Source organism: Nelumbo nucifera, chromosome 7 (assembly GCF_055504915.1).
Source record: "Nelumbo nucifera cultivar China Antique chromosome 7, China Antique-T2T, whole genome shotgun sequence".
Lineage (NCBI taxonomy): Eukaryota > Viridiplantae > Streptophyta > Magnoliopsida > Proteales > Nelumbonaceae > Nelumbo > Nelumbo nucifera.
Window position 1 is genome coordinate 59,162,801 of NC_142655.1, and position 72,089 is coordinate 59,234,889.

Here is a 72,089-nt window from a genome sequence, read left to right on the forward strand (position 1 = left end):
GGATGGGAAAAATTGCCATCCCTACAAATTATCACTGCACGGTATTGGCCACACCACGTACAGACAGATTTTACAATTAAGCACACACAAATAAATGACTCTTTATGGTTCAATATGCAAATTAAAACCCATTCAACTCATATGCATATAAGTTAGGATTCCAAACCATGCCTTTAGAATTACCAAGTTCTACGTATTGCCCGAGGAGTCCCTTCTTGTGGTGAACCTTCCTCATTTCATTTTAACTCTTCTAGCAGAAAGGTTGGAATTCCTTTTGGATGATTTAATCTGCTAAAAATTGTTAAACTCATAAAAGGAATTCCACTTTATAGATTCTAGCAATTGATTTCTCTTCTACATGATCTTCCATATCATTATCCTTCAAGAGAAAAATCTATTAAAGTCTTTGTCTCAAAGGAAGGCTTGAGAGAGAGAGAGGGAAGATTTTCTCCTCAAATGCTTGGTTGTCGGTTTCACCAAAGAGTGCCTTGATATTAGAGAGGTTGAAACTTGGGCAGCTCAGTCTTCGTGGAATGTAACTAAACCAAGCATTTGATGAGAGAAAACTATATTAAAGTTTGTCTTAGAGGAAGGCTTGAGAGAGAATGAAGATTTTCTCCTTAAATGCTTGGTTGTCGGTTTTACCAAAGAGTTCCTTGATATTAGAGAGATTGAAACTTGGGCAGCTCAGTCTTGGTAGAATGTAACTAAATCGAAAGTAAGAATTTTGGGAGGGAATAAAACTCTTCTTGTGTTTTATTCTAAGGTTGAAGTTATTGGAGCTCTTCACTCCAAGATAACCTGGTTCAACAATTAATACGTGTGCCTTTCTTGGCAGAGTCCAATGGGATGTCCTAATAGATAGAGTTTTGGTTTTGCCTAATGGTGGATGCGAGCTTTTGGGATTCCTCTCCATGTGTGGTGCCCATCTACTTTTAAAAAAGTTGAGGATGCATTGGGAGGCTTTGTTGCAAATAGACTTATTCATGGGCTAGGCTCAGGCTTGGATTTTGTCAAAATTTGAATGGGGCCTACCCAAAGCCTGAGCCCAACATAGTGTAATGTCAAGCTCGAAGCTCAGCTTGTGAACATGTCTAGTTGCAGCTGACCCAACCAATTGGTCGTGGAGTTCTATTGATTCCTTGCAATTGCTTATTTGGAGTAGACCAGTGAAAGACATCCCCAAATTTCTCGAGTTTGAGGTCAAGGGAGTGAGATACATCTTGTGAATTGTTGTAGAAGATGCTATCCTTCAAAAAACCCTTCTACTTTGTAGCTTGACATCGAGGATGGAAAAGATCGAAAGAGTGGAGGTTGACAGTATTGGCAAGATAAATTTTAATGAACCATTAAACAGGGGCACAACCAATGGGATATGTTGCAGATGTTGTCCTCAAAGAAGGAGGAGAAGAACCTATGCCCCCAATGTCGTGTCATGGTGACATACCAATGGAGATTATTGCTAATGGTTCGAATCCACTAGCACATGGGAAGTTGAACAATTTTGAAATCGTCCCTTTTTCCTCCCCACTAAGAGACAATTTTTAGCGCGTGGATCAATTTTTGAACAAGCGCCTTTTTAGATCTCCACTCAAGTGACGCAGACGGTGCATCCCATGGGTTTGGTTTTTTTTTCCAACTCCAACCTGCCACCCATTTATATAACTGGTTTCTAGTTTGTCCCCCTCTCCACTTTCCCACCTTGTTGATGTATCAAGTGTCTCAAAATAAATCTTTAAACCGTTGGATTCCCTACATTCTCAATGCTTAGTTCCTGTGAGTAATATTTGGAACAGAATTAAGATTGACATTCTACCCAAGCGTAGCGGATGGTCCACCTTTTGGGCAAACTCAGGTTTTAAGAAAGGAAGCTACTTCAACATTAGACATAGAATGAGAGGAGTTTTCTAATTTGGGTGCTAAGGATTCATCTCCTCTATGCCCTTAGGTTGTTCCTTCTACTAACATTGAAATTTCGAACGACGGTAGTAGCTTGGAGAAACATGTGGAATAGGCTATGGTTTTGGAAAATTTTTTGGAGTGACATTTGTAGATAATTAGGAAGCTCATGCCCAAGACTAGATCAAAGATGAGGAACTTGCAGTCAGGAAGCCTCATTCTCAAACTCTAGTTTGTAGCTCAAACTCAGGTTCTAATTCAAAGTCGGATAGTTTTTTGTCGAATTGCTCCTCTAATCTTTTGGATTATCTCCCTAGTTGTATAAAATCCAAATCATTAGCTAATTTTCACAAGGACATGGTGGTGAATCCTTGTAATTGAGGAGGTCATAGTACAAGGAGGAAGGGGGAGGAGAAGAAGAGGAAAAGGGTAACTCTCATTCTATTGGGTTTCTAGTCTTGGATGTCCTTTTGACAAATCTTATGTGCTTTTTGGTTGAGCCTATTGCTTGAGGCAAGTCTATAATTAGGCTTGTAGGTTTAATCTTGGTTTTGTTTTATGTAGCTTGGGTCTCTATTTTGTTTTCTTGGGCCTAATCCAAATGGGTTAGGATCTGGTTGTTCAAAGCCCTTGGCCTTGGGTGTTCTATTAGAGGTCCATTAATTCTTTTTCTCTTTTTTTGCTCTTGTATACACCTTTTATACCTTCTATTCTTTATAATACATTACCTTTTTTAGAAAAAGAGAGAGAGAGAGAGAGAGAGAAATCAATTCCCTTGGAGTTGTTTACCTCAACCTTCTTCTACCCATCCTAAATTTGCTTGATCATCTTTTCTTAACTTACTCATTTTTTTATATACAAAGTATCATCCTTCTTAGGAATCAAGGTTTTGGTTTTTATATTAAGACCTTAAGAGAATTTTTGTCAAATTTTCACTTATTTTACAGCTAGTTTTCTTGTAAAAGTTTACAAAGGGATTCCTTTTTCAACCATTGTAAGTGGAAAAGCAAACAATGTTATGGTAGTGTATTTAATGTTGACTAACTCCACTCAAGGGTCATCCTGTTGAGGTTGAGCTCTTTATCCCCATCATAATTCAAACGTGAAACGACTCCTTTTTCCATAGGTTGACTATTGATAGTCATGAGTTGACTCCTATGCTCATAAGTTTACTCATAAAGTTTACAAGTTGACTCATAAGGCTCTATTTGAAAAGAGTACAAATACATACAAAATACAAGGTTTTGCACTCTACATATTTGTATGTATACTCCTTTCAAAATGAGCCTAAAATTTGTAAGTTCTCTCAAATCCTAGAGGTATTTCTTTTCTTAAGCCTTTGACCAAGGAAGACTTAAAAAGTATCCAATAAGGTTAAGGATCGGAGTCCAAGGCCTAAAGGTTGTGTTTAATCTCCTAAGTCTTGGTATCCTTCTTTTGTCCATATGAATCATTTCACACAAACTAACCCTAAAAGGTTAAATATGGCATTAAAGCCAAATTGCATCAGTTATTAGCTTCAATGAGTTGATACTTAAGCAATGACATTCCTTCTTTATCATGAACTACTTAGCCAAAGTAAATCACACCTTTGAAATACAAGTAGTAGGTTTTCTTCTTTTCCTTTTAACACATGATCAACAAGTAATCTTCTTTTCCTTTTTAACTGTCTTGCTTATTTGACTTGATTATAGCATAAGCAACATAGCTTCCTTTTGAAACATTTAGTGACATTAACTTTTATGCCACTTCAAGATTTAAGTAGATTGTTGATTTCTTAAAATTAAATAACTAATTAAAGATTAGATTGTACAACCATCTTCTCCACTTGTAGGCCTCTTTGGAAATATTACACTTGAAAAACAAACTTTTAAACATTCAACTATATAAAGCACATTTGATAGTACAAGATTCAAGAATTAGTATCAAACTTGATGCATTTGCTATCATCAAAAACACATTTGGCTTCTAGACAACAATTGAAACATGGTTTTTTGGTGCATGTATTGCATTTTAACTAAAGACCTAGCTTAACATCATCTGGCTTGTAATTTATATCAATGTTTCTAGTTTCGCATTTGAGTTAGACAACTAGGTTGATATTAACCTATCACCCTAACAAATTTTTTAGTATGTTTCAATTGAAATTGCTTTATTGAAAACTTGTAATAGGTTATAGATAAGACATTAGTTTTCTTTTTTCCTTTTTTTTTGTATTTTATCCATTTCCATCATTTATAAAAATAATTCTCATCTCTTACACATTTTAATATGAAAAATATATAATATTAAAAAAATGCTCAAATTTTATAATATTTTTAAATTGTTATTTTTATTGTTTAATTTATGATATCACAAGTTGACTTGTTTGACTAAGAGGAGAATGTTGTTTCAATCATTTGTTAAAATGTTGGATTTTTATCAATGTTTTTATACAATAGTCAAATCAATTGATTAGATTAATTGGCCTAACCTGTAAGTAGACCAAGATTTTGGGTCCACCTACCACCAGGTTACTGGTTGCTTAATTGTAAGAAACAATGACTTAGTTAACAACATGGTAGAGTACTCCCATGTTAAACTAGGTAACTGTGGCATCATAAGGTAACACATTTGACCTAGTATATGTTTGGCATCAAAGCTGCAGATATAGAAAACGGTGTTGCTGATGTGTGGGTTGGAAGCACCGTTTTCTAAGAAAACGATGTCTTTTTTTTGTTTGGAAATGTTGATGCCAGGTAGGACGTTTCCTGGAGCAACAATAACGTTTCTGTTTGGTACCAATGCTCCAAGAAACGTTTTCAGCACTAGTATCTATTATCCGGTGCTTCTACTATGCATATATTATCTTAGATCCAACAGTGGAAAAAAAAAACACATATTTCATCCTATGGTTCCAATTGTTTAATAGACTATAAAAATAAGAAATTTGGAAAATTGTGAGGAAAATGGCAAAAAATATGAAAAATTACATGCAAAAAAACAAGAAAAAAATCATACATTAATATAGAAAAATTCTAGACAAATGGAAAAAAATAGAGAAAAGTATGAAAATTAGAAAATTGAATGAAATTACACAGAAAAAACAGAATATATATATATATAAATATATTTATATTTATATATATAAATATATATATAAACATAAATATAAATATAAATGTATATTTATATATTCTGTTTTTCATATATACATATATATGTATATATTTATATATTCTAATTTTCATATATAAATATATATATATATATATATATATATTTTCATACAATTTCATTTAATTTTCTGATTTTTATACTTTGCTTATATTTATATATACATAAATATAAATATAAATACAATTGAAAACACAACTATAACACAATTATTGTTCCATCGATGTGAGTATCAGATGTGGCAAAAAAGAAGATCAAACTGTAATTAGGTTCGATTGTTTCAAATCGACTTGAAACAATTCCAAACTAAAGTCTCATTTGTTCTCAAAATTGATGTCAATTCAAAGATATTCTTAATTATTTTACTTATGGTGAAAAAATTAAGAAGAGCAAACTAAAAAAGTCTCCTTTATTCAAAAATTATGAATTTATATATACTAAAATTAGATAAACAGAAAAAAACAATGATGAAAGAGCAAACTGAATTCTCCTCTATTCAAAAACATGGCGTTTATAATGATAGAATGGTGAAGGAAACACGGATCTGTTTTTCCAAGTGATGAAAGAGGAAAGGCACTTGAAGAACACAAACTTTCGGTGAAAGAAAAAAGTCTGGTGACCAAACAGACGGTAGAACTTATCTCAAGCGTTCTGTTTGATTCTTTGGTGTACAGGTACACCTCCATTGGCTGGTTGCGTAGGTGACCTCTAGTGACTGGCTGCACTTGATCTCCAATGGTTGAAAAAAATGAAAAAGAGGGTTAGGGATCGTTAAAAGGAGAGGATAAGCATTTACGATATGCACCATATAAATTCAAATAATGACCACGTTGGGTGTCACGTCACTACCATCTCATCCCCCATTGGTAGCGACGAGCTGCAGCTCTAGGAAACGCCAAATTTGGCATTGCTCTAAACTACACCTACTCGAAAGAAGCATTGCTCTTATTTTCATACTTATTCTTGTTTAATATAATAATATGTAATAATTGAGATATGCTCAAAATAGTCTATAAATTTTCTTTGTTTTTGTTTATTATCTACGTTAAATTTTAGTATTTAATTATGGCATCTTATGTTAACCTATTTGGCCCAAAAGAATGCATTGCTTATCCGCCACTTCAAAAACTAGTTTCAATTTATAAGTTGATTTAAAAATATAGGTTTTTTATACTTTTAGATTATTTTTCATATATTTAATTAGTGGAATTTAATGTTAAGAAACATACAATTTAATGAGAGAAAATGGGACCCTTATTTTTTGTTAAAAACTAATATTTTAAGATTCATTTTTATATTATCTTATTCATTCGTCTCAAGTAAAACAAGTATGATTTGTGATGAGAGATAAATGTGGATTATGTTTTGTCAATAAAACATTGTTTCGATATTTTACAAAAAAAAAATATCACTTTTGTCAAAAATATCATATTTCATGTTTTATATGATCTTGAACATAGTAAAATCAATGAAGAGATTAAGATGGTTTTTTGTTTCATTGTCAATTATTTAAAGATAGTACCATCTCATTGCCACATAGGCATTTATTCTAAAATGTTGCATGATAAATCATTTATTAAATAAATATTTGCCTTATTTTGTGTAAAAAATCAACCATTGGGAGAAACTTTATTTTAATGTTTCCCCTAACACTGATGTATTTTTTTTTACTATTTAGCTTATAAGGCACCTAATTAATAACGTCTAATGGCATCTAATGACAACTAACTGTCTAACAACATCAAAAAAAGTTTATCAACTACTTTTTATTATTCAAGATAAATCTTGTACAAAATGTTTATTAAATAAATAGTCATAATACTAATAGCATCTAAATAAAATATGATGGTCTTCCAAATGTAAAGAAGCACAAAGGTAACAACTTACCTTATAAAAACAGTAATACAGAGGTACATTTTATCAAAAACTATTATTTTTATCAAAATATTATAAACTGTGTTATAAATCGTTTTAAACACGATAAAAATTATGATTGACTTAAATAAAATGGGATAACCTTACAAATGTAAAAAACACAAAAATAATAATCAACTTAAAAAGATGAATGTGTAAAATGTAGTGAAAAAGGTCACACATAGGAAAAACCTATGCTTTTCAAATAAAAACTCCAACTATATGTAACTTTAAAACTTCAATTATCTTTAACCTAAAAAATCGAGTTTAAAATCACGCATAGTCTTTAAACAACTAAACATAACTAAATAAAACATAAACTTTTATGCTTGACTATTATAGTTCTTTAAATTCAACCCTATCAACTATCTTCAATAAATATCAAAATTTAAATTATCTATAACCTAAAAAATAACTATAATAAAAGACCATATCTTTAAAAACTAAACACAAAAATAAGGTTATATTTGATACCATTGCAACTTGTACTTGCAATGTTTTATTTTGGTCAATACAAATTTATGGAAAAACATATTATCACATTACATTCCACTAAAAAAATATAGGCATTAGATTAGGTGGTAGCATTTATAATAAAAACACCAAATTTGTATTGATCAACTTAAAACATTACAAGTAGAAAGGGCAATTGTATCAAATGCAACATAAATAAGTCAAAACTCTCTTGCATTTCTTCTTCTAAAATTTTGGATGGTAGATGTGTAATGGTTCCTCCTAAAAATTTAAGATTCCTCATACAAGTAATACGATATTATCCTCTACATAAATACTCAGGATTTTTTAAAAAATATAGTGTGAAAATAGTTCTAATGAATTGGATAATGATATTTAAAATACAAATTAATATTAAAAAATAAGAGTTATAATGACAAATAGATGGAAAAAGAAAATAGCTCTTGCATGATTGGTGTTTTACAAAATGACATTGAATTATAAAAGTAGAAAATTCACAAAATGAGAAAATTATGACGAAGATTTTGAAATGTGATAACTATTTATAAATTATTTATATATTATTTATAAAAATATGCTTTATATATATGATATATGTGCATAATATAAAATGTATTATAAATGTAACATACACGTATGCATGTTTTAAACATTGCCAATGGATTTAGTTGATTTGATAAATGATTATCCATGGAAATACAAAAAGTAGTATTGAAATTATTTTGAATTAGTTGATTTATTTGAAAGTGTATTTTAGTATTGCCATTTTTATTACTTTATAAATATATTAAAATTATTTTGCTATCATTTTTTCATTAATATATACACAAGTGAGTTTATCTAGGCAACTGTTTTTTGGGTAAAAATTTCTTCAATAATAAACTTGGTTACAACATTCTTATGCAATATAACTTACGTAGGTAAAAATAAAAATGGAATAGAAAAATCATTATCAGCGTGTTGTTAAGCAACTTACCCACCTTAATGAAATTATTGGTTATCTGAGTAACTGATACTCTTTAAAACCTTTGTTTATCAAATGGCTCAATAAAATGATATATATAAACATAAATATAGTGATTAATTACCTAGTTAACCAATTTACCTTCCATGAAATACTAACAAATAAACAAGACTTTAATAAATAACTATTTCGTTATTAATTGTATTAACAATTAAATATTTCCTTCTGAATGGTAGTCTTAAATGTGAAATAATCTTATTGCCCCAAAAATTAGTTTTGGAATGTAGAGAATTGTTAAAAATAAGACTTCAATAGATACTAATATTTAAAATGTAGGTATTTCTCTTTGTTTAAAATATATTCTACAAAGTTTAAATATTAGAATCGTTGAATTATCTCTTTATTGATAATATTTTTTTCAAAATATATAGGTCTAATATGTCTTTGTCGCATTCTTATTGTCGTTCTTATTATTAAAGAAATTTGTTTTCAATGTATCGGACATTAGCAAATCCTTTTTGAAATTCGAAAAAAAATAATAGGACTGGATTATTAGTTCTTTTTTAATTAGTTTTATTTAAAAAATTTGGAGGAGGAGTTTAAACAAATGATGAAAGGAAAGTTTTATACTATAAGTTATTATAATGGTGTTCAATTAGTTGATTAATACTAATTAAGGCATCCAACTAAGAATTAAATATTCTTTAATTGAAAAAAATAGATTACTATCTTTGGAAATAAATTTTTTAGTCGTGAAAAGAAAAAAAAATTGTAGTTAATTTATCCTGTGCAAGATAATGAAAAATGGGTATTTGTGTAAATAGTGTGTAAAATAATAGCAAAAAATTGTAGTTAATTTATCTTGTGCAACATAATAGTTAATTTATTATGATGGGGGAAGGTTGTACCGTGTGCCTCTCTAATTCTTAATTTATATATTTTTTTAACTAAATAATTTGTAATTGCATATGTGTATTTTGTTTATTATATTAATTTTTCAACAATCTTTTATTAATTTTATTTCATTAACAGGTGGTTTATATATGCATTATGGGAAAAAAATATTTATGACCTAAATATTCCTCCATTTTATATGCTTAAGATAGTCATATATTTAAAGAAAAATTGCAAGCAAAAGAAATAAAAAATAATTAATTCAATAATTAAAAAAAGCATATAAACCTATAATCATATAATATATATATTCATTTATTCTTTTTTTATAAAAAGGGAAATGTCAAAATGTATTGATCATAAAAAGCTTTAATTATGTAGGTTATTGAAAATGAAAATATGAAGAATCTCATTAAACAAAGTGGTTTAACCAGCATTTAGTTAATGCACTTATTGGTAGATGAAGAAAATAAAACTAATATTTTTCATATACATGATATGGGGTATATCACTAACCTTTAAGGCCTCATTCATTTACTGCTATGTTAGGGTGGGTAAATTGATCAATAGGAAATTTGACCAACTTTCCTATGTTCTTTTGTAAATTCATGTGGGGCCAATGGATAGATTCCTTTGAATAAGTTAAAGGCCATTTACTTGGGAAAATCTTACCCACCTCAAAGATGGGTAAGTTACTTTCCCATCATGGGGTGAATTTGTTCAGTCAAAAATACTTCTATTAACAAGCTTAAGGCAAACCCCAAACCTCCTGTTCAATAAGAACATCCACCACTAGAAAGAGCCCCATACATTTGTGATTCGTAGAGAGGCTTCTATTGAGTCGATCGGTAAGTTTTCTTAGTCCCCATTTTTTTTCTTTACAAAGAATTGTAAGTTACGATATAATTCTCCAATCACCACTTATACCCGTGTTTATAAAACAAAACCTCCAAAAAATTTCATTTAGGCCAAAAGGATATTATTAGCAATATTGTGATATATGAGCCTCTTATTCAGGAAAGTTGGTGAGACAAAAGAACTTGGGTAAGTTGGAGTGCCTCATTTACCTGCCTAAATTTCAACAAAAAGAACATAGATAAATAAACTTACCTGGGTAAATTTTACTTGAGAAACACTTACCTAGGTAAGTGAATTTACCCAGATAAATAAGGTAACGGTAAACAAACGAGGCCTGAGTTTCTAGTATTGTGGTATCAAGTTTTTAACATAAAGGTAAATAAATTATATTTAAAATACTTAAGAATGAATCACATTAGAACTAATTTGCTAAAAAAATCTCAATTAAAATGATTATCGTATATCATACTAGAGTTTATTTGTTATATTTGTTAGAATGTATCATTTTCTCTAACAATACCAAGTTTTTTGTCAATCCTATTTATCTTTAGTTCTTTGAAAATATTACAGAAACAATGAAATATTCATTGGGTCTTAAAACTCTTGCATACCTTTAAAGGTTATTGTCAAATGCTATATCTCTTAGTTGTAGAAATTTTTATGGATACCTGATACTATTCTAAATATGTTTTTTATGTTATTTTATAATTTTTAATTTATAGACTATTATATTAAACTAATATTACCTACTATTATTTGGCACATGAACGTCTATTATTTGGTTGTCCCGAACCATTCATCTTTGGTTCTTGTAAAAATGTACCACTTACAAAGTGTTAGGTGCATAATTTTAGAATAAATCATCATAATAGCATTTTGTTTTATCATTAAGAATTCAACTTGTTTTATATAGAGCATGTAAATAGTTAATACTAGTAATGATTTTCTCTTATTTTTTAGATACATGTATTTATAATCATTTTGGTAGGGGCGGAAGTGGCCTTCAATTAGGAATAATCACGTAATGGCTTTACAAATATCCACAACCCTACTTACAAGCTGCATTTCAGACAAAGAAATCCACCTTCATGCCTGAACCCCTTGGCTAACATCGGTTTTAAGGGAGTTGTCTGGAGTGGAAAAATCACTTCGAGTCACCATGAAAGCATAAGGGAAAAGTCAATAGGTGTCAATCTATACGTATAAAAAAACATATGCCCCGCTAGGACGAACTACATTAAAAAAACATACTCGAGTTCCACCACATGTACAATAGAAGGCTATCTAGCAACCCTGCTTGGCAGGGCCATCATCATTATTCGTTACATCTGTATGCCCATCTTGTTAATCAGTAGGCCCCAAGTCCCTCAATCCGAAAGTAATATGGCACCAAAGAGATTGTGCGTATCTTATCTGAGTTCTAAGTGTTTTGCCCCAAATTGCATGTGTCTTATCCAAAGCTCTAGGTGTCCTACATCACTCTAACATGTTTCATTTGACACAAGCGACCTTTATATGAAGGCTAGTTAAGCATTCATTACACACTTTTGGCCTCATTAATTGTTAGTTTTAGCACCTCGAACAACTTTGCAAAATACTAATTTACTCATTGGAGTACTTAGCCCAAGACCTCAAATCGGGCCCTCTGACCTCGTCCTTCTTACAAATACCCCACTAACCTCCAAGTTGCCTCCAAATTCTTGTAAACACTTATAATCTTTATCAATTTATATATATATATATATATATATATATATATATATATATATATATATATATATTATAAGTTAAATGCAAACCATATGAATTTGAATGAGGAAAAAGTCCCACAAAATGTAGAGAATTATGACTATGAATTAACATAGCTAATGTGTTTTAATATCGTAGAATGACACTTTCCAATAGATGTATAATGTAATTTGGGGTAAAACAATCCATACCTATTAATGTGCCTAAATGGAAAATGTTTAACTTATACAAAACAAAATATTAGATTGCAAAGATGAAAGATCAAGTAGACATATGAAACAACTTGGCAAAAGGCATTAATCATTGTTTATTGCAACATACTATAAAATTAATAATAGACAATTTAATTAGCCCTATCAATCCAATTATCCACATAATGGTAAGCCCATATGTATTAGTCTTTTTATAAAATATCTTAAAATGTTCTTTCAATTTAATTATTTGTTTATTTAAAACCTCATCATGATCTCATAAGATGTAAATTTCATTATATATTTTTTATTTTTTCTATTTGTGTTATTTCATTTATCATTATCTGATGATATAGGGAGGTTGAGAATATGATCATATAAAAAACATTGCAAATGCTTTTTTTACACTATATCCATAGCCCTTGTCATAATATTCAAGTTTGTTTTGTAAAACATACATTACTATTTCTTTGCAGATATCTATCAATCTCTTATATGTTAGAAATGTCTCTACTTGAAGATTTTTGGAGGATCTTAATTTTTTTTAAAATATTTCTTTAATGTTCTGTGTACATAACAAATTATTCTTACGTTTAAACATTAATACTTGTGATGAAACATTACTCTTAATACTTTCTTTAAATTGTTGCATTTGTTTTTCTTCTTATTGTATTACTTGTGATGCATGTCTTCGCATATGATATACTATTTGTTCTACATCATCATCATCATTATCATCTATGTTAAAATGCTCAGGTCTAATTTTTATGTCATCGTTCTTTTTCTTCTCCTTATTATCATCCTTAGGCCTTAATATTTTTTTATTATTTTTTATAATTTTATTGTTGTTTTTTAACATCTTTTTTTTTAAATACTATTGTATTGCTTTAAAAATCTCAATTTAGCACTTGGGGCAATTAATAATATTTGAATATCTTTTGCTAAATGATGTTTCAAACGGGTAACATTGTTACTCGTGATAACTTGCTCATGAAAGTTAAATTTTGTATGAAGTTGATTTCTATCAATCCTTGTGCCATATCTCCAACCAATATCTTATTCTTGTTGTCTTTTAGGTGTCATGTCAATAACTTAAATGACTAAATTCAAGATTCAAAGTCTTAAGCTATTATAATTCATATGCATGAAAATTAATTAGAAATTTAAAATTACAAGATAATAACTAACAAAATGATTCATAAATTATAAATCATAAATCTAAAAAGTAATTAAGAAAACACTTAAAAATTATAAAATATCATATTAACATTTACTTTGTAAATCCAAGTGTCTATCATGTTAATATGAATCATATTCACATTCAATTATTAAATAAACTACTTAATTTCATCTTTCAAATGTTACTAAACAATTAAATTAGATTTTATATCTATAATTTATGCAATTTTCAAGTGATATTAAAAATCCTTTTTTTAATTGTTGTAAATATTTCTGGTTAATCACACAATATAGTAGATCATTCATAGATCTACAGCATAGTAAATATTTCTGGTTAATCACACAAAAATTGGAAAATAATAAATATTTTACAAGAAATTTTAATAAATCAATGGATATGGTAAATAATTCATCCATCTATATCACAATCATTCTTCATACGCATATTACTCCGAAAATATATCTTTTTTGATATTTGATATTTTTTGAATTTTCTTCAAAAAATTATATAAACCTACTTAAAGCATCAATAGGTGTAGGATTTTTAACACAAGAAGAGTAATATAAAAGCATTTCAAATGGTAGGTTAAATGAGACATGTTAGCCTCCCACTTTGTTGATTTCCTAGGAGATTCTCAAGGAAAAAGCCTAATAAATACAGGAAAAAACAAAGAGGAAAAGGTAGGGGCGGGAGACAAACCCTAGACGAATTGATCAATAAAGAATGGAAAGGAAACCCGTATAGCGCCGGAAGAAAATCTCTTTTTTCTTGATCAATTTACCAATTACTAATTTCCTCATTTTATTTGAAAAGTAAGTTTCATTATTAATAAGAAAAGCCCAAGGGAAATTCACCCCTAGCTAAATTTTGTAGTTTAACCTTAACCATCTTGAGTTAAAACAATGTGACATGAAATGATTTAAAGCCTAGTGCCACAGACCTAGTCTCCTTTAGCGTCTCGTGCGGCACTTGGGCAGTAGTCCGTTGCTCCACAAGTCAACATTCCCTACTTAGAGCACTCTCCTAGCTCTTAGGACTAAGTAGCTCACTAACTCGTCCCTCACACTAAGGCACACACTTAGGCAACAAATGCATAAAGCACACAAGGAAAGAGAGGTTGAAAACTCAAAAGAACTCCTTGTATTGTTCAAGAGAGATATACAACACTTGAATTCTCAATGAATGCAAATAAGGGAGGAGGTCCCCTTTTATAGGCACTTCCACCTCTTTACAGGATTTTTCTAGAATATGAAAATTCTAAGCATGCTTCTATGCTTCTCCTTCTTCTAGATTTATCTTAATTCCCTTATATATATACAAGAAAACTCTAAAATAGTGTACAAGTATCTACAATGTCCAATGATCCTCATGAGTCTTCTACAATGCTTCTAAAATATCCTTAAAATCTCTTAAAACGTCTTGGGGTTTCAGAAAGCTTCTAGGATGTTCTTGAAGCCTCTTCCATCAGCCCTCTTCATTGAGTCAGGTCACATAGCTTCAATATTGGTACCTCGTGGCGTCCTCCCCCACCACCTAATCTGGTGACGTCCTTGTTGCTTTCTCATAGTGTTGAATCAAGTGTTCAAACTTCCAAAGGTCTCCCACACGTTCCCAACTTTCTTTACTATCTAGCAAGTCCTTCCACTTGATGAAGTACTCCTTGTAAGGTGGCACACCACATCTTCTCAGTCTGACCTGTTAGGATACATTCAACCTCTTTGTCAAAGGATGTAACCACGGTCGTGGGCGCTCTCTTAGAGACACTTCGGGTAGGGTCCTCCATGTATTTATGATATGGCTTGAGGTAGCTCATTTGGTATGGCACCTTGCCCACCTTCTTGACAATGGGAAATGGTCCTTCATATCTTCTAACTAATCCCTTGTGCACCTCCTTAGGGACTTGAATTATTGAGAGATTAGTTTGACAAGCATCAAGTCCCCAATGTTGAATTCCACATACCATCTCTTTTGGTCAGCCCACTTTTTCATCTTATTTGCGGCCTCGGCCAAGTAGGCTCGAGCGAAATTCGCCTGTTTCTCCCAACTGTGAGCAGCACGATAAGCTATTGGACTACTTTCTATGTAACCAACCGCAAGCGTCTGTGGTATCATTGGTTGTTGTCCTATAGTAAAATCAAAGGGGCTTTGGTTGGTCGACCCAATCCTCTATAAGTTGTAAGAGAACTATGCAATGTCCAACTTTTTAGCCCAATCCTTTTGATTAGCACTTACATAGTGCCTCAAGTATAGATCTAGTAAGGCATTAACCTGCTCGGTCTGACCATCTGTTTGGAGGTAAAAGCTAGTGGAAAAGCGCAACTTTGAACTTAAGAGTTTGAACAACTCCGTCCAAAATTTGTATGTGAATCGAGGGTCTTTGTCACTAATGGCACTCTTAGGTACACCCCAATACTTCACTATGTTCCTCACGAATAGGCAGGCATTCTCCTCCGTTGTACAATCAGTCAAGGCAGCTATAAAGGTAGCATACTTAGAAAATCTGTCCACCATGTCCATGACAGACCCACACCCTTCTGACTTGGGCAATGCAGAGATAAAGTCCATGGAAACACTCTTCTATGGGCACTCAGGTGTAGGCAATGGCTTCAATCCACCAAGTGCCTGTTGTTCGATCCATATTGTCCTATTGACACACAAGGCATGTCCGAACATAGGCCTCTACATCATATACCATGTGAGGCCAATAGTAAGCTACTTCAACCAAGGCTAAGTTGCGACGTTGACCGGGATGTCCAATCCATGGAGTGTCGCGACACTCTCGTAATATCTCTTTTTGTAGGTTTCCCCATTTTGGCACATAGGGCTTGTTCCCCTTGGTATAGAATAGTCCATCTTGCACCCAACCCTTCTTGGGTTGCCTTGAGTAGCTTTTTGGCTAGCACATCCTGCTCCAACCCTTCTCGTATGCGGTCTAGGAAAGGGTTCTTTGGGTCACTGATGGCCGCTAATCCCTATAATGAGGCCATCCCAGCCTTTCTACTCAATGCATTAGCTACTTGGTTGGTCCACCCAAGCTTATAGGCAAACTCTATGCCAAACTGGACTAGGAAGTCTTGCCAACAGGCTTGCTTGGGACTCGGCTTCATTTGGGTTTAGAAGTAGTTGGTAGCAATGTTGTCCATCTTTACTGCGAAACTACCCCCAAGCAAATAGTGTCACCAAGTTCTAAGACAATGGACAATGGTTGTGATCTCTTTCTCTTGGATAGTATACCACCATTCCGTCTCATTCAACTTCCGGCTCTCATATGCTATAGGATGCCCATCTTCGATAAATACCCGACCTACGACATAGTTTGAGGGATCTATTTGTACCTCAAAGCTCTTGGTAAGGTTGGGCAAGTGCAACACTAGCTTCTCTATCACAGCCTTCTTCAGTTGCTCAAAAGCAAGTTGACACCGCTCAGTCCAATGCAACTTAAAATTCTTCTTCAACAAGTCAGTCAATGGGGTGACTATCCTTGAGTATCCTTGGATAAACCACCTATAAGAATTTTCTAAGCCAAAGAAATACCGTAGCTCTATGACTTTGGTTGGTGGCTCCTAATCCAAGATGGCCTTGACCTTGGCTTGGTTCGTGCTCAACTACCCTTAGCTAATCTTGTAGCCAAGAAATGCTACCTTTGTCTAGGCAAATAAACATTTCTCCCTCTTTAGATAGAGTCGATTTTTCCCCCGCAACTAGAAAACCTTTCTTAGGTGGCCCACATGCTCCTCCATAGTTTTTCTATAGACCACTATGTCATCTAGATAGACCACCACAAATTGATCCAAGTAGGGGCAGAATATCTTGTTCATCAATGGACAATATGTGGTAAGAGCATTGGTTAAGCCAAATAGCATTACCATGAACTTATAGGAGCCATACCTAGTCAGACATGTAGTCTTTGGCTCGTCCCATTCAGCTATGTGGACTTAGTAGTACCCTGAACAAAGGTCCAACTTGGAGAAGTATTTGACTCCCCCATGTTGGTCGAATAGGTCAGCAATAAGTGGGATGGGATACTTGTTCTTGATTGCCACTTTGTTTGGCCCCCGATAGTTTATGCACAGCCTGAGGGACCCATCATGCTTCTTCTAGAACAACACAGGGGCTCTATATGGGGCTTCTGAGGGTTGGATGTAGCCAGCATCTAGCAATTCCTTCAATTGTTTCCTCAACTCTTTCAACTCGGGTGGTGCCATTCGATATGAGGCCTTAACTGGTGCGATGGCCCCAAGCTCTAGCTCAATCTTGTGGTCCACCTCCCACCTAAGCAGTAGCTTCTTGGGTAACTCGTCTGGCATTACATCTTTGAATCCTGCCAGCACATTCTCAATTTCCTTAGGCAACTCTTCCTTTCTCTTCTTGGGCCTCTTCACCCACCATAGCTGCTAGGTAGGACTCTTCGCCCTTCTTCAAGCCTTTTAATAGTTGTAAGGTTGATAGCATTCTTGGGCTTGTGCCTGAGCCACGGGTAGCAAGGACCATGCATGGGGCGCTTTTCTCCATGATGCACATTGAGTTGGCATGTGGCATGGGCACAACCTTCAGTTTATCAAGGAAGTCCAAGCCAAAGACAACCTTGAAGTTGTCCATAGGTATTATTGACATCTTGCCCTTTCATGATCCAACTTGCAAGTCGACTCCTCGAGCTATTCCAACTATGGCCTTGGCCTATGAGTTTACACCCTTAAGATAACCACTCTCCTTAGTAATCTGCAGGCCAAGTCACTTTGCTTCCTCTACTGAGACAAAGTTGTGGGATGCACTATTGTCCACCATGGTGTGAGTGACTTTGCCATTGATGGTCGCTTCCACATATATGAGTCCAGCCTTGATAGGCTTTGGGGTCGTCTTAACCTTCTTCATGGCATTGAGGAGTTGCATCAAGCCCATTGATGCTTACTCTCCTTGATCATCCTTCTTGGTTGTAAGGGAATTGAAGACCTGCTTCTTTAAATAGTCCCTGATCATGTGTGCTCCATCAAATAGGAAGCACTTGAGTGGCTTCTTCTCTTGACCTTTAACCTTGTCTCTCCAGCCACCACCCTTTCCATCTTTATGGCCTTAAGAGGACTGGGGCTTGGATGATCCTTATTTGGCATGGGCCTTTTCTCCCCCACCTTTACCCTAACCTAGCTTGGTGGGTTGGCCCTTGGCCTCTTTTTTGTATTCAATTAGCTACTTAGTAGCGGCCATGGCACTAGCCAAATCTTGAACGCCACAATCCCTTAACTCTTGCTCCTCCCATGGCTGAAGGCCTTCTATAAAGTGAAACAAGAAGTCCTTGTCTGTCATGTCCAATCAGCATGTGTAGAGAATGTATTCACATAGTTCCTTAGGGTACTTGTATGCTTGAAATGCCTAAGATTCTTCCGAGCAAGGTACTCAACATTCTCTTAATAGAATTGCTTCTTAATTTCCTTCTTAAAGTCCTCATAGGTATTCATGGTGCACGTGTCACGTTCAATGTCCATGCACTACCTATGCCACCATAGCATGGCAATATCTAGTAAGTACATGGTCGCAGTACGTACCTTGGTCCTCTCATCCTCAAGACCAATTGCCTCAAAGTATTGCTCTATTTGGTAGAGGAAGTTGTCTAGCTTGTGTGCATCTCGCGCTCCCTTGAATGGCTTAGGTTCATGGGTCTTCACCTTCACCACTTCACGAGCTAGGGTAAACGAACCCCCATTGGCCAAAGCCCTCTTCCACAAGGCATGATCTGCTTACATCTCCATCTTGACTTGATGCTCAGCAATAATTTGCTACATTGCCTCCATTTGGCCTTAATACTCCTTGCACAAGGCCTCTACAATCTCCTCGAACTTGGATAGCGCCTTTTCAAAGAAGTCAAGACTGCCATTAAGCTTCTTGATTTCCTATTGGGCTTCACCAATAGTCGTTCCCACTTTAGTTAGCCGCTTGACCAAGCTAGCAAACCCTTTCTAAGGATGCTTCTTGATTCTTGTTACCATGCTTACTCTTCTTGCTTCGCTCTACTTTATTCGCATCAATCCTTGTGGCATCCTCCACTTCAGAAGTAATGTTTTTCCTGTCCTTAACCATGTTCTTAGTGTTGATGAGGCTCTAATACCCCTTGTCACAGACCTAGTCTCCTCTAACATCTTGTGCGGCACTTGGGCAGTAGTTCATTGATCCACAAGTCAACCTTCATCGCTTAAATCACTCTCATTCTCTTAGGACTAAGTAGCTCACCAACTCGCCCCTCACACTAGGCACACACTTAGGCAACATGGAAACAAAGCACACAAGGAAAGAGAGGTTGAAAACTCAAAGAAACTCCTTGTATTGCTCAAGAGAGGAATATAATACTTGAATGTTCAATGAATGCAAATGAGGAAATGGTCCCCTTTAATTGGCACTTCCACTTCCTTACAGGATTTCTGTTGAATATGAATGTTTTAAACATGCTTCTAGACTTCTCCTCCTTCTAGACTTATCTTAGTTCCCTTACCTATGCACAAGAAAGCTCTAGAATAGTGCCGGGCCGGGCCATCGGGCTACCTTGCCCATGAACAGGTTTATTGCTGAGTTTTGCGCTCTATGCACAAAGCCCACGCATCACCGCAACACATGAATTTTGCTCAATGGACAAAGCCCATTGGGCCCAGTACGCATAGTTTGCCGGACAGATACCCCCAATTTATTTTTGTGCCCTTTAGAGAGTTGAATAGTTGAGAGATACAAAACGAAGGAAAGAACAGGGTGAGCATCTGCGAAGGGGATGTCAGTACTGTGGGAGAAGAGCGAGACGTGGCGATGGATCGTTCGGATGACGCGGGATTCGAAGCCGTTCTTCCTAGCGTTCGCTACGTTGTGCGGCGTCGTCCCTGGTGTCATCGGCTACGGCGTCATGCAACTCACCAACTCCCGCAACGGACAGCTCGAAGCTGAGCTCCGCAAAAACGCTCGGCCCGAGTCCCTGGTAATAACCAATCGGATTTTCTTTTAATGCTCCTTTTAGGGTTTTGAATTTTTCCGAACGAAATTATTTAACATCGATTCCTGGCTTCTTGTTTCGACAAATTTTGAAGATTGACTGCAAAATTGTTCAAGTAATTTATTCTGTTCGAATCCCTCTACTTAATACTTATGTTATTGAACTTAATCAGGGAATAAGACTTCTATGGATGGATTCATTATTCATGTGTTGAATTACTTTATATATTGAAGAGTCAACTTTGTGGGCTTATTAACTCATGCCGATGAGCTTGGCAAATTAACCTTGAAAGTTTAAACGTTAGTTGTTTTTATTAATTATGAAGTAGTTAGAGAGTTAGTAGGTTGATGGGATACTACATTTGTTAGAGAATTGTAACCAAATATGGCCTTACTTGTTTCACTTTCTTGGATGCTATAAATTCATTCTGTCAGTGAGTTGAGTCATGAATGAAGAAAGATTTTATTTTGGAGGCCAAACATCTTCGAAGTGTTTAAGGAGGTCGGACACCCTCAAACTGGTCTTCTCCCCCATTTTCCCTAAATTTCCCATTTTTTGCTAGTAGTTTAAGAAAGCATATATAGTTAACGTCTAATTGTGAGAGGACCAAGACAATGGTAGCCAGTTGAACCCTGTAAGCCGGATCTACTCTGACTGCATCTGAAACTCAGAATGAAAAGAGACCAACAGTGCTGGATGGAAGTTACACAAAGGAAGGTGCAAATAACTTTTGTTGGAATCTCTTCAATTTTTTAGTATTGAATGTACAAATTACTGATCTAGAAGTTTTTAAGTAAAGAATTTAACAAGAAAAAGAATTTTTATTGCCCCTCGATTAACATGGATTCATGCTCTTTAGTGTAATGATATTGGAGTTACGGTCTTCCATAAAATCTCTGAATGGTACAACATGCCTGCTGTATTGAAATTACTATTGCCTTTTTTTTTTTTTTGTGGGGGGGGGGGGGGTGTATTCTGGATGTAGTTCATGTAAACCATTTATCTGAAAATGGGTTTGATATGATTTGCATCAAGAACTTGGAGCAATAGAAAATGGTTGAAAAAATGAAAGTAGTAAATATCATCTGCATCTCCTCCTCTTCCCTCTTCCCTCCTTTATAAAAAAAACCAAAAAAAAATGAGAAAGCTATAATATAGAGAGGCATTTCATGTGTCATATCTCACTCAACTCAGCCCTAAATCCCAACTATTTTGGGTCAGTTATATGAATCCTCTCCCGCCATTAAGTTCTATCAAGAGCCATGTTTTATGTCAAATTGAAGTCTTTAAATAATTTTTTACCACTTAAGATCACATTTTCTTTGGTCTTTCCATAGTTCTTTTAGAGCCTTATACTTGCAACAATTCATCATGTGTCATACAACTGATGTTTATTAGTCTTCTTTATTCCCCTATAACACATAAAAGATAAGCAGAAGATTTCTCCCGTGGATTATGAAGAATTTCTTCTCCTAGCGTTATTCCTTCACTTTCCGGATTATAACTAGAGTGGATATGACTTTGTTTAAAATGCCGTTGTCAGTGGAAATGCCGGTCATCCAAATTTAAGAAACATGTTGGAAATATCATATGGAAATATTGTATGCAAAATATAGAATGATATTTTATGAAATGATAAAGAAGCATAGGCACACCTTTTTAAATTATTATCTTGTTCCAAATCATTAAACAAAGATAAGAAACTAAGGTTATAGACAAAAGAATGCACTTTGAAGTTGCCCTATAAACCTTAAGATTCATAGCTTCGTGATAGAATGAGTTAAAGCAAAATTTAAACTCATAGAAAATGTAAATGGTTGTAATAGATTAACCAAATAATTTGTTACACAATAAAAACTAATACTTGCCTTCATGTTCGAAATGAATATTGAGCTATCTCAAAGTGGTAATCACGTAAGTTAGGTGGGTAATAACATTATCACCAACTTATGTTATAATATTTTCTCTTGTACTCTACATAATGCTAGTAGTGTTCACTGGGGAATATGTTGATTCCAGTAAAATTTCATGTTGCTACCCATGGAGTGAAAATGGAAACATGTTGTGGAAACTATCTCTTGTACTCCACATAGTGCTGGTAGAGTTCATTGGGGATTATGTCAATTCCGGTAAAATTTCAGGTCGCTACCCATGGAAATGGAAATATGTTGTGGAAATGTTTGGGGAATTAGGGGCATTTTAAACCATGGATTTGACATAAATTCAATTAGTTGTCTATCCAAAGCTTGGTCTATGAAATACAGAAACTAGTTGTTGCATGTTCTCAGACGATGTTATTGCCGTGGACGTTTGAGTGCAAGGCACTTGACTACTATGGTGCTCTTTCCTTGTATTGTCTGATAGTCAATACAAGCTGCTGGTGCTTCCATCCATGGCTATTGGGAAAAAAAAAATCCAATATCCCATACCCCAACCAACAACAACAAACCTACCACAACAAATCCAGGAACACAATTAAACAATTGTAATCACTAATGACACAATTTGTGGCGCAAACAGATAGACATGTAGAAAAAGTACAGATGTAACGGGGATCTCCAACTTTGAACAAACTAAAATTGAACTTTGATGGAAGTTCGTTGGGCAATCCAGGAAGAGCAGGCATAGGGGGTGTATTCAGAAATCCAATTGGCTTTGGAGATTCAGTTCGGGCTGAACCATGGGCTCTGCTACAAGGAATGAGACTTGCAATATAACTTGAAATTAGGGAATTGAAAATCAATTCAGCTCCTTGGAAATACAGATAGTGTGATAGGCTTTTGGGGAACTTGATATCCTAGAAAAAATGTTCAATTCTACTTTCAGCTAGGTAAGGACTACCAATGGGATGGCAGATGTATTAGCAAAACAAGGAGCTGATAGGCCTCTTCTATTTTGGGAAAAGTTGTAATATGATGTAATTTGAGATGGGAAAATGCTTTCATGATGCCAATAAAAAATGCTTTAATGACTGTACTAAATTTTATGAATCATTAATGAAATCCTTTTACTGATGAAAAAATGACACATTTTGTGGCTTTAACCCAAAATAAAACCAAATCAAACAACATTAACCAATAAGGATTCTCTTAGTTTGGTTATTCCTAGATTTACAAATTACAATGCCTAAAAGTGGAAAGATCCAACAACAGGCACCCTGAAGTATGATGGTAGCAAGTATTTCTTGGAATGGTGACAACTGACGGCACAGGAAGCAGTGTAGTTGTTTGTTCCACCAAGAACCTCGAAAATTGTCAAGTGGAGATATCTCCAAATAATCCTAAGAAGAGTTAGTAGTTTAGCAACAACCATGATGTTTATATTATGGATTAGTTGATTATTCTATTCAAGCTTAGTAGTTCACATGTTACGAGAATGTTTCTGACACCTTTGGAAGAATATAGAGAAGAGTGGTTGCATGCCAGCATCTGATACACCAAAGTTGACTTCCGACTTTTTTGCATGAGATAATTATCAGTGGGAGTGTAGCACAAATATAGCACTGTCGAGGTGGAGAGGCATTTTAAACCAAACAAAGCCACCTAGGTGAAGCATCAATTCTAGTTGATTATCATTGCTTAGTTTTATTTTCCTTTGTAAAATATATGATCAATGCAATTTTTGATAAAAGTTAGCCACTTGTTTTTTGGGCATCGTGGCTTCGTGGTTGGAGAGTGGATCATGGCAACTGTGCTAAAACCTACACCATTTCAGAGGGATGGTAAGTTAATTTTAATTATAGAAAAGATTGTAAAAGAATTAGTTGGGATTATGTCAGATTTCCTAAGTCAACCTTCTCACCTTCCAGGGTTGAATTGGAACTTTAGCTTTAATAGGAACCTTAGAGAGTCTGAACTTCTTGTAGTGTCCGAGCTGTTAGGCTTGCTGAATTTAGTGTTCTTGGGAGAAGGTGGGTCAGATTCTACGATTTGGGGTCCTAATTTTGATGGGTCATTTTTTTGTAAATCCTTCCTATACCCGTTAGTTGCCACCTCCTCTCCTTTCACATTCGAAAAATGGTGTCCCTCGTCCAACACAGTAACACCGGACGATGGGAGCTTCAAACTGAAACTACTGGGCTTACCATTTCATCTGTGGAAGAAATATTTCCTTGAAAAAATAGTGAAGGCGATGGGTGGTGTTCTTCTTTCCTTCAAGACCTTAGATTTGAGAGCAGTTAACCTACAGATTGCTGGTGTTAAGCCTGAAGCAGTGCCAAGAACTATCAACATATGCGTAGAAGGGTACTGGTACAAGGTATGGATTGCCTCAGAAGTGGAAGTGTCATTCTGGTTTGGGAGATCGAAGATGGAAGATGATGATGACCTGGCAAGGTGGGTGACACTTGGCAGGGACAAGAAAACCTTAAGTGGAAACGTAAACAGTCTTGCAGAGGAAGCTTCACATAGAAAAAAGAAATTTCCAGCTTCAGAAGTCGAACAGACAAACTCCAAAAGTCAATTGGTTTTTAAGGAAATTTTTTCAAATATTTTTGAAATGAAAAAGAGTGTTGTTAGCGGACAGACTTTTGCAGAAAAAGTTAGAGGGGGGACTCAGTCATAGCAGGGGTGGGGCCCACTTGGAGTTGGGAAAGAAAATCATTTTACCCTCTCTGACCCAACCGGCCTAAAATTGGATCAGTCAGGGTTGAACCAAAAGGCGGTCCATGCTGAATTAAATGAGTCATGTGACTCTTTAAGTGGTCACGTGGGTCGGGTATCAAGGGGGCCTTTGGGGGACCATTTCGATGGTCTATCATCTTCTCCACAGATTCAGAAAACCTGTTAAGGCCAAAAGTTTCCAGTAGTTCAGAACTCCCTGAAACAAGATTTATGATGGATCCCAGTAGCAAAATCAAAAGATGGGATCCAAAGGAGATTGGGAGAAGATCGCCCAAACCCAAGATATGCTAGGAGCAGAAGAGAGGAGGCTGAAGAGGAAGACGATGAATGGATTAACTACGACTCCTCAGAAGACGACTTTGATTCAGGGTCGGAAACAGAAGAGGAGACTCCAGGGGAGGATACAGAGCTAAAGGGGGAGACAGAAGACACTTTCAATGCTGCCTTTCTTTTTTCTGAGGATCAGAAAGAGGTTACTTCTGTGCCAAGACCCTCTTTTGAGAGCGGATTGTTAAATGAGGCTCAATGCTTGGATGATAAGGGGGAAAACCGAACCTTGGAAAGAGGAGCACCAAGCCAGAACTTGAACATTGGGCAGGGGATCGATGTGACGAAAGTGGTCGATCACCAGTCTTCAAACCAGGATACTTTAGGAGGGGAAAAACGACAGAGCTCCAGAAGTATTAGTGAGTGTGAATCAAGCCTAGGTTGCTCCTTGCAAAACCCCACTATGTTGTAGAATTGTGAAACCCAACTATTTGTCGAGTCTCCTTCTTCTTCAGTTCCTGATACACTTGTGCTTTCAGGTTTTGGTACTAACCTTTGCTCTGCCCCTGATGCTTGTCTTCCAGGTCCTAGTCATACATCCTCACTGCTTGCCCATGGTTCTGAAGGTGACAGAGTAGGTAGTACAAGGGAATCACAGGAGGAAGTTGAGAGAGAGGAAAGGGTATGGAAAATAATAATGGAAGAGTGGAATGAATTGACTGGAGTAGAACTAGAGAAGGAAAAGGAGAATCAGAACAAGGAAAGCTGGTTTAAGTAGCTGAAGAAGAGGTGGAGCATGAGATGTTGAGGGAGACGCCCAGAGAGGAGAGAAGAGAGAGAACTGGAGAGGAAAATAGAGAGGAAACAGAAGTAGGAGAAGAAAAAGAAGAATCTCTAGCTGAGTTTGTAGGAAAGCTAGGGTGTAAATTAAAAAATCCGAATGAGCTGAAGGGGTACTTGAAGCCCAAAAAAGAAGAGGGGAAGATGAGAAAAGGAAAGTTAAGTGAAGCTGAGAGGTTGAAATTGGATGTAGAAGGGGATAAAGAGTTTAGTGAAAGGAAGGGTAGGGGAAGAAGAGGAGGAAGATAGGGTAGAAGGTCTTAGGGGTATGGGGGCAACTTAATTTGAAGTAATGAAGATTGTAAGTTGGAATGTGAGAGGCTTGGGGAACGCAAGAAAGAGAGCGTTAATAAAGGAGGTACTAAGGAGAGAAAATCCAGATATTTTCTTAATCCAGGAATCTAAGCTCATGACCTTTGACAGGAGGTGGGCTAGAAATGTGTGGAGAGCAAATGGCCTAAGATGGGCAATGAGCCCCTCTTGGGGCTCCTCCGGAGGGATAGTTACTTTGTAGAAGGATGAAGTTGTGGAGGGGGTTGAAGAGTTAATCGGCAGATTCTCAGTTTCTATCAAATTCAAACAAGTGGAAGATGGGTTTAAATGGGTCCTAACTAATGTTTATGGCCCTAACGGTTACAGACAGAGGACAGAGTTTTGGGAAGAACTGGGAGCCATTAGAGGACTGTGGGAAGGGCCCTGGTGTGTAGGAGGGGATTTTAATGTAATTAGATTCAGTGAGGAATGCAACGAGGTGTGCCAAAGAAATACCATTAGTATGAGGAAGTTTAATGAATTTATCAGTGCTTTTGAGCTCAAGGAACTGAATCTCTTACATAATTGTTTCACCTGGTCTAATCTCCAAGCTGAACCAATATGCTCAAAACTAGACAGATTCCTTTTCACTGCAGATTGGGAAGAGTGTTGGGGAGAAATGGTGTCGAGGGTGTTACCCAAAGTTACTTCTGACCATTGGCCAATTCAGATTTGCAAGTTTGAGCTTGGAAACAAAGGACCTTCCCCATTTAGATTTGAGAATATGTGGCTGCATCATTGGGAAGGCATGAAATTCCATTGGAAGTTAAAAGAATTGAAATTGAAAATTAAGGAATGAAATATTCTTCATTTTGGGAGGTTAGAAGAAAGAAAACAACAATTGATAAACCAGATTGAGGATTTGGATGCAAAGGAAGAACTAGGATCTTTCGGAGAAAGTGATAAAGAACTAAGGTGGGAGTTGAGGAAAAATTTGGAGGACATACTCTTCAAAGAAGAAATTAGTTGGAGGCAAAAGTCTAGACATAAGTGGGTGAAGGAAGGAGGCTTGAATACAAAATTCTTCCATGCCATAGCTAATGGAAGGAGGAGAAAGAACTCCATTTCTAGGTTGGTGGTTGATGGTACAACTTTAACTCAACAGATTGAGATTGAAGGGGCTTTTGTGGAACACTTCAAATCTATTTTTAGAAGACCCTTGAATAACAAGCTACAAATTGAAGGTTTGGATTGGCCTAGGCTCCTTGAAGAGTTGAAGGTGGGGTTGGAAAGAGAGTTTGAGATGGAAGAAATAAGGGCTTCCATCTTCGCTATGGATAGATCTAAAGCTCTGGGTCTCAATGGTTTTACGATGGCCTTTTATCAAGATTGTTGGGAGATACTTAAGGAGGATATCCAAAGAGTTTTCTCCGAATTTTTCGATAGAAGGGTGATTAATCCAGGTTTAAATTCTACTTTTCTTGCATTAATTCCAAAAAAGGAAGGAGCCTGCCACCCAAAAGAGTTTAGACCCATCAGTTTGGTGAATATCTCTATAAAATCATCGCCTAGGTCTTATCTCGAAGAATTAGAGAGGTTCTCCCCGCAATCATTTCTCCTAATCAAGGTGCTTTTGTGAAGAATAGACAAATCGTGGACCAAATCTTAATAGCAAATGAAAGTGTGGAAGATTTAAAAAGAAGCGGGAAGAAAGGGCTGGTGTGTAAATTGGACCTAGAAAAGGCTTATGACTTGGTAGATTGGTCCTGTTTATTGGAAGTCCTTGAGTGCTTTGGTTTTGGACAAAGGTGGTGTAAGTGGGTAAAAGGGTGTATAAGGACTTGCCATTACTCCATTCTGGTGAATGGTAAGGTGATAGACCACTTTCCAGCTACTAGGGGCATTAGGCAAGGGGACCCCCTTTCCCCCCCTTCCTATTTACTTTGATTGCTGAAGTCTTGGGAAGAATTATTGAAAGGGCAGATTCTAGGAGCTTGGTGAGAGGTTGGAGAATTGGAAGGGATAATGTGCCAATCACACACTTACAATTTGCGGATGATACAATTCTTTTTTGTGGTGGGAACGAGATTAGGTGGGTCAGTAATCTCAAGCAGGTGATCAAGGTGTTTGAACAAGTGACTAACCTTAAAGTGTATCTTGATAAAAGTTGTGTGATTGGTATCAATATGAGTTTGAGAGAAGTGGAAGAAAGGGCTCAACTTTTGGGGTGTGAGATAGCACAATGGCCATTAAAGTATTTGGGGCTTCCACTATGGGTAATCCAACCAAAAGGAGCTTTTGGAATCCAATGATTGATAGATTCACAAAAAGGTTAGCATCTTGGAAGAAAAACTACCTATCCTTGGGTGGTAGGATAACTCTAATTAAGTTCACATTGGCTAATCTCCCAGTTTACTTCCTATTTGTGTTTAAAATCCTTATGGGAGTGTGCAAAGTTTTGGAAAAATTAATGAGGGACTTCCTATGGGAACCAGGGGAGGAAAAAAGGGATCATAGAGTTAGGTGGGATATTGTTACCAAGGCCAAAAGTGATGGAGGGCTCGGGTTGGGTAATTTACAAAAAAAGAATGAAGCTTTATTTGGGAAATGGCTATGGAGATTGACAAACAAAAGGGATAATATGTGGGCTCAAGTAATTCTAAGTATCCATGGGCAAAAAGTGGATGGCTGGGATGCAGGAGTCTCATCTAGGGCTACAAGAGCGTCCCCTCGGAAGTCCATCCATGCTATTTTACCTTCATTCCTTCCACTCATCAGGTATGACGTTTGTTTTGGTAATTTTGTGAAATTTTGGGAACACACTTGGGTAGGAACTCACCTCTGAAAGAGCAATTTCCAGCTTTGTTCTCCCTATCGAGTTTTAAAAATGAGCTTGTTTCCACCTTTCTATCCCCTACTTTGTCTGCTCCTGTTTGGAACTTGGGTTTTAGAAAGGCTCTTAGAGATTCCGAGTTGAACACCATTTCTGATTTGCTTAAGATCCTAGATGAGGTGGTTATTGATCCCTCTAGAAGGGATAATAGGATTTGGGTTCCTTCCTCCTCGGGTGTATTTACTTGCTCTTCCTTTTTCAAAGAATTAACCTAGTCTCAACCGGCTTTCGGACACCCTTTCCCAGTCTTGGAAATTTGGGGTAGACCAATTCCTCCCAGAGTGGGTGCTTTCTGTTGGGAAGCATTCTTGGAAAAGTGTAACACTTGCAACATACTTCAAAGGAAAAGGCCAAATTGGTGTTTGTCCCCGCACTGGTGTATCCTATGTAAGGAGAATGGTGAGAGCTGCTATCACTTAATGGTTTCCTATCTTTTTGTATCAGAAATCTGGTGCTGGTTTTTTCTCTCTTCAGTTGCAGGTGGTCCTCTCCTCCAAGTGTGCAAAGCTTGTTTAACATTTCGTTAGTGAGGGTTAAAAAAGAGAGGTAAATTTTTGTGGAGATGTGTAAGAGCAGCAATATGTTGGACAGTGTGGGAGGAAAGAAATCAAAGAATATTCCTTGAGAAAGAAAGAAATAAGGAAGCTATCATTGAAGTAGTTTCCATTAGGGTGGCTCATTGGGTTAAGACCTTGAAGCTCTTTGAAGATTACACAGTAGGAGATATTGTTGGAAAGTAGAAGATTGACTCTCTGATTGATTATCCATAATTTTAGGTCCATCAGTTTAGGAAACTTAATTTCCTAGAATCATGGGATATCCTAGAATCATGGGATATTAATTGGAGAATCCCACTGATATAGAAATTAGTTTTTTAGGAAAAGTTAGTTTCCTATTTTATCACCCTGTAAGTTAGCTCTGTAATTCTATATAAAGCTGTGTATATGCTCCTTCCAAGACAATACAATCAATTCATTTTTTCTCTCAAATTTTCACATGGTATCAGAGCTGGTCACGACTTAATCTACACATAGTATCTCTTTGGTCATCTTTGCTGCTGGTTCAAGAACACTCTAACAGCATTTGGGAGGTTCTTGAGTGTCCTTGATTCTTCTTCGAGATCGGGTACAGATCTGAACTCTACATTTTTGCTTCTTCTGGACTGCTACGCCATCGGATTCATCCTTTTTCTTGGATCTCTTTGTAGAGACATCAGATCAGTCTGAAATCTTAGATCTGGTGTTGCCCATAGCAGATTTACTAAATCCCTTTGGTTTGGTTTGGATCAGTTTTGATTTTGAGTGGTTTCGATCCACTCTTCAGTTTGGTGGAGCATTACAGTTACCTTTTTTTTTTTACATTGGCTGAAAGATTCTTTAGGCCTTCATCACCAACCCTTACTAAGTTTTTCAGACCTTCATTGTCTGTTTTTCTCTTTTTCTTGAAACCCGCCCAATATGTCAGAAGCCACCGTATCAAATACCACTGCACAATTGGAAGAAGTTTCCTCACATCAAGAATCTGGTGACCTGCAAAACATTCAGGCAGCATATAGGTTGAATGGGAAAAATTATTTGAAGTGGTCTCAGTTTGTTCGAACATATTTAAAGGGAAAAGGAAAGCTTAGCCATCTCTTAGGGACGGGACCGAAGGAAGGAGATCCAAGATTTGATGCATGGGACGAAGCTGACTCCATGATCATGTCATGGTTATGGAATTCAATGAACCCTGAAATCAGCGACACGTGTATGTTTTTATCCACGGCTAAAGAGATCTGGGATGTCGTCCAACAAACATATTCAAAAGCACGTGATGCAGCACAAGTGTACGAAATCAAAGTCAAGACTGGAGCAACTAAACAAGGCAGCAAGACAGTTACCGAGTATGAAAATTTACTGCAGAACCTGTGGCAAGAACTCGATCATTATCAGTGCATTGAGACTAAATGTGCAGCGGATGCAACAATCCTAAAGAGTTTTATCGAAAAAGATCGCGTTTATGACTTTCTTGCAGGACTCAACGCACAATTTGATCAAGTTAGGGTCCAGATTCTCGGCAAAGAAGAGGTACCATCTCTAAATGAGACTATTTCTCTGATTCGTGCTGAAGAAAGCCGTAGGGGGGTTATGCTTGAACCCCAAGTACTAGAAAGTTCAGCCATGACTACAAGGATGGAACAACCGAAAATACTGGAAGGAATGAAGACAGATTTGTCCTCTGCACGGGACAACAAGGAGTCTCTTTGGTGTACTTATTGCAAGAAACCAAGGCACACCAAAGAGAAGTGTTGGAAGCTGAATGGTAAACCATCGAATAGGGAATGGGGCTATCGAGGAGGACAACAGAAGAGTCGAAGTCAAGCTAACTTCACCACGAATCAGCCGAGCCAAGAAAAGCCTCCAGACAAGACCGAGTTCAATAAGGAGGAGATCGAAAAGTTAAGGGGGCTTCTGGGATCGTTGGAGAAACCTAGTGGTACAGGCTCTCTTGCAATCTCAGGTAAGTTTTCTATTCCTCACGGACTAAATGTCTCAGATGAACCTATTAGGGATTTATGGGTTAGACTCAGGAGCCACAGATCACATGACTCACTCCTCACTACATTTTAGCACTTATACCCCCTGCCCAAGCAATCAAAAAGTAGTCATTGCAGACGGTTCCCTTACTACCGTAGCTGGCCTTGGGGATATCCATATTAATCCATCACTTACACTAAAAAGTGTCATTCATGTTCCAAAATTGTCCACTAACCTGATATCCATCCAAAAACTCACCCATGACATGAACTGTAATGTGCTTTTCTATCCTTCTTACTGTATATTTCAGGACCAGGATTCGGGGAAGAGGATTGGACTTGCTAAGGAGAAGAATGGACTCTATTATCTTGAAGAATCATGCAAATCAAATATTGTCCAGGATAAGTTATCTCTGTCATTCCTTTCATCATCCAACAAAGACACCATTTGGCTTCATCACTTTAGACTAGGACATCCATCTTTTGGAATTCTGAAAACTATGTTTCCCTCCTTGTTTAAAGGATTGAGTGTTGAATATTTTCATTGTGATGTGTGTGAATTTGCAAAACACAAGCGTGTGCCCTTTCCAATCAGTAACAAGAGAAGTTTAGTCCCATTCTTTTTGATCCATAGTGATATATGGGGACCCTCCACAGTTCCAAATGTGTCTGGCTCACGATGGTTTGTCTCTTTTATTGATGATTGCACTAGGGTCTCTTGGATCTTTCTTCTTAAATCTAAATCAGATGTAAGTAGTGTACTCCCAAATTTCCATAACATGATCCAAAATCAATTTGGGGTCAGAATCAAAAGATTTAGATCGGATAATGCACGAGACTATTTCAACCAAACTTTATCCCCATATTTTCAAAAAGATGGGATTATCCATGAATCCTCCTGCATTAATACTCCACAACAAAACGGAGTAGCAGAAAGGAAGAATGGTCATCTACTAGCTGCAACCCGAGCCTTACTTTTCCACCAGCATGTTCCAAAAACCTATTGGGGGGAAGCTGTGCTTACAGCCGCATACATTATAAATCGATTACCTTCGAGGGTGTTGGGATTTGAAACACCAATGGAAACACTTTCTCAATTTTATCCCGATCTAAGTACAACAAATAATCTCACCCCAAGAGTCTTTGGATGCACTGTTTTTGTCCATGTTCATACCTATAATAGAGGGAACTTAGATCCAAGAGCCGTCAAGTGTATTTTTGTGGGTTATTTGTCCACTCAAAAGGGTTATAAGTGTTACCACCCACCTACTAAAAAATTCTTTGTCTCTATTGATGTCACTTTTGAAGAAAAAACACCATATTTCACTCAACCTTATCTTCAGGGGGAGTCCTTGTCATTCATTGAAGATAAGGACAGAGATTTGTTCCCGCTTGGTCTACCTACAGTTTCTCAACACCCAAACTCAGCATCTATACCAGTTCAATCCGTATTTGCACCTATCGCGAACCACCTCAAACCAAACAAACTTCTTCACCCATTCATACCAGACCCATGACAGAGAATGATGAACTTTGTGACTCTATGAGATTGCAGGTATATTCAAGAAGAAGAAACCAGGATCCTAATCTTGTGTAGGTTCAAGATTCAACTCCTAATCCTGAGAATGAGGTAAATACAGTTCCAGAAATTTCTTCTGAATTAGCATTTGACCAAGATCTTCCTATTGCCCTTAGGAAAGGCACAAGAGAATGCACTAAACATCCCTTATATCCCTTAGCAAATTTTGTGCCCTTTAAAAAATTCTCACCATCACATAGGAGTTTCCTAGTTAGTCTAAACACCATTCATATTCCTAATACTTTATCTGAGGCATTATCTGATGAGAAATGGAAAGATGCTATGAGAGAAGAGATGCAGGCTCTAGATAAGAATCAAACATGGGAAATTGTTGACCTACCACCAGGAAAGAAACCCGTGGGCTGCAAGTGGGTTTTCATAGTAAAGTACAAGTCAGACGACTCTCTAGAAAGATACAAGGCAAGACTCGTGGCAAAGGGATATACACAAACCTATGGTGTTGACTATCAGGAGACATTCGCTCCAGTGGCTAAGATGAATACGGTAAGAATTTTGTTGTCACTAGCAGCTAACTTTGATTGGTACTTGGAGCAATTTGATGTAAAGAATGCTTTTCTTCACGGTAATTTAGAGGAGGAGATATACATGGATATTCCTCCGGGCTTCAAAGGAAATCTAAAAGGAAATAAAGTTTGCAGGTTGAAGAAAGCACTATATGGTCTCAAGCAATCACCTAGGGCGTGGTTTGGAAGATTTACTAAAGTTATGCTTGCCATCGGATACAAACAAAGTTAGGGAGATCATACACTTTTTATAAAGCATTCGGATGCAGGGGGAGTCACGGCCCTTCTAGTATATGTTGATGACATAATTGTGACAGGAAATGATGAAAAGGAGAAGGAAGCCTTGAGAAGATGCCTAGTCAGAGAATTCGAAATAAAAGAACTTGGGAGATTGAAGTATTTTCTAGGGATTGAAGTAGCTCATTCCAGAAAAGGCATCTTTATCTCACAACAGAAATATGTAACAGATCTTTTAAGAGAGACAGGAAAGTTAGCATGCAAACCATCCTCCACACCGATTGAGCCAAATCACAAATTGGGAGAAGCAAATGAAGATCCAGCCGTGAATAGGGAAATGTACCAAAGATTAGTAGAAAAACTTATATATCTTGCCCACACAAGGCCAGACATAGCATGTGCCGTGAGCGTGGCTAGCCAGTTTATGCACAACCCGAAAGAGGTTCACCTACAGGTGGTCTATAGGATACTACATTACCTAAAGGCTAATCTTGGCAAAGGAATCTTGTTTAAAAGAACTACTGGATTAACCCTAGAGGCATACACCGATGCAGATTATGCAGGCTCTCCCATGGATAGGCGGTCCACTACAGGTTATTGTACGTTCCTTGGAGGAAATCTTGTGACATGGAGGAGTAAGAAGTAGAATGTGGTAGCTAGATCAAGTGCGGAGGCAGAATTCAGGGCAATGGCTCAGGGAGTATGTGAATTACTATGGCTTAAGATAATTTTGGAAGACCTAAAGATCAGATGGGAAGGTCCAATGAGATTATTCTGTGACAACAAGTCAGCTATTAACATTGCTCACAATCCCGTCCAACATGACAGGACAAAGCACATTGAGATAAATAGGCATTTCATAAAGGAAAAGCTGGATAGCGGATTAATTTGCACTCCATACGTCTCAACGAATGGTCAACTGGCAGATGTGCTGACAAAAGGGCTTTGCAGTGTGGCATTCCAAGGACTTATCTCCAAGTTGGGAATGAAAGATGCATATTCACCAACTTGAGGGGGAGTGTTGGAAAGTAGAAGATTGACTCTCTGATTGATTCTCCATAATTTTAGGTCCATCAGTTTAGGAAACTTAATTTCCTAGAATCATGGGATATTAATTGGAGAATCCCACTGATATAGAAATTAGTTTTTTAGGAAAAGTTAGTTTCCTATTTTATCACCCTGTAAGTTAGCTCTGTAATTCTATATAAAGCTGTATATATGCTCCTTCCAAGACAATACAATCAATTCATTTTTTCTCTCAAAATTTCACAGATATCATTAAGAACCGGCTGGAAGTGGCTTGGTCAGCCCCCTTGAGAACTGCCCCTTCTCCAGCTTGGATTCCTCCACCCTTGGACTACACTAAGTTGAACTTTGATGGAAGCAGCGGAGGAAACCCAGGTCCTTCAGGTATAGGTGGAGCCTTCAGGGATGAAGAAGGTCAAATTATTGGAATGTATTCGGGGCCTATTGGATGGGGGGATTCTCTGAGGGCTGAAATACTGGCAGTCTTGGAAGGGATTAAAAGAGCACGACAGCTGAATATCAGAAAACTGGTGGTGGAAGGTGATTCGAGCCTGGTTATTAGGTGGTTGCAGAAGGAAGACTTCAGTTTGTGGAAATACCTAAATGAGAAAAAGAGAATTAAACATTTGATTCAAAACATGGAAGTTCAGTTTCAGTGGACTAAAAGGTGTGCCAATTCCTTGGCAGATTCTTTCGCTAAGCAAGGGGTGGGAAGAGTTATTCTTTTCTGGGCAACTTTGTAATCTGAAGTAAACTTTTGGGAGGGTTAAGAGATTTTACCCCTCCCTCCTGTTGTATCCTCCTTTTTAATCTCTTTATTAATAAAAGTTTCTGTTATTTATAAAAAAAAAAAAGAGTTAGCAGTCCTCTTCACCCAGCTGTAATGCAACACAATATCCCTATTCAGCTATTTGAATTTTTTCTTCTCATTGTTATAACTCCACAAACCGCTGTCTTCTTCCTTTAGCCACCTAATCACCACCTCTGAGTCACCTTTAAGGACCAAACATCTGATGTTCAAATCTCTTGCTCTTTGGATACCTTCCAGGGCTGCAAGAATCTCAGCCCTAAGAGAGTCTCCTCCAATTGGGCCTGAGAACATGGCAGTGATAACCCCATCCTCATTCCTGAACACTCCAATCCCGGAAGGCCCTGGATTCCTAAAGCAACTACCATCAAAATTCAGTTTTATAAACCCAGAGGGAGGAGGGGACCAAGAAGGACTATGAGTCCTCTTACATTAAAAAATCAATGCTTTTTGTTGGAAGTATTTCATGGTTGCATTAATACCTTTGGTGTACTTCAAAGAAAAAGACCAAATTAGTGTTTGTCCCCCAATTGGTGTGTCCTATGTAAGTTGAATGGTGAGACTGCTTTCAACCTTCTAATATCTTGTCCTTTTGTCAGTTTTATATGGAATTGGTTTGCTTCCCTTTTTGGGTGCAGGTGGTCTTCTCCTAACAGATTGGAGGGTTTGTTCAGCCCTATTGGTATTACGAAAAGGAAGGGTAGGATCCTATGGAGGTATATCAGAGCAGCACTATTTTGGACTCTTTGGGAGGAAAGAAATGCAAGAATATTTGAAGGAAAAGAAAAATGTAAGGAGGTGGTCAAAACAATACCATTGAGGATGGCACATTGAGCAAAAAGCTTGAAGTTGTTTTCAGTTTTTAAGGTCGAAGACTTTTTTAGGGTTTGGGGACTTATTGCTGCCTCTTCATCTACAAGGCAACAATTTTTTGCGGCATGGTCTCCTCCAACAGATGGCTGGAAGAAGCTGAAACTTTGATGGGAGTTGTGTGGGTAATCCAGGCCCCTCGGGTATTGGGGGGGCATTAGAGATGAAGATGGAAACATCATTGCTCTGTACTCCGGTCCTGTGGAGTAGGGTGATGTGGCAAGGGCAGAGTTTCCAGCTACAGCATATGGGTAGAGAAGGCTAAAGAGTTGGGTATTAATAGACTGATCATCAAGGGAGACTCAAAAACTGTGATAAAATGGTTGCAGAAAGGGGAAGGGGTGACATGGCAGCTTAAGAATGAATTCCGAAGATTTAAATGGTTGTCAAGGGACATGTCAATCCAGGTGTGATGGGTGAGGAGATCTGCCAACAGTTTGGTAGATAGCTAGCAAAGCAAGGGGTTCAAAGAACACATGTTTTGGGCACATTTTTAATTCTGTCTTGGGTCAGCTTACTAAAGCTAGTTTCTTTCACAACTTCTTGTTGTATCCATAATTTTTCTAATTAATGAAATCTTTTCAGAGTTACTAATAAATTAAATGTCCTAATAATGCAATTTTTTTGGGGAAAATGACAATTTTTTAAGAAGACTATGATTATGAAATTGATAATAACACCATGATGAAATATGAAGTTAGAAGGTAGATTGGCAATGAGTTTTTGGCAAGCCTGAGAAAAGAGATCAATCCACCTTTCATTGCTCATTCATGTGAAGATCCTAGAATGAATTAGATGTTTGGAACAAATAAAAGCTAACAAATGTCAGGGTCACTAGATTCTTTTTCGTTATTTTTTTCTTAATCTTCTTTTGGCTAAAGACCATGGGCTCAGACTTGATGCTGCATAAATAGAAAACTAGAAACTGTAAAGCCATGCCATTTTGAAGAAGATTTCTACACCAAGAAGCCACCTTGTTTTGCACGTGTGCAGGGGTGTGGGGAAGGGGATGGCCCATTCACCTCACTGATTAAAGAGAGATCGAAAGGTTTTACTGTGAATTTTCCACTAGCATGTGCATTCTACATTCTCCTATCATCCCTAGTGTTGGATAGGGCTATAGCCTTATAGGATAAAGCCAGAGATCAGACCAACTAAGGACTCAACTACTGCAAAATTTGCAGTCCCCTGGTGTCAACTCGCAACCACTAAATGTTCTCCTGCTGATCAAAAAGTAAACATAACCATTTTTCTGATCCAATATTGAAGAAATCTTCAATGTGAATATTACATAATTTTCTGTTTACATCTGGTCTTAGACTCCTGTCTTACATTTCTTGAGGTCACCAGCAAATATATGCCTTTACTAGATTTTACTTATCTTTTAATTATGTTTAACCTCTATCTAGTATTTGGACTATTAGCTAGTTTCTACTGATAAAAATGTTTAACCTCTCACATACTCAAAAAGAGTTTATTGTTGAAAGAAAAAGAGTACAAATTTTCACCCTTCAGTGTAGGGAGAAAGACCAATAACACTAATGGCTAACCATAATACAAAGAGATACAAGAAAAACCTAGCATTCCCAAACCCCAGTACAGGGCTTCCTATCCTACTCTACTCTATCTCTAGCTAGACTGTCGGCAACAGAAAGGGTCTTGCTTCCAATGATCAAATCTCTCTAATGCTGTGACTTTAGTGTCCAAGGACCATTATAACAGATTCTCGTGCATTGTACTTTATTACCATTTACCACCAATGGAGTCCCCCACCACTGAGAGCCTCTCTAACCGAAATTTCTAAGCCTTGCAAAAGAGCTAGAATTTAGTGCTGCTGTACTTTCAGTCTTTCACCAACTGGACCTTTATGGCAATCCTCTCACCTATTACACCTCTAAAAACGTTTCCTGCCTTCAGTCTGGTTTGCCAATAGAACATCCATCAATGTTTATCTTCATACTTGCTAAATTTTACTTTATCATTTTCTTGAAAAATAAAATATTTACCTTTAACCAGACTTGGGGAGGGTAGGAGGAACCCATTCTTGTCATACCACCACAAAGAAAGCTTTTGTTTCCCTTTTTCTCCTTTGGTTTGTCCTCTAGCTAGGATTAATTCCTTCCCATCCTTGTGGACAGACAGCTAATAGAATGCAGCAATGCACTCCATATGTGAGGACTTGTCTCTCTTCTTTCACCATTACAAATGAAAGCATCCATGGGATGCTTTACTTGTAAACAATGATTTTGGCATAAATAATTGACCCTGATTTATGCATTGAATTTCTATTGGTTTAGGTAGTATAGTAAAGGTGCTGAAGCAAATACACATATTAGAGTTTATTAGCAATTACCTGTCTATGGTATGTTGCTGGTGTGTTTCCACCTGTGTTCATGTGCTACAAGGTAGTTGGAAGATACTTCAAGTTTAAATCCTCATCTGGGTCTAATTAGAAGATGTTAAGAAATGCCGAGATTTCTCAATATATTAGGGGAATGATGCAGTTTGCAGTTTTACAGCATAATTACAGTCTTTAGTCAAAGAAAATGGCTTTGCTATTTTTTATATATTTATAGCTATAACATTTATAAGCTAAAACAAGGAAAGAAGAAAAGGGGGGGGAGGGGGGGGTCCATGCCAAACAAGTGGTGCAACTTATCTGCTATAGATGCATAATCTCTCAACATAGTTTCATGCTTTAGATGAATTTCATTCGAGGAATCCAAATTCCAGACTTTTGTGATTTGTCAATTGCCATCAGGATGTGTTGCATTTGCATGGGAAGACTAGGATACTTCTTATAAATAAAGACCAGACGTACCATTATCCTCATGTTTATTTCTTCCCTTGAGATAATGTAAGTTGAAGCTTACCAGTGAAATTGAACATCTTCTGCCACATAAGCATACAACCATTATCATTGTTCTTAAGCAGACAGTTGATATATTCTTGTTTTACAACGTAAATAAGAGATTGAAGCTGTTTAAAAATGTTCTGGCTGTTTTACTTGCTCGTGTTTGTAAATACATTGCACCTTTAAACTTGAGCTTATGGTTTTGTTTGCATTCACTTGTGGATAGATGATGGGGAAGGCCAATCGAGAGAGGCTGGCAGAATACCTGGGTGAGATTCAGCGGAAAGAAGACACAAATGACCGATATGTAGCTGCACTAAGAGGAGAGACATTGACTAGAAACCCCTATGTGAGGATTCAACCAATCCCGAAGCCAACCAACAATGAAGCTCCCAAGGAATCAAAGCCATGATATGATTGATAGATAGGTGATCAAGGTTTGAATGTCGTCTCCTGGTGTATGATCTTATAATCTTTGTATTACTGACAACAAATCGAAGAACTTGTTGGATTAACGCTCATTGGTGACGTCAATTTTACCTTAAAAGTGTCACAAATTCATGGTTGGATCTTTGGGACGAAGAACTATATATTTTTTCTTCCAGAAGTTAGTTCAACTTTGGTGATATACCGTTTTGGTAGTTGACTGTTTTTGTATTTTTTAAATTTTTTTGGCACAGTGAAAAGGAGAAATTATATTAATAAAAGGAATTAAGAATACGATCTGGAGTATTCTCCTTCAAAATACCCAAATCATGAGAACAAACCAGAGATGTGGTTTCAAACCCCGCCACTGCTCTCATCACGCTTTTGAGAAGAATTGTTAGATTTTTGCTGAAAAAGTGTTATATTATACCAAAAAAAAGAAAATGAAATATGGCCCCCCATACGGGCACAAGGTGATGATTCAATGCATACCATTGCAAAGCATGTATTTTGGTAAGTGTTTGGCATCGGTGCTGCGAATATTGCACTGTTTTCTCGTAAAAATGGTGTTGGACATGTGGAGTTGTAAGTATCATTTTGGCATTTTCTGAGAAAACAGCATTGGTTTTATTTGGTATCAGTGCTGATAGCAATGTTTTCAACATTGATCTATATTATTCAGCGTCTAGAATGATGCCACATCATTGCACTGCTGCAACAACGTGCCTTTTTCTCAGAAAACATTGAATTTGAAGTTTCTCCAGTCACTTTCTCGGATTTCCAAGGCATGGTCTAAAACTCTAAAAAAACTGTACCAAACAAGAAGGCATTATTTGAAACACTGCTTTCTCCAATGTGGTGCCTACAACGGCATCAATGTGAAACACCCACTTGGTCAACCTTATGAGTGACAGTCCATAGCGAAGCATACCCCATCCCTCTGATCCCAATTCTCCTGACCATCCTACAACAAGCCCAAACCAAATCAACCTCAATATAGGTGATCCATCCACAGTCTCTTCAGTCACACCCAAAACTATCATCAAGCCAAAGAGAGGATTTTACCGGTAAACAAATTTGCTAGCAACCTCAACGTAAAAAGCTGTATTCGTGGATATGTATTACCAGCCCAAAATTTCTTCCAGTTCAGCAACGGACCCGACCCTATTTTTCTCCACGGCTCCTCCACTGGAGTTCTATAACCACTCTTCACCGTGTATATTCCCATCCTGTCAACTACCCAAATCAATGCATCCACATTTCCAGGTTGAGAGTATAATCGAATTCTTTCAATTGCTTTAACAATCTCCGTATCAAACAATGACTCTAGCAACTCCCAATTCCAGCCCAGTCCGGATTTACTCCTCAGAGTGCATTTCACACCAATTTCACAATACTTGTGGTCACACTTTGGGAACATCTCTCTACTTGTATTGTCATTCATGGAGAGATATAAGGTATTTGTAATGTATAACTGCAATATGATGTGAGGTTGGCATTAGACGTGTTATGTGAGGAGCAAATCTGAATTTAATTCCACCACCCACAATCATCACCCCTGAGCAGGTCGTGAACAAAATACACCCCTTACATTAAACATCAGCTTACACCCCTTCCAATACACCAACAAATACCCTTCTTTAATGATGGAATACTTTTACAAATGCCCTTCCAAATTCATTTCCAATACCCTGTACCACGTGAATTAGACACAAGGTTCAAAGTATCCAAAACATAAATCTATATCTATACTATTATTAAAAGTGTGAATGATAGTGTGAAACTTTTACTTGACTAAAATACCCCAACTTTTTAATTTGATCCCTCTCTAATTGTAAGGATAAAAATGTAATTTGAACTATAACATTTTTCATCATTTAAATCCCTCTCATTAATTCTTATATTTAGGAAATTAACTCCAATTCTTTCATTGAATCCTATATTAATTAACCATATTAAAGGAAAGATAAATTACGTAAACTGCCTTTGAAGTTTTTGACTATTGCTGAAATCCCGGCCGAAGTTTGGTAATGGCAATCACCTCCCCTGTACTTTCTGACACAATTACTAGTAGACCCCCTTAGAATCCTCTAGTAAGAGGTACAAAAATGCAGTTGCTTTTTACCAGACTGTTTACTTTTCTGATTTTCTCTTCATATCAATCTGCACAAGCCCTTTCAATCTCTTTTCTGAACATGATTTATTTTTCAAACTCTCATCATATCAATTGTTCAATGGTAAAGCCATAGCTTTAAACTCTCTTTTTTAGTTGTTCATACAGTTTGTATTGTTTTTTTTTCTATAAAAATCAATCTTAATAGTAATTGTAGGGCATTTTGGATATTTTTGCACCCTTTGTTAAAAGATTTTAACAGAGGGGGTCTACTTGCAACTGTGTTAGAAAGTTTGGGGGAGGTGATGCAATTACCAAATTTCAAACAATGTTTCAATGGTCAAAACTTCAAGGGTGGTTTTGACAATTTATCCTAAAAAAAGGCCTACTTGGTTTGTGGGAATAGGGGAATGGAATTAGAATCAAAATGGGTCATTCCAATCTTAATTGTTTGGTTGGGTAGAATCACAATCCTGTAATCCCATTCCCATTCTTGGTGAAATGGCATTCCCCCATTGGAGGGAATGAACCAAACACACTATGGGAATAGACCATTCCGATTCTGGTTCTAACAGATTTTGATTTCAATTTCAATTTTGTCTATGAACCAAACAAACTCTAAGTGTAACAAAGAATTATTAATTTCATTGATGATAGAAGTAAAATACAAATTTAAAACCAACACAAAAATGGAGTTGTTTTTGTATTCAAGGGTGAGCCAACAATTCAACCTTTTGGGTCAAATGTATCAACACTAACACTATATATCTTAATTAAATAATAATAAAAATAAAAAAAAGATGAAAACACACAAAAGTGTAAAAAATATAGAATCTTTTTTTTTTGAAACAACCCCTAGGTTAAATACATTGCACCAAATCTTCTTCCAGTACAGGAATAAGAAAATTAGGAGGTAAGGACCAAGTAGTGATCCTACACACATGACAAAGCAAATTTTGCAATTACATGGACAGCCCTATTACCTGTACGAGGGATAAAGGAGATTAAAACATAATGAAATTCTTGCAAAAGATTTCTGCGATCAGCAATAACTGTATGAAGTTGCCAAGGGACATCTTAAGCGGCATCCAACAGGATATCTGTTATCTTTTGTACATCTCCTTCAATGTGAATATGAGAGAGGTGGAGTTCCTTCGCCATTTGGAGTCCAGCTCTGAAAGCTTGCGCCTCAGTAATGTCAAGATTTGTCCTTTCCATACAAATGACTCTACTAAATACAAAACTTCCAGTGTGATCTCTCAAGATAATGCCAAGCCAAGAAAAAGAATCTGAATTTGCACCATCGACATTAGTCTTTAAGAATCTGTATTTGAAGAAAACATTTGAGTTCATCTCTAATATCATATATTCATCATATTAAAGAAAAGTAATTGTGACATATAAGAATAATTTTTATGGGCATAGAAATAATAAAAGTTGTACAATATTTTGAAAATATATTATTTGATATCATTATTATCATGAAAAATTGACACGTGCATGCTTATTAGTAGTATCTGAAATGTAAATTCCAAGGAAATACATGGATATAGTAATGAAACTCAAATAAATTCCAAATGATCAATAATACTAACTTAAGTTTTAGATGACTATAAATGAGTTATACACACCTGATAAATACATATCTCTATAGTTTTTATTAGCTTATGTGAAGTGTAAACTATGGGACAGTTGGTAAATGTTGAAATTTGATAAAAAAATTGAAATATGTATATATGATCTTAGTTTTCAAGCAATCACTATAATTTGTGTTAATATTTAAAAATATACAGATTTTAATAATCAATTTTTATCATTTACTAATGATCATTCATTAAGGAGATAACTAATGAATTCTCATAATTTTCACTACTGAAGTTTTCAAACTGAAATCATCAAGTGATTGGCACATCACTTTAGCCACATACAGGACAATCATTATATAATCAAATTTAATTATCATAACTTTCATCAAAATTAAAACAAGTATCCACTTTATGGGTAGAGTGATTGGCATTACTCAGAAATTGTTATGAGTAATGCTATAATTCGAGACAGATGGGCTCCGCGACACGGAAGATGTTCCCAATGTATGGGGCGGGGGATGAGCTGTGAGGGTTTTTCATAGCTTGAATTCGGATCTGTTTCTCACAAAGCGCGTTTCACACCGATCTCACAACCACTTGGGAGCATTTACCCATACAAATACTGAAGATATTCCTTATATGTGGCTAGAATATGCTGTGAAGAGACTCCCATAGCTTCTGCTGTCCACAGGATTTTCCACGTTAGTTCTTAATGCTGACAGCTGTCTTGGATCACCTTATACATGATGAATCCCACATATATAATAGGTCCTGAGATAATGAGATGTGCAATGTTAGATCAAATTAGTCCTGCTAGCGTGGCTAACAGAAAGCCTATTGGAAGTACAAGCTGTCAGATGTGAACGGTCAAAGTTTTCTCGTTGAGCCATAGGCTTGAGAGACGCTCCGCCTTACACCGATCTGACACGCACATCCTATCATGCACATCCTACACGATTCACACAGACCGGATGTGCCTGTGAGGCGCCCCTGTGTGAGGAGCAGATTCCGTTCCTTACCAGACATATTATTGCAACTTTTTGCCGCGATTCATTCTCCGGCTTCGTTTCGTTTGAACAGCTTATTGCCGCGAAACGCTTAGGGTTGTGTTTTTAATCCGACTGTATTTCTAGCCCTAAAATCTCCCCCTTCCCCTTAGTCTCTCTCTCTCTCTGCGCAACCTGACATTGAAAGCTCGAAGACAAGCTTTTGTCATCGTTCAGAGATGCCTCAAGGTTATCAATTTTATTAGTTTGAAGTTGAAAGAGTAGCTTCTTTACTTTTTTGTATTCATTAAGTGTATTTGATTACTCTGCAGAGCTTCCTGGTTTCTATTATGACCCGGAGAAAAACAGATACTTCCCTATCAAAGGTCCTATACCTGGTTCCAGTCGTTATCCATCCTCATCATCAACAACAATATCGAATTCTCAAATACCATCTTCCAAGTCCAACGAGGTAAGCTCACGACACTGTTCTCATCCTCCTTAACGAGGTAAGCTCGGATGAATCAAGGATGATTGAATTGTCCAAATTCCATTTAATAGGCAATCAGGAGTTAATAAAGGACCCATCTTCATTTTAAAAGAACGTAACATAATACATGTAAGTGGTAAATCAATTAGTTTGGTTGTGTCTTAATGGTTAAGATGAAGAATGAAAAGTTAGGAGGGAGAATTACCCTAATAAGAGCTACCTTGGCTAACTTACCTACCTATTTTTTGTCTGTTTTTAGGATACCAGTTAGGGAATCTAGGAAATTGGAGAAGTTGATGAGAAATTTCTTATGGGAGCCGGGACAAGAAAAAAATGACCACTTGGTTAATTGGGAAATTGTGTGCAGAAGTAAAGAAGGGGGGGTTTGGGACTAGGGAGGGTAACTAGAAAAAATCAAGCCCTGTTAGGGAAATGGTTGTGGCGATGACCATTGGAAAGAGAGAGATTGTGGCATGAGGTGGTGGGAAGCATTCATGCGAGGCCAGAGAATGGATGGGATGCTGGTGTATCAAGGCAAGCTAACCTAGCAGCACCTTGGAAGGCCATTCACAACACCCTTCCTCAATTCCTCAATTTTATCAGGTATGAAGTTTGTTCTGGCAACACTGTTCATTTTTGGGAGGATATTTGGGTAGGAGACACACCTTTAAAGGATCTGTTCCTTTCGCTATTTTCTGTTTCTTTGTACAAAAAAGAGGTCTCAAAATTTGTCTCACCTTTGGGAACACCCTTAGATCCTACTTGGGATTTTGGGTTTCGTAGAGGACTTAGGGATGATGAAATTGAATCTCTTTCTGTTTTGTTTGGTTGTCTTAATCAGGTTTGTTTGGATCCCTCCAAGCCAGATAAGAGAGTATGGACTCCTAGACCCAATGGAACCTTCACTTGTGCTTCTTTCTTCAAGTCCATCTCTCAACTTTCTACTCACCAACCCTTTCCGTCAAAAGAAATTTGGTGCAGGCCAGTTCCCCAAAAAATTATGGCGTTTTGTTGGGAAGTATTCCATGGGAAAGTAAACACTCTAGATAACCTACAAAAGAGAAGACCTTTCCTCTGTATCTCTCCTAATTGGTGTATCATCTGTAGAGCTCACGGTGAGGATTGTTACCACCTATTAATATCTTGTCCCTTTTTTGCAGACCTTTGGGCTTGGCTACTTTCGTTGTTTGGGAGTAGTTGGAGTCTACCATCAGAAATTCATATGCTCTTCAACCATTCTACCTTTTATTGACCTACAACAATAGGGAGAATTATGTGGAGATGTGCTTGTGTTGCCTTGACTTGGACTCTTTGGGAAGAAAGGAATATTAGAATTTTTCAAGAGAAGGAAATGAGCAGTCAGGAATTGAAAGACTGTGTGTTAAATAGGGCAATACCTTGGTTGAAGACCTTGGAAATCTTTCATCAATTCTCCTTTAATGACCTTTGGAGAAATTGGTCAGCAGTAGCAAGGTGTTCATCTCTAAAGGACAAATCAATTACAAGCTGGTCTCCTCCATCCGAAGGCTCACTGAAGTTGAACTTTGATGAAAGTAGCATGGGTAATCCAGGATTATCCGGAATGGGGGGTGCTTTGAGAAACGAGAAGGGAGAGATTTTGTTGCTCTACTCAGGTCCCTTGGGAATTGGGGACTCCATCAGGGCATAACTTTTAGCTGCTGTACAAGGGATGCAATTTGCAAATCAGCTAGGGGTACAACACTTAACAATCGAGGGGGATTCCAAAGTGGTGGTGGGTTGGTTGAAAAATCCTGAAGAGGCTATGTGGCGTTACAAGAATGTAATGAAGAAATTTAGTTGGTTGACAAGGAATATGTTGGTCACTGTACAGTGGGTGGGGAGATCAGAAAATACTTTGTCAGATGTGTTAGCTAAGCAAGGGGTAAATAGGGAAGAATTGTTTTGGGTTCAGTTGTGATTCTTGCTTTTCTTTCCTAATTTACTTGTAAGATTCAAGGAGGGGCTGCAGCTCGCGCCTCTCCCTGTGATGTTGTATGAACTCACTCTAAATCTGCTTCTGAATTAATAAATTTATTTTCATTCCTCAAAAAGAATGAAAAGTTGTATTGTCAGTAATCTTTTTCTGGGGAATTTCTCCCTTCGTTATGATAGCTAATGTACATGGCAACATTGGCACACATTAAAGGAAACTAAATGGATTACAAGGGATCTGGTGGACTCCTTTCATTGGGTTTATAGATCGACAAACAACATGACAGGTTCGTTAGCTAAGCATGGGGTAAACAGGGGGCAGTTCTTTTGGGGGACTGCCAACTGATGTATATCTAAAAGACTGTATGAGGGTGGAAATGAGGATAGCCCAACAAAAAGGGCCAGCTATCTTCATAGATAACATTCTTCTGTCACAACCAATAAAGTATCAACATTAACAATAAAAGAGAGATAGATATGCTTTTGTCCACTCAACTTTCTCCCAAACCTCTCCACCATTGGGTCCTTTATAGGTTCTTTAATGTTGTGTTTGGTACTATTGCTGTTTCTACGTGAAATGTTTTGGGTTGATCCATACAATTTGGTGAGAGAGAGATTTTTTCTATGTGAAACATCTTGGGTTGATCAATACACATTGTTGTTTCTACCTAAAACATCAATTTGACGCTTAACTATTGACTCAATGAATACATGCATTTTTTCTAGATGGAGTGACTGAGTCTCATATATGATGTGACAACATATATTTCTTCATTTCTTTTTTTTTTTTATTGAAAAACAACAACAACAGCATATATTTCTTTTTTTTCTTCTCATGCAACTATAATTTGCATCTAGTTGCCAATTCTTTTGCAGGCAATTGAAAAGTTAAACACATTAAAGAGAAAGAGAATCAGAATTGCAAAGCTGCTTCAAGTTAGGGAATTGCATGGTAAAGTGCTTAATTTCAATCAGTTGAGGTGTAATTTTCAACAGGAATACCAAATGATGCAAGCTTCTCATCCTGTGGTATGTTCACTTAATGATCAGGCTAATTGTTTTAAATGCATACTTTTCCCATCATGTCTAATAATTGCTTTGAAATGATGATGCTTACACTGAAATTCAATTTAGATTATGACAAATTAAGTTTTTATATTGACACTGGCACTGTTCCAAATAATCTTTTCCAAATCTTCAAAGCCTGCAACCATGCATGAAATATTTACATGTTTAACTGTCCGACCAACATGGCTTTTGCAATGCCACAAAACAGATACAACCTATGTATTTCAGATGCCATTGTTTAGGCTTTTTTTTGCTCTGATTGATAACAATTCACCTTATTAAATTATGGTAAAAATTGTCTAACACCCCCTCAATCTAGATCATTATGTCATTAAGGATTTTCTCTCTCTTTCTTTCTTTCTCTCTTTCTCACAAAATGGAAGAAGACCATAATGTGTTTTGTCCTTTCATGGAAAGCTGAATTAGATGCAACCTGATTATCATGAAACAATTTTATGGCTGCTATTATTGGAGACTTCATCTCTTTGAGCAGATTGAAGAGGATGTCATGTAAAGAACTAGAGCAAGTTGGGGCAAAATGGAGGGGTGCATCTGGATTTCTGTGTAATAGGTGAATATCACTTAGATTAAAAGGAAAATTCCATAAAATAGTTGTAAGGACAGCTATGTTGTATGGAGCAGAGTGTTGGGCAGTCAAGAAACATGTCCAGAAAATGAATGTGGCATAACTGTGAATGCTAAGATGGATGAGTAGAAAAACTAGAAAGGATAGGATCAAGAATGAAGTCATTCATAAGAACCTAGGAGTAGCTCCGATAGGTGATAAAATGAAAGAGTAGACTAAGATGCATAGTTGTCAAGGCGCCTAGGCAATGGAATTTGAAAATATAAAATCTATAGATTTCTACCCCTCCTAAGCTAGTTTATTTGTTTTATATATCAGTCAACAAACCGGTACATTAACTATTGGCAACAAAATCTTCCATATAAGTATAAATTTCATGTAAAAAGATAAAATGCCATCATATATTCATCATTTAAATATATTAATTTTGATAAAAAATTTAAATATATTAATTTCAATATTTAACTAAGAATTTAATAAAGCAAATAAGAAGCAACTAATTACTAGGCAAAGCCGAGAGAAGAAGAAGGCTATGTTTCAAGCTAGTAAAAAGGAGAAATGGAGGAATGCCGAATGCAACAGAAAAAAAGAGAGAAATATAAGTGGAGCCCCTGTTTCATTCCCAAAAATATTTCTTACAAAAAATAAGAAAATAAAACACATGGGTAATAGGACAACTTGGACTGTTTAAGAAGAAGAAAATAAAATATAAGAGTAACAGGATGACTTGGATTGTTGAAGGGGGTGGAGCCCTTGTTTCATTCCCAAAAGTATTTCTTAAAGAATAAGAAAATAAAATATAGGAGTAGAGTAACAAGATGACTTGGACTATTTAAGAAGATGAAGAACGTTTGGTTTGACTTACCTAGAGGTCTTGGATTGAAACAATGGAGACTTCTCAGTCTTCCCTTCTCTAATTGGTTTAGACCCCAAACCTTGGACAAAGGAAGAAACTTTTGTACTTTTATTTTGCTGAATTGCACCAATAAAAACTTATAATATGCAATGGGGTGTATTCTAATAAAATAAAGCTAACCATTAAAAAAAATCATATAATATGTGTGGACCAACTAACAATCTGAATAGGCAATCTAGGTGCCCACCTCATCACCTAGTCATGTGCCTAATTATCTGGGTGAGCACCTAATAGGAAAATCGTCTGGTATTTGGGCGAGGCAACCCATGAAAACCACCTAGTTGCCCACCTGGGTGTTGCCTTGACAACTATGCTAAGATGGTTTGATTACGTGCATAGAAGACCACCAACACCACCTAGGCATGTGCCTAATTATCTAGGCAAGCGCCTAATAGGAAAATCGTTTGGCGTTTGGGCGACTCATGAAAACCGCCTAGTCGGCCACCTAGGCGTTGGCTTGACAACTATGCTAAGATGGTTTTGTCACATGCATGGAAGACCACCAACATCTCTAGTTAGAAGAAGTGCCTTGTTACAAGTGGAAGGGGCTAGATGAGTTAGGTGTAGACCAAAAAGGACATGGGTAGAAGTAGTAAGAAATGATTTAAGCACTAATAATTTAAATTGAATGGATTGGCGAAACAAGATTCATGTAGCTGACCCCATATAGTTAATTCACATGTATATGAGCCTTGTTACAAGCTTCTTGCTACTACACTATTTCTTATTCTTCTAAGTGACAGAGTTTCCTCCCAAGAATGCGCAACACCTAGTAGTAGACCTCCTATTAGATGATAATCCATCTCAGTCCATATTTTTCTACTTGCAAATGATCACCATCCTTGTATAATAGTTCACATCTCAATGCAACTTTCAGATATTGCAAAACCCATGTAATTGCATCTCGGTGAGAGATCTGATGAGTCCATTTGAACTAACTTAACACACCCACAACTAATGAGGTATCGGGTCTTATAATGGTCAAACAGTTTAACTTTCCAACTAGTTGCATGCATCTCCTTGGGTTTTCAAACAATTCACCTTCATCATTTTTTTTTTTTTTGATAATTGTTCACCTTGATCATTACTCAGTCTCATATTAAGATCCATTGGCATGTTTATAAGATTTTCCTTTAACAATTGTCTCTTAAGGCACATCAACAACATACTTTCTCTGAGACAAGTTAATACCACATTATAATAAAATCATCTCAATATCCAAGAAGCATTTCAACTAGCCAAATAGGATGTTTTGCTGGGAAGTGTTTCTAGAAAGAATTAACACATGTGATTTACTTGAAAGAAAAAGACCTAGTGTTGCCTATCCCCCCATTGTTGTTCTCTTTGTAAGACTTAGGGTGAGATTTGTTATCACTTATTAATCTCCTTCCCCTTACCTTTTTTAATTCGAGAATGGTTCCTTTCTTTGTTTGGGTGTAGGTGGAGCCCCCCACCAAATGTACAGCCTATTTGCCTCTAGCTTTGTTAGTTGACTGAAGAAGAGGGGAAGAACTCTCTGGAGGTGTAGAAGGGCAGCTGTGTGCTGGACAATTTGGGAAGAGAGGAATCGAAGAACCTTTTCAAGGATTGAGAGGACTAGGGCTTCCTTATTTGAAGTCATTACCATTAGAGTGGTCCACTGGGTGAAGTCCCTGAAACTCTTTAAGGACGTTCCTGCTGATGACTTGATAAGGAAGTGGTTTGAACTTTGAAGTAGCTAACTCTACTTCTCTCAGGGCTGTTATTAAACCATCTTGGTCCCCATCTGGCTTCATAAAGCTGAATTTTGATCGTAGTGAAGGTAATCCTCTCTTGTGTATTTCTTCCAACTGGTGTGTTCTTTGTAGAGCTCATGGGGAAAATTGCTATCACTTATTGATTTCCTGTCCGGTCTTGGAAGAGTTATGGGTTTGGATCCTCTCGTTGTTTGGGGGTGTAATTGGAACTTACCAGCAGATGTACGCATGATTTTTGATCACTCTACCTTCTCTTGGCCCAAATAAAGAGGGAGAGTCATGTGGAGATGTGCTCAGGCAGCTTTCCTTTGGACCTTACGGGAGGAAAGAAATGCAAGAATCCTCCAAGAAAAGGAGAGGAGCAGCCTAGATTTGAAGGATCGTGTTCCGAATAGGGCAATACACTGGATAAAAACCATGGAGCTTTTTCAGCAATTCTCCTTTAGTGATCTTTGGAGTTCTCCTCTAAGATCAGAGTAGCTATGAGGTGGATTCCCCTGTCTGCAGGATCTGTAAAGCTGAACTTTGATGGGAACAGCCTAGGCAATCCAGGACCTTCTGGAATGGGGGGAGTGTTGAGGAAATCGGAGTGGAGAGGTGGTCCTTCTGTACTCTGGTCCTCTAGGACATGGAGATTCTGTTAGGCAGAATCTCTAGCAGCTGTACAAGGGGTTCTTTTTGCAAACCAGATGGGGGTGGAGCAATTGATTATTGAAGGGGATTCTAAGGTAGTGGTGGGTTGGCTGAATAACCCCCCGAACTCTGCTCGGTGCTACAAAACTAAAATCAAGAAGTTCAAACGGCTGGCAAGGAATATGTATACTTCTGTACAATGGGTGGGGAAATCAGCAAATGCTTTGGCGGATGTGTTAGCCAAGCAAGGGGCAAACAGGGAAGACCTTTTCTGGGCTCAATTGTGATCTGTGTTGTTTTTTCCTTGTAATTTGTTGGGGGAGGCTGCAACTCGTGCCTCCCTGAGGGTTGTATGAGCTTTCATTCTCAAACCTTTTTATGATCTAATAAAATTTCATCACTTATCAAAAAAAAAAAAAAAAAAAGAATTACTGCTCTATACTCAGGGCCAGTCGGTATGGGTGATTCTTTGAGGGCTGAAGAAATGGTGGTCTTAGGAGTTCAAAATGCTAAGGAACTGAATATCCATAAATTGATAATTGAAGGGGATTCAAAGCTTGTTATAAATTGGCTGCAAAAGGAGAAGGATGCTGGTTGGTGGGGCTACATTTATGAAAGGAGAATCAGATGGATGCTACAAGGAGTGGAGATTAATCTACAATTGGTGAAAAGAGATGCCAACTCCTTTGCTGATGCATTGGCTAAGCAATGGGTGGGAAGGAACCGACTGTTTTGGGCTTTGTTGTAATAATTTCTTTTTATTGAGGGAGAGCTAAGAGAGTTTGTCTCTCCCTTTCCTCATCTTTGTACTTCATTGACTTAATTAATGACATTGTTTCAGTTATTGATAAAAAATGCTTTTGTAAAGTATCTTTAAGCCCTTCTATGCTACTAGTATTGCTGCTTGTAATGACTATAAGTAACATAAACCACTAGAATAATCTTCCATGCTGTAGTGTCATGACTAAACATGAACTGATCAATACTACATTGCTTCAAGCTGAAGTCCTACACAACCCCACTATATCTATCAAATCATGCTCGGGGAGACTTCTTTTCCTATTATGCCTTTCTTTATCTTGCACACCTTCATAGACTTCCCTTGAGCAATGAACCCTGGAGTTTGCTCCAAGACCTCATACAAATTGCCATGAAGGAATGCATTCTTAATGTCAAGCTGAAGGAAAGGCCAACCCAAAATGGCAACAAGTGATATAATAATATGAATAAGATAAATTTTAGCGATTGGAGAAAATGTCTCAAAATAGTCTACTTCACTCTGCTCTGTCCCTCTCCTTGTCACATCACACTTAGAACTTCATGATCAGTAGTAGAGTAAGATTAAGTTAAAAGGAACATAAGCTAAACCTCCTAAGCTGGAAGGCCAGAAATCATTGCTTGGAAGCCAATGCCAAAACTACAGGACACACTCTTATTCCCAAGGAGAAACCACACAATTAGTCCAAAAGAATAATAATTCAATATAGCTCACTCCTATCTATACTCTCCCTAATCAAGCTGTCATCTAGGCAGTTAGCCAATATATTGATCCAATGGAACAGAATGTTCCCCCTACCTGCCAAAATATCATACCTAATAAAATTTATCTGAAGCCAAGGATCCTCCTTCATAAAACGCAGTATGCCATTTAAGTGGTTAGGTTGCAACCCTTTTGGTTGGCATCCAAAAATTGGTTTCAAAATCTCTGACATTAAGTTAACATAGTATCTCTAACTTTTTTGTTGGTACTCTGGTTTAATGGGTTTTTCCATGCATTACAGATATGGAAGTACCAGAGCACTGATAGGATTGCTGATAGTGCTCTGGAACAATTACATGTTGATATCCAAACAGCACAGGGCCAAAGTGAAACAGACGTGTTATTAATGGGCAACATGAATGGCTCTTTGAGGTATGGCTAAGGTTGTACCCAACTAGGTATTTCATATTGCTTAATCCTCTTATTTTGCACAGTTGTTTATATTGTTTATCCATGCCAAGCCAATTCAATTATTTTCAGTTGAGCAATGTAAAATTTACCCTTGCTTAGAACAAGTTGTTCTGCATTTGATTTGGAATATTTGACAGAAAGTAAATACTAATCTAGATGGTATGCATATATGTACATATTCATGTACATACAGTACTGTTAAGACTTAAGACAGCTCGTTTATATCTTATACATTTACTAATTATTGTAATGTTGTGTCTAATACTGTCTTATGTAATTTAAGTGCACCTGGGGGCATACTTGTCTTTTACCCATCTTTTTTTTAATTGGTTAAAACCAAATATTTTATTAATAAAAATACAGAAACACAGTTTTTACAGAAGAAAGGTTGTATACCACCATTTGCTGTCTATCCCAAGGTGATTCTTACATTGTTTTTTCCCTTGAAACAACAGCCCAAAACATTTCAGATCTATTTATTTACCCCTTTCCTTGTATAAACTCACCAACAAATGAGTAAAGGATTGAAGAAGAGACGAGAGAGGAAGAAGAGAAAGAGGAGAAGAGAGAAAGAGAGATGAATTGAATAGGGTGTGTTGCCTTAGGATTGGCACACCCTTTACTATTTATATTAATGTGTTTAAAAAGTAAGAAATTACAAATATGCCCATCACATTTGAAATTAGACATTCCTACACTCCACCTTAAGTGGGCATAGATGTCAATCATGCTCAACTTGTCTACTACAAAATCAAGTTTCTTATTTATTAGACCCTTTGTCCAAAAATCAACAAGTTGGTCTTCTTGATATATGGGAAGCAAATCTCATTTCTGTAAATATTTCCTTTATAAAATGTTTGTCAACTTTTACATGCTTAGTTTGGTCATGTTGCATAGGATTATGAGTTATATTAATGGCTTCTTTATTATCACAATCAAGGATTAAGGTATCGGTATGATACGTCTGATACGGGGTGTATTGTATTGGTATTAGAAGGCACCGATACTGGATACACTACGACTAGAAGTGTATCCTTCTAGTCTTGCGTATCGTATAGTATTGACCAATACGGTCCGATACTCAGCGTTATGGAGACGTATCGAGGGCCTGTATAAAAATTAGAGGGTGGCGTGATTCGAACCCAAGACATCCACACCTAGTAATTAAACATGCCCTTAACCACTAAGCCAACACTCATTTTATGATAATAAGTGAAACACATTAACATTTATTCAATTTAACGTCCATAACCAATTCAAATAAATAACATATATTATATTCAACCACCCCAACTATAAATTAAAAAGAATGATATTTAAGATTAATATTTTATAAACTATTAGAACAAATAATCTATCAAACCCAAATTTATATCAAAAATGATTTTTAACCTCAAGAAATTTATACAAATAAAATATTAATAATAAAATAATTATTTTAGTACTTAAAATTTATAAATTTGCACATGATATGTATCTTAAAAATTTTATAAATTATTAATGAGTATTTTAATTTCTATTAAATAACAATGTATTTATTATTTACAAATTATTTGAGAATATAATATAAATGAATCTACGTTTATATAAAAATTGATAATTTAAAGAAATAAAAATATTAATAATGTAATAATTATTTTAGTAATTAAAATTATGAATTTACATATGATATGTATCTTCGAAGTTTTAATAGCTTTGATATATTTTAAAATTATATATTTTTGTAAATTATTAATTGTATTTTAATTTACAATTAATAATAACATATTTATTTTTTACAAAAATAAAAATATTATTTACCAAATATTTGAGAATTAAAATTTTAGTTGACCTTTTTTGTTAATGTTAAAAATTAAAAAGTAAATATAAAAATTCAAATATAATAGTTGCATATGTTTTTTATGCCTTGGACTTTGGCTGTGTATGTATTAATTTGTAAAGATCTATATAATATATGTCTTGGACTCTTGATTAATTTATTATCAATAAAGTTGTACGATATCTATGCATCTTAGTATAATAATTATAATGCATTTCTGCATATATACCATAAAAATATATTTATACACTATTTGTGATTATTTTGACATTAAATTTAGTGGTATTAATATACTTATGGAATTTGTATGCATTTTCCCAACATATCCAAGCGTTTCCATATTTTTGTCCATATCCATGCGTTTCCAAAGTGTATCTGTATCCATATCCAAGCTATCCGATTTGATACCCGATACTGATACTTTAATCCTTGATCACAATACAACTTGATCAAAACCAAGCTCCTTCAAAAGCATTTTTAGCCACAACAACCCTGATATTCCATCTTCCATAAAATGGAGTACTATTTCTGCATTAGACCGAGCCACCGACATTTTGTTGTTTGCTCCTCCAAGTAACTAAGGCTCCATTTAGGAAGAGTTAAATACAAATATTTTCATTGCAAATAAAAATATGCAGGTTCATGTAAATGACAGCATTTGCATTTGCACTCTTCCCTAATAGAGCCTAAGTTAGACCTTCTATCATCCAATGACCCAGCTCAATTTGCATCAGTGTATACCTCCAATTGAAGATGCCTTTATTAGAGAATAAAAGTCCTCTTTCAGGAGAAGCCTTCAAATATATGAGAATCCTCTCAGCGGCTTCAAGATGGGGAACCCGAAAAGCATGCATATACTGACTTGTTACTCCAACTACATAGGTAATGTTTGGCCTTGCTAAGGACAAATAGAGAAGTCTTCCCTCCGATCTCTGAAACTTTCCTTTATCCTGAAGAAATTCTCCATCAATCCCATTCAGGTGACGATTAGAGTCAATAGGAGTGCCAATAGGCTTAGCACCCATCTTCCTTGTTTCTTCTAGAAGATCAAGAGTGCACTTCCTTTGAGGTACAAATATTGCCCTCTTGGACCTTGTCACTTCAATGCCCAAGAAATATTTGAGATCCTCTAGATCTTTAATTTCAAATTCAGAGGCCAGAAAAGCCTTTAGTTTCTCAATCTCCTCCTGATGATCACCAATCACATCAATATCATCAACATATATGATAAGAGTAGAAATAAGACCTTTCTCAATCTTAACAAGCAAAGTATGATTTGCCTAGCTTTGTGTGTACCTAAATTTCTTTATAGCAGTACTGAATTTGTCCAACCAAGCCCTTGGAGATCGTTTCAGTTCATAAATAGACTTATTTAACCTATAAACCCTCCCTAAAGGTATCACAACACCTGGAGGAGGAAGCATGTATACTTATTCTTTCAATTCATCATAGAGGAAAGCATTTTTTGCATCTAAATGATGTAGGGGCCAAGATTTATGAGCAACTAGTTTCATTTTTAATTAGAGCCTCCATTTCACAGTTTTCACTATCCATGGAAGCTTTCCATTCAGATTAGAGAAGGGCTTCAGATACACTCTTTAGAATGATGATGGAGGATATGGAAACGAGAAAGGTTTTATAGGACTGGGATAAACAAGAACAGAAAACAAAATTTGACATAGGATGTAAGGTACACTTCCTAGCCCTTTTTCTCTAGGCAATAGGAAGATCAGGATCATCAAAATTAGGTTTAACATGAATAGGAGAAGAATCATCAACAGGAACAATGAGTAAAGAATCAACAATGATAGGTGAAGAGCCCGAATTATCTGGACTTGAATCTGGATGGCCGGAGAAGACTCAACTAAACTTTCACCAGTAGTTGCAATATCTTTCCTCTTACCCAGTGGCCTTGAGTAGACTTTCAAAGGAGAAGATGGAGATGGAAGGGAAACAAGAGTAGGAAGAGGCAATAGTCTATCTTCAATAGAATTAGTATTCTCCCCTTAAAAAAGAAACATGAGGATAGAATGGAGTATCCTCAAAAATGGTAATATCTATGCTAACTATCTCTTACCAGAGACAAGACCAAAGCACTTATAACCCTTTCGAGTAGACGAGTACCAGAAGAAAATACCTTTGACTGACCATTTTAATTGCTTTACAAGTTAATGCTTGTACATATATTACCTACTTTGTTTTTTCTTTTTCTTTTCTTTCTTTTTTGATGGGTAACTTAGATCTTTATCAACTGTCATAAAGAATATTAACTTTATAATTTTCATCTTGTTGAGGAGAGTAGATTTCTTGTATTTGGGGCAGTAGGATGGCTTAGTCTTTCTTTTATTAAGTGTACTCCTGTCCATATTCCATAATTTATCATAAGTAGGGGTATTTATGTAATCACATCTTTATTTACATTAATAGAAGTAGTGGGCTTAAGAGGGATAGATCCTTCTAATCTACTCTCTAACCAGTTCGACTGGGTTCTCTTCACCCAAGCCCCCTTTTTCTCCTTTCTCCTTTCTCTTTCTCTTCCTTCTCTTCTCTCTTCTCTTCTCTTTTCTTTCTGGTTTGCTGCCTTTTATTACTGTTCAACTGTGATTACCATGCTTTCATGGTATCAGAGCAGGTGAAGTGATTAGGGTTTTTTTCTCCTTTTCTTCCTAATCGGTTTGATTTTTTTTTTCTCTTCTGAGTGTTCCACAATTGTTATTGGTCATTGGAGTTGAACCCAGATAGACTTCTGGGTGATTTGTGATGGTTTATACCATCACAGCTGCTGTGAAAGGTGACTGGTGATGTGTGTGACCATCTAGTGGACTTGAACCAAGAGGGAAACTATTATTTTATGGAAAAACTCAATCTGGACTGTGTACAAACTGTGAGGTGACTGAATGATGATGCTAAGACAAGTATTTCAAATTGTTAAGTGAAAGGTGCGTTTTGTGATTGTGAGAGTGACAAGGTTGGTATCTTCCATCCTCTATTTGCTTTCAGCAGTATTGTTGGGTGAAGATAACCTTTGGAAGTGTGTGTAGCTTTGATTGAAGTTAAGTGCAGCATAATGGAGTCCGATGCAACCATCATTATACCTACAAACTTTTTGTTTTTTGGGTAAATAGCCTACAAACTTTATGTTAACCACCATTAAGTTGAATGGAAGTGGAAACTATGCTATTTGGGCCAAATCTGTAGAAGTATTTCTTACAGCCAATGGAGAACTTAAGTATCTTACTAATAAGATAAGAAGCCAGGGACTAGAAGTTAAATAGAGGTTGAAGGAAGAGATCAGGTTAGGAAATTTTACCTAGGCCATGAGTATGGGGAGAGGAGGAAGGCAGTCTGTTCGATGAAGGGTTAGGTTGGCGGTTCTGCTGGATGCTCTATGGGCTTGAGGAAATAATAGATAAGGTACTGGAAAATGGAGGGCGAGAGGGGATTCAGAGTCGTAGGAAGATGGAGGTCTGAGGTGTGATCGAAGCCAAAACTTTCAAGTTTGAAGAGGGATGGACCAAAGGTAAGGATGCACTGAAAATCAGAGAGAATAATAGGGCGATAGTACTGGTAACAAAGGAGGTCATCGTATGGATGAAAGGCTTTGTAGATGGGGCTATCAACTCTGGCAAGGTGAATGGCTGGAAAAACTCCATGTCAGTTCCAGGTAAGAAATATGTAATAGAATTGAAAAGAAACAGTAAGGGGTGGTTCATCACTGTGGCGGAGTTTTTTGGAGCAAATGGAAAACAAATACTGTGTGCTGGAAGGGAGAATGCAGAAAGGGTGGATGGTTTTTGTGAAGGTGTTGCAGTCTTTCCTTGTAGCCTTGCAAATAAGAAGATGGATGGAGTGAAGGTAACTGGTCAAAATTCCAAAGACCAGGGTAGAAAAATTCAGGAGGCAGTTTCGATTGGAACTACTGGGAGTGTAGAAGTGCAAAGCCCTCTGATTCCTGGTTTGGTGGTTGCTTGCTCTTCTATTCATCGAAGAATATTGGTAGGAGTGGGGACAGATGATTGGAAGAAAAGAATGGTGTTAGTGGCTGATAAAGGAGTGACAGATTGGAAGAAGGTTTTGAATACAGTAGCAGGAGACATAGGCATTGGAAATGAAGCAATGTTGTTTCCATTTGCAGAGATGAAAGCTGTTCTTGATGTAGGCGACCAGGAGCTAAGTTTCAAAGAAGTCGTGGTGGATGGAGGTCTTATACAGGTCCAGAACTGGAGCTCAATCTGTAATGAAGTCGCAGTTCAAGGTGGGTGCGTTTGGCTGAAGCTAGTAGGCGTTCCCTTTCACCTCTAGCGGGACCCTGTTCTTGAGCACATAGTTCAGAGCCTGGGAGGCGTTTTGGTGAAAGCTGATAAATGAAACTTGGGTGCCGTTGAGTTACAGGTAGCTGGTATTAAACATGAGAACCTGCCTAAGTTCTTTGAAATTTGTTCGGATGATGCCTGGTACAAGGTGTGGGTGGCATCAGAAGTTGAACAGTTGTGGTGGGGAAGAGGTTCTAAGGTTGAAGATGATGAGGTGGCAGGGTGGTGGGCACGTGGAGGGAAGAGAGTGGGCAGTGAAAAGGTGGTGCAGGCGAAAGCTAATTTAGGGATTAATGTGTCGGCTGGGGAAAACGAAATGACAGACCATCAAGTTAAGGAAATTAATTCAAATGTTTTTGAATTAAATAAAGTAAGGGCGGGCTCTTCATCCTTTGCTGATGTGGCAAAGAAGTTAAATGGTCCAGGGCGCCGAATGGCTTGGTCCGAGCTGATTGAGATTTTGGGTGGATCGGGCGGGTTGAAGACTAAACTAGGGCACTCTTTTAAGGTGACAACTTAAAAGGTCACGTGGGTGGGTCGGGCGGGTCGAATACTGAACCGGGGCACTCTTTTAAGGACCCACGTGACAACTTAAAAGGTCACGTGGGTGGGTTGGGCGGGTCTAATACTGAAATGGGGCACTCTTTTAATGACCCACATGACAACTTAAAAGGTCACGTGGGTCGGGGCAAGGGGATGATCCAAAGACCGACTCTAGACAATAGTAACGGTTTATCACCGTCCCAGATGGCGAGGAAGGTTGGGGACTGTTCGCAGCAGCGGAAAACAGAAATACAGGGGAACTTACAGTGGGTCCCTCATCGAAACCTTGAGGAGTTTAGCTCCCTACGACGCTTCTCAAAGAGGCCAAACCCAAGGTACGCAAGGGAGAGAGCCGAAGAGAGGGAGGAGACGGATGAAGGCTGGGTGCGATGTAGTGTAGGAGATGAAGAATCGGATGATTGCTTAGATGATGGTACCAGCATTGGCAATGTAAACGACGAAGGTGGCTACGGTGTAGGTGACATGGGTGGGTGGAACATTGCAAGCCTATTTCAGGGTGACATAGAGGAAACATGGAGGCATGAAACTGGCGGCCAGAAGGGTCAGATAGAGGAAGGAAGAAGTCCTGGACTTCCTGGAACAAGTAGGGCTGAAGGCTTTAACCGGAAAAACTCATCGCCAAGACTACAGAATGTACAAGGCACAAAAGAAGGGGTAAATCGGGAGAACCTGAAGTAGAGCAAGAACACACCATCTAGGGGTGAACCGGGGGTAGAGAGGAAAGATCGCTATGGTGACCAAAGGACAAAAGTACTTTCCAACCAACTCAGGGAGATAGACATTTACCAACCTCTGGAACAAGAAAGGGAGGCTAGGAACAGTCCTGTTCCAACCTTTCTATCAAACCCAGGTAACCAAGTGAATTCGGTTTGTGCTACTAATGTGTTTTCTATGTCCTTTATTCCAGATTTCGTTCCTGCTCCATGTCTTGCAGCCCATGTATGTGCAGCCAATCAAGATGGTGGGTTTTCTGGGGTTGTGGAGAGGGGAATGAAGGACAATGGGGAGGTCCGGGAAGGGAGGTATAGAAATGAGAAAGTGTGGGAAATTATTGAATGAGTATTTAATGAAGTGGAAGGAAATTTGATGTGGAGGAGGGATGGAGAGGAGAGAAGAGGGAGGGATCAATGGAGAGGAGGGAAGGAAAGGAGGGCAGAGTTGGAAAGAATATGTGGAGAGAACAGTGAAGGAGGGAGGTAATAAGATAGGGAGGAAGGATGGAGAGGAGAGAAGAGGGGAGGGATTAGAGGAGAGGAGGGAAGGAAAGGTGGGTAGAGGTGGAGGGGGATATGTAGAAAGGACAGTGGTGGAGGAATCTATGAAAAAGGACATGATAGCAGAATTTGTGGGGAAGGTGGGATGTAGGTTGGAAGATTTGAATGTGCTGAAAGAAGGTTTACAGAAGAGGAAGGAGATTAGAACAAAGAAGAGAAAATTGAGTGAAGTTGAGAGACTGAAAAGAGATGTGGAAGGTGACAAGAAGTTCGGGGTAAAAGGAGATAGAAGGAAAGGGGGAAAGTAGTGGGTAGGTGAAGAAGGGAATTAAGAAAGAAGTGAGAATGAAGATACTTAGTTGGAATGTGAGGTGAACAGGAAGTGCGAGGAGAAGAATGACAATAAAAGAGGTAATAAAGAGGTATGACCCAGACATTGTACTATTACAGGAGTCCAAGAGAACGGGGTTTAATAATAGATGGGCAAGGAGTGTATGGAAAGCTAGGGGAATTAGTTGGGTGGCTGCTCCCTCATGGGGTGCTTCAGGGGGGATAATAACAATGTGGAAGAGGGACATGGTTGAAGGCTTGGAGGAGTTGATTGGAAAATATTCAATTTCCATGAAGTTTCAGCAGCAAGAGGATGGTTATGTTTGGGTGCTTACAAATGTCTACGGACCAAATGACTACAGAGAGAGAAAGGAATTGGTTGATGTCGGAGGGCTGTGGGATGGGCTTTGGTGTGTGGGTGGGGATTTCAATGTGATCAGATACTCGGAGGAAACCAATAAGACTAATCAGAGGGTGACAACTAGCATGAGGAAGTTTAACAGGTTTGTGGATGCCTTTGAGCTTAAGGAGATACTTCTAGCCCACAAGACATTTTTTTTTTGATCAATAACACTTTCATTAATTCATCAATAGAAGATTTACAAAAGGAAGACAAACACGCTTATCTTCCAAGAGCAACAAAGAACCTCAAGAAAAGGAAAAAAGAAAGAGAAAAGAAAGAAAACACACTAAAGTTACATCTTGGCCCAAAAAAGTGAATCCCTTTCTACCCCTTGTTTAGCTAAACCGTCAGCTAGGGAATTAGCCGATCTTTTAACCCAACGTATCTTAACTTCCATCTCCCGCACTAGCCACTTAAATTTCCTCCTCTTATTATTGTATTTCCATAAGCCATTGTGATCTTTAAACAGCCACCCTATCACCACCTCTGAATCCCCTTCAATTAAGAGTTTCCTGATGTTCAACTCCTTAGCTTTTTGGACTCTTTCCATAACTGCAAAGATCTCAGCTCTAAGGGAGTCACCCACTCCAATTGGGCCTGAGAACATGGCAGAAATGACCCCATTTCCATCCCTAAAAACACCCCCAATCCCCGATTGTCCCAGATTTCCCCTGCTACACCCATCAAAGTTTAGTTTCACGAATCCACTAGGTGGAGGGGTCCAAGCCACACTCATTACTGACTTAGTTTGTGTGCAACTTGCAATTTCACCCCACTTCCTCAACATGTCATCCATAGTGTAATCTGTGAAAAGCTCCAAAGATTTCAGCCACTGTACCGCCCTAATATGAATGATATCCCTCAGATCTGCTACTCCTCTCTGAGCTTTTGAGAATATCCTAGAGTTTCTTTCTTCCCAAAGTGTCCAACATACTGCAGCCCTTAGTCCTCTCCACATTGTCCTTCCCCTTTTTATCTGCCACCTGAAAAAAGAAGGGGAAAAAAGGCCTTGCAAGTCTGATGGGGGGTTCTAGCAACAACCAAATAGGGACAAAGCCCATTCCCAAATTGACCTCGCAAAAAGGCAAGACACCAGTAGGTGAAAACCAGTCTCCCCATCTGCTTTACAGAGAACACACCACTGAGGTGACAAACAAGTATTGGGTCTCTTCTTTTGGAGTAAATCACCAGTGTTGATTCTTTCCAGTTAGGCTTCCCAACAAAAACTACCAACGCTAGGAGGTATTGCTCTGCACCAAACCTCATCAACAGGAAAAGGAGGGAAGGTAGGACTGGTGGACTGACTTAAGACTTTGAAGAAAGAAGCACAAGTAAAAATGCCATTGGGAGAAGGTGTCCAAATTCTAGAGTCCGCCCTAGTTGGGTCTAAGACAACGTTATCAAGAATTGCAATAAGGCTCAAAATAGTGTCAAAGTCTGAGTCCCTCAAATCCCTTCTTAGACCCAAGTTCCACCCAATCCCAGAAATGGAAGAGGACGGGGTGGTAAAAGACGAGATTGTCTCATTTTTCAAATCAGAAAGAGCAAACAAAGAAGGAAACTGATCCTTTAGAGGGGCACTCCCCACCCAGGTTTGTTCCCAAAATTTTATGGAGTTACCGGAATTCAAATCATACCTGATATTAGGGGAGAAAACTGGAAGTAGGTCATGAATGGCTTTCCAAGGAGAATTGCTTGTGGTCCTAGCTCTGATTCCAGCGTCCCATTCATTATGCTCCAGCCCATGAATACTTGCCACTATTCTAGCCCAAAGCTTCTCCTTCTCCACTGGGAATCTCCACAATCACTTTCCCAACAGAGTCATATTCCTTCTCCTAATATTCCCAAGCCCCAAGCCACCACATGTCTTACTCCTACAAACTATCTCCCAGCTCACTCTATGATCCCTCTTTTCCTCTCCCGGTTCCCACAGGAAATCTTTCATTAACTTCTCCAATCTATTAGCAACCTTCACTGGGATTTTAAACACTGATAGGAAAAAGATAGGTAAATTAGCAAGCGTGGCCTTAATAAGAGTAATTCTCCCACTAAGAGAGAGGTAGTTCTTTTTCCATGACACCAGTCTTTTTTCGAACCTTTCCACCACCGGGTTCCAAAAGCCCACAAGACATTTACATGGTCAAATCTCCAATCTTGGCCCATCTACTCCAAGTTGGATAGGCTCCTGTTCTCTTTGGACTGGGAAGAACATTGGGGGAACTTGGTTTCTAGAGCTCTCCCTAGGGTGACTTCTGATCATTAGCCCATAGTGATATTCAAGGAGCAAAGGAGTGGAGGACCTGCCCCTTTTAGATTTGAAAATATGTGGTTACTCCATCCTGGGTTTACCAATAGAGTAAGGGAGTGGTGGTATGAATGTAACCCAATGGTGGAATGGGAGGGGATGAGATTCCATAAGAAACTACAATTTTTGAAAGCAAAGATCAAGGAGTGGAATCTTTTGGAGTTTGGGAGGATGGAAGAAAGAAAGAGAGTTTTGATGGACCAACTTGAAAGCCTTGACTCTAAAGAAGAAAGTGGAGAATTTGGAGAGGAAGACAATGAACTTAGAAGAGGTTTGAGAAGACAGTTAGAGGAATGCCTACATAAGGAGGAAATAAGCTGGAGGCAAAAATCTCGGTGTAAATGGTTGCAAGAGGGAGATAGAAACATTAGGTATTTTCATTCTTTGGCAGATGGAAGGAGAAGGAGGAACTTTATTTCAAAATTGGTAGTAGATGGAGTTGAGTTAATACAATAAGAGGAGATAGCCGGGGCATGTGTAGAGCACTTTAAATCCATTCTAAAAAGGCCTGTAAGTAGAGGGGTGTGGGTAGAAGGATTGGATTGGCCAGATGTAGGGGTGGATAGTAGGAGAAGGTTGGAAAGAAGGTTTGATTTGGAAGAGATCAAGGAGGCTGTATTTTCTATGGATAGAACAAAAGCTCCAGGGCCGGATGGGTTCACAATGGCTTTTTATCAGGACTGTTGGGATATCTTGGAAGATGACCTTCTGTTGGTTTTTGAGGAGTTTCATAGGAGAGGAATTGTTAATCAGGGTGTGAACTCCACCTTTATAGCTTTGATTCCAAAAAAGAAAGATGCTTTCCACCCAAAGGACTTTAGGCCAATCAGTTTGGTAAATAACCTATATAAGATTTTTGCAAAGGTGTTGTCTTTGAGATTGAAGGAGGTATTGCCAGACATCATTGCACAAAATCAAGGAGCTTTTGTGAGTGGAAGACAAATTACTGATCAAATCCTCATTGCTAATGAGAGTGTGGAGAACTTCAAGAAGGATAAAAAGAAGGGAGTGGTCTGTAAGTTGGATCTGGAAAAGGCTTATGACTTGGTGGACTAGGAATTTTTGAAGAAAGTTATGACCAAATTTGGGTTTGGGGCTAGATGGTGCAAATGGATCATGGGTTGTGTTCGGAATTGTCATTATTCAGTGCTAGTGAATGGGACAACGGTAGATTTCTTTCCAGCCATTAGGGGTATAAGACAAGGAGACCCCCTATCTCCTTTCTTGTTCATACTAATTGCTGATGTTCTGGGGAAATTGATTCACAGAGCATACTCTAGGGGTCTCATTAGAGGTTGGAGAGTTGGAAGGGAGGAAACCTCCCTCACTCACTTATTGTTTGCTGATGATGCAATTCTGTTTTGTGAAGGGGGTAATGTGAGTTTCATTAGGAACATGAAATTGGTGATGCAACTCTTTGAGCAAATGTCAAACTTGAAGTTGAACTTCGGGAAAAGCTGTGTAGTGGGTGTGAATATGGAGGAGGGAGAGATTAGGAAGAGTGCAAAAGTGCTAGGGTGTGAAGTTTCAGGTTGGCCATTGAACTATTTAGGGTTGCCATAGGTGATAACCCTAAGAGAGAGAGCTTTCGGAACCCGGTGGTGGAAAGATTTGAAAAAATACTTGTCTCTTGGAAAAAGAATTACCTTTTTCTTGGTGGAAAGACTACACTGATTAAGGCCACTCTAGCAAACTTACCCATTTATTTTTTGTCAGTGTTCAAAATCCCAGTGAAGGTTTTTAGCAGATTGGAGAGGATGATGAGAGATTTGCTTTGGGAGCCGAAAGAGGAGAAGGGGGACCATAGAGTTAGCTGGGAGGTGGTGACCAGGAGTAAAAACTGTGGTGGCTTGTAGCTTGGGAAGATTAGAAAAAAGGAATATGGCCCTATTGGGGAAGTGGTTGTGGAGGTTCCCATTGGAGCAGGAGAAGCTATGTGCTAGAATAGTGTCAAGCATACATGGGCTGGACCACAATGGATGGGATGCTGTAATCAGAGCTAGGACCACAAGCACTTCACCTTGGATAGCCATTCATGATTTGCTACCAGTATTCTCCCCTCTTATCAGGTATGATTTGAATTCATGTAACTCCATAAAATTTTGGGAACAAACTTGGGTGTGGAATGCCCCTCTAAAGGACCAGTTTCCTTCTTTGTATGCTCTATCTGATTTTAAAAATGAGCTAGTTTCTTCTTTCATCACCCCTTCCTCTTCCAATTTTGGGCTTGGGTGGAACCTGGGTCTGAGAAGGGCTGTGAGGGACTCAGACCTCGACAGTATTTTGAGCCTCCTCGAACTTCTTGATAATGATTTCTTAGACCCCACTATGGTGGACTCTAGAATTTGGACCCCTACCCCCACTGGCTCCTTTTCTTGTGCTTCTTTTTTCAAAGTCTTAAGCCAGTCCACCAGTCCTGTAACCCCCCTTTCCCTGTTATTGAGTTTTGGTGCAGACCAATTCCTCCTAGAGTTGGTAGTTTTTGTTGGGAAGCCTATTTGGAAAGATTCAACACTGGTGGTCTGCTCCAAAAGAAGAGACCCAATACTTGCTTGTCACCTCATTGGTGTGTTCTTTGCAAAGCGGATGGGGAGACTGGTTTTCACCTACTGGTGGCTTGCCAATTTGCGAAGTCAATTTGGGAGTGGGTTTTTTCTCTCTTTGGATGTAGTTGAAACCCTCCATCAGACATGTAGGGCCTTTTCTCCCCTTCTTTTCTTAGGTGGCGTATGAAAAGGGGAAGGACTATGTGGAGAGGATTGAGGGCTGCAGTATGCTGGTCATTATGGGAAGAAAGAAATTCCAGGATCTTCTCAGAAGTTGAGAGAGGGGCGGAAGAATTGAAGGCTATAATCCATATTAGGGCTGTATAGTGGCTGAAATCCTTGGAGCTATTCACAGATTACATAGTGGATGACATGTTGAGGAAGTGGGTGAGATTGCAAACTGCACACAAACCAAGTCAGTAATGAGTGTGTCTTGGACCCCCCCACCCCCACCTGCTGGATTCTTAAAACTAAACTTTGATGGGAGTAGTAGGGGGAATCCTGGACAATCAGGGATTGGGGGTGTTTTTAGGGATGAGAATGGGGTCATTTTTGCCTTGTTCTCAGGCCCAATTGGAGTGGGTGACTCCCTTAGAGCTGAGATCTTTGCAGTTATGGAAGGAGTCCAGAAAGCTAAGGAGATGAATATCAGAAAACTCATAATTGAAGGGGATTCAGAGGTGGTGATAGGGTGGCTGAATAAAGACAACAATGGCTTATGGAATTACAGCAATGAGAGGAGGAAATTTAAGTGGCTTGTGCAGGAGATGGAAGTTAAGATGAGCTGGGTTAAAAGATCAGCTAATTCCTTAGCTGATGAATTAGCTAAACAAGGGGTAGAAAGGGATTCAATGTTTTGGGCTAAGCTGTAATTTTATTGTTTCTTCCAATCTTCCTGTTCTTTTTCTTTTCTTTCTTGAGGGCCCAAGTTGTATTTGGAAGATAAGAGTGTTGTCTTCCTTTTTGTAATTATTCTTATGTTGAATTAATGAAATTGTTATTGATAAAAAAAAAAAGAGAAGCTAGGGACTGAAAATTCAAAGTACTCAGAGTGGATAGAAGAAGATGCATAGATTTAGAGTTGGTTGTGGAATTCTATGGAGACCAAAATCAGCAGCACACTTATTTTTCTAGGCACGTCTAAACAGATTTGGGATCAAGCGAAGAGGATGTATTCGGGTAGCAATTATATCACCCGAATATATCAGTTGTTTCAATCAATTTCTAGTGTACAGTAGGGAGATAAGTCTCTTGAAGGCTATTATTCTGATATGGTGAATCTTTGTGAAGAATTAAACATTTACCAACCTGTCGCTAGTGATGTTACAGTTGTGGAAAAGTAGAGGAAAGAGCTATATGTTGCTAACTTTCAAGTATCAAACCTGAATATGAATCAGTAAGAGCCCAAATTCTTGGGAGTACAGAGTTACCTGATCTGGAGGATGTGTTCTCTAGACTTCTAAGGGATAAGTTATTTGAATCTACTCCTTTATTAGATCAAGCTGCCGTTGTTACTTGTGGAAGCGGTAGTCAAGGTGTATATGGTGGAGGATGTGGAAGTGGTGGACGTGGTCCGTCTGAATCATATGGTGGTAGAGGTGGTCATGGTCGTGGAAGCAATACAACTACCAAATTTTGCACTCACTATGGGTTAGAAGGTCATACCATTGGAACTTTAGACTTGTGTGGAGTTCGGTTTTGTTCACATTGCTATTGTGAGGGCCATATAGTCGAGTATTGCCATTTGTTGAAGAAAACAGGGAGTTATGCAAATCAAACTACTTATCATGATGGAATGGACAATACATCTTTATAGACTATTGCTACAGATAATCAACCAAAGGGGAAACTATAACCATCTAGAAGGAAGAATATAATAGATTGATTATAGCTACATTATCATGCATTGCTACTCTTTCTCAGACATTAGGCACTGGCTCCACTTGCCTTCTTTCTACCACATCTCCATGGGTCATTGACTTAGGTGCTATCAACCACATCATAGGTACTCCATCTGCTTTTACCCAATTTCGTTCTTCACCTTCTACCCAACATGTTACCCTTGCTAATGGATGTACATCTTCAGTTAATGGAATTGGAAGTATTAGTCCAACTCCACAACTTCCTTTAGCATCTATACTTTATGTTCCTCAATTTCCTTTTAATCTTATGTTTGTGAGTTAATTGACCAAGGCACTAAATTGCTCTATCACCTCTTTTTCTTCCTATTGTGTGTTTCAGGACCTTAAGACGACATTAGCTTTGAATGTGATGCATGTCAGCTTAGCAAGCTTCATTTGGCTACTTTTTCCTCCTTGAGCCATTAGTCGTATGTCTTAACTTTTCAATTAGTTCATTTAGATGTTTGGGGTCCGTGTCCTATTGTGTCATATTTGGGGTTTAAGTACTTTGTTACTTTTGTTGATGATTTCTCTAGAGTCTCTAGGTTATTTTTGTTAAAGGAAAGATCTGAGTTATTTTTTGTATTCAAATCTTTCTTTATGGAAATAAGAACTCAGTTTGGATTTAATATATTTGCTATTCAATTTGATAATGCAAAGGAATATATGTCTTCTCCCTTTATTGATTTCTATAATGAGCATGGTATTCGACATCAAACCTCTTGTGTTAGTACACCTCAACAAAACAGTGTTGTTGAATGCAAGAACCACCATTTATTAGAAGTGACTCGAGCACTTCTCATCTAAATGAATGTTCCCAAAACTTACTGGAGTGATGTTTTGCTTACTACTTGCTATCTTATTAATTGGATGCCCTCATCAGTTTTACATAAGTAGAAGTTCGAAAATAAGAAGAAAGGTAAAGAGAAAAAAGGAGGAAGAGGGAAGAGAAGCAGTAGAACACAAGAGTTGAAAAGGAGGAGCAGAAGCTTAATGTTCTGCCGCTGCCACCTTAATTAATATTTATAGGTTATGCTCATTACATGGAAAGGACAGATCTGCCCTTAGTCTTTACATAACAAATAGAGCAAAAATAAGACTGAAATAAATAACAACTGAAACAACTAAATGACCAATAGCTAACCCTAGGCAGACTAGAACACCTTCTACCCTACGAACACAGTGGGACCGTAGCTGTGGGGCCCACATCAGTGTTCTCTACAACATATATATTTTTTTTTGATCAGTAAGAGAAAAGATTTTATTATTATCAATTTCAAGTATTACATTGGATTTACTTGAGGAGGCAGGTATGTTGGGGTGTAACTGGTGGCTACACCAATGATACCAAACACTAAACTTACATCAGATCAGGGGGAGATGGTTGAAGATCCTGGACAATATAGGAGATTGGTTGGGAAGCTGAATTATTTGACCATTACTCTTATAGATATTTGTTTTGTTGTTGGGGTGGTAAGCTAGTTCTTGAGCTCTCCCCGTGTTCCTCACCCTGAAGCTATGCTTAGAATGATAATATATCTCAAGGGTTCACTTGGTATGGGAATTGTTTATAGAGATAATGGTCACTTGACTGTATTAGGTTTCATGGATGTAAACTGGGTTGGATCACTGACTGATAGGAGATCAACAGCAGGGTATTGTACTTTCCTAGGTGGAAACTTAATCTCCTGGAAAAGCAAGAAAGAGAATGTTGTTGCGAAGTCGAGTGCTGAAGCTGAGTATAAGGCTGGGTTGGATCACTGACTGATAGGAGATCAACAGCAGGGTATTGTACTTTCCTAGGTGGAAACTTAATCTCCTGGAAAAGCAAGAAAGAGAATGTTGTTGCGAAGTCGAGTGCTGAAGCTGAGTATAAGGCTATGAGTCAAGCAAGTGGGGAGTTGGCGTGGCTTAAAAGTCTTCTTCGTGAAATTGGGATACCTGTTAAACTGCCTATGCATTTACGTTGTGATAATCAAGCAGCAATCCATATAGCCTTAAACCTTGTTTTTCATGAGAGGACAAAGCATATAGAGGTGGATTGTGATTTTATTAGAAAGAATGTTCAAAGTTGTGATATCAACACCCCTTTTGTGAAAACTGGAGACCAGTTGGCTGATTTGTGGACTAAAGCTTTAAATCAATCTTGTATTGATTTCATTACTAGCAAGCTTGGTCTATATGATATATACACGCCAGCTTGAGGGGGAGTGTTGAGGAGAGTAGATTTCTTGTATTTGGGGCAGTAGGATGGCTTAGTCTTTCCTTTCTTTTATTAAGGGTACTCCTGTCCAGAATTTATCATAAACAGGGGTATTTGTGTAAACACATCATTATTTATATTAATCTAAGTTGTGGGCCAACTGGTTAAGAGGGCTAGATCCTTCTAATCTACCCTCTAATCAGTTTGACTGGGTTCTCTTCTCTCAAGCCTTTTTTTTCTTCTTTCTCTCTCTTCCTTTTCTTCTCTCTCCTCTTTTATTTTCTTTCTGGTTTGGTGCCTTTTATTACTGTTTGACTGTGATTACCATGTTTTCACATCTTTTCTTTTTTCTTTTTTCTTTTTCCTTTTTCATCAATATCTTATGATATTCTGTCTTTATGAAGTTGCATAGAAATGCACATATGGGACTTTTTTTTGTTGAGAATACTACAATCTATTTTTATTAAAGGATCATACTTTTGCAGTCTTTTTGAATTTGGAAGAGTTGGACAAC

At 37.6% G+C, this 72,089-nt stretch overlaps 2 protein-coding genes across 6 annotated transcripts in view; both read left to right on the plus strand.

Annotated features, from left to right (window-relative positions):
* The first annotated feature begins 19,970 nt into the window (after nt 1-19,970).
* LOC148790528 (centrosomal protein) lies at nt 19,971-40,253 on the plus strand. Its single transcript, XM_088892439.1, has 2 exons — nt 19,971-20,231; nt 39,760-40,253. Exons 1-2 carry the CDS (start codon nt 20,031-20,033, stop codon nt 39,943-39,945), a joined length of 387 nt encoding a protein of 128 aa, XP_088748565.1. The 5' UTR covers nt 19,971-20,030; the 3' UTR covers nt 39,946-40,253.
* Nucleotides 40,254-44,453: 4,200 nt separating this feature from the next.
* The window catches only part of LOC104599783 (Transducin/WD40 repeat-like superfamily protein), an 86,330-nt gene continuing 58,694 nt past the window's right edge, over nt 44,454-72,089 (plus strand). For 4 of the 5 annotated variants that reach the window (XM_088891586.1, XM_088891583.1, XM_088891585.1 and 1 more), the window contains exons 1-5: nt 44,458-44,893; nt 44,977-45,116; nt 47,946-48,116; nt 53,808-53,938; nt 72,061-72,089. The exon at nt 72,061-72,089 is cut by the window's right edge and continues 205 nt beyond it. In XM_088891586.1, the coding sequence (XP_088747712.1) occupies nt 44,884-44,893; nt 44,977-45,116; nt 47,946-48,116; nt 53,808-53,938; nt 72,061-72,089 (481 nt within the window). In that variant the 5' untranslated portion in view covers nt 44,458-44,883. Of the gene's footprint in view, nt 44,894-44,976; nt 45,117-47,945; nt 48,117-53,807; nt 53,939-72,060 lie in introns of all 5 variants that reach the window. The other variant, XM_010262496.3, reaches the window with a different exon arrangement.

Coding starts and splice junctions, on each gene's coding strand:
- LOC148790528 (XM_088892439.1), top strand. CDS start 20,031: ATGTCAGTACTGTGGGAGAAGAGCGAGACGTGGCGATGGATCGTTCGG. Junction 20,232..39,759: donor ACGCTCGGCCCGAGTCCCTG/GTAATAACCAAT, acceptor ACTTGTGGATAG/ATGATGGGGAAGGCCAATCG.